The 71898-nt window shown below is 43.8% G+C and overlaps 1 protein-coding gene across 2 annotated transcripts; it reads left to right on the top strand.

The window, feature by feature from the left end:
• Positions 1 to 15273: 15273 nt before the first annotated feature.
• On the top strand, positions 15274 to 46647 carry FEM1C (fem-1 homolog C). Of its 2 annotated transcripts, none has more exons than XM_032335395.1 (3): positions 15274 to 15298; positions 21088 to 21818; positions 41869 to 46647. In XM_032335395.1, the coding sequence occupies exons 2-3, from the start codon at positions 21275 to 21277 to the stop codon at positions 43176 to 43178; spliced, it is 1854 nt and encodes a 617-aa protein (XP_032191286.1). In that variant the 5' UTR covers positions 15274 to 15298; positions 21088 to 21274; the 3' UTR covers positions 43179 to 46647. The 2 variants fall into 2 exon arrangements, with proteins under 2 accessions (XP_032191286.1, XP_032191285.1); XM_032335394.1 differs by lacking the exon at positions 15274 to 15298 and adding an exon at positions 20138 to 20246.
• Positions 46648 to 71898: the final 25251 nt, after the last annotated feature.

Below are 71898 nucleotides of genomic sequence, written 5' to 3'. Positions count from 1 at the left end.
GGTTTTGGAGCCTGCTTGGGATTCTCTCTCTCCCTCTCCTGCCCCTCCCCTTTCATGTGGCGTGAAGCCCAATACTATTCTAGCCAGCTTGTGGGCAAAAAGAGGGATGCCATCGACAAACTGAGGAAAGCTTCAGAAAGCACAGGAAGCAAAGCCCTCCTTGTTGACATCCTTGAGCCAATAATGTCACAGAGAACTGAGGACACCATGAATAATACATTTCCTACATTTTTTAAACCACTTTTACTTGGGCATTCTGTTACTCCTAGATACAGCCTATTTATTGAGTTTTAGATGAGCTAAATTGTACAAAGCACTTAGTATAATATTTGCATGTAGTAAATGCTCAGCAGTAGCCTTTTTTGGTCAAAATTATCTTCTCATGACTTTTATTTTGTAACATTTGTTTATTGGTATAATATGGAATTCTCTTTCTTTTCTTTTCTTTTTTTTTTTTTTTTTAAGATTTATTTGTTTGTCGGGGAGGGAGAGAGTTCAAGCAGGCAGAATGGAAGGCAGGAGAAGACGTCTCCCCGCGGAGCAGGGAGCCCGATGTGGGACTCTATCCCAGGATGCTGAGATCATGACCTGAGCTGAAGGCGGACACTTAACTGACTGAGCCCCCAGTGCCCCTATTCTTCATTTTTTCGTAACTAAATTGACCAAATCTAAGCATGTTTATAATGTATAAGGCAAATAGTCAATCCTTCTTACTTCTTAAGGGATTAAACAGTGCAAAGTAACAACTAGGTGAATTAGATGAGGCCCCAAATCTATCGCTCATTGTTTCCAGACTCATTCTATGGTTGGCATTAAAGGATTACGGACCTCCTGACTGATCGTCAGGAATGCACCTGTAGCTCCACTCTCTGCCATGTTAGGATATAGTGAGAGGTCAGCAGTCTACAACTCAGAAGAGGGCTGTCCCCCAAGTTCCACTGTGCTGATACCCCAGCTCACACTTCTAGCCCCCAGAATTGTAAGAAATACGTATCTGTTGTTTATGAGGGAAACAAATGCTCCTGTAGTTAGACAGGTTGGACTTACTGCCTGCTGCAGACAGGGAGAACATACATTTTAGGGAGTGATGGAACATTTCTTTCCGTAAAAGCGTATTTGAAAGAACCTGTTAGGGGCACCTGGGTGACTCAGTCAGTCAAACGTCTGTTTTTGGCTGAGGTCATTCACGATCTCAGGGACCTGGGGTCAAGCCCCACATGGGGCTCCCTGCTCAGTAGAGTCTGCTTCTCCCTCTGCAGCCCCCAACCCCCATCCCCACCCACTGCCTGCCGCTCAGGCTCTTTCTCGCTGGCTCTCTCTCTCTCAAATAAATAAATAAAAATCTTTAAAAAGAACAGAAAAGAAAAGAATCTGTTATAGGATTGGGATTTGGAGTGGGCAGTTTGCAGGGGGACTCTAAAAGAAGGCAGGGCTTTGCTCTGGGTCAGATGCTCTAAGAAAGCAGGGCCTGTTCCGTAATTGGGAATCAATAAATCTTATCTGTAGAGAGGGGAGGTTAAAACAAGGATAAAGTTGCCCTTGGCTAATAAGCGGCAGTCAGTCCATCTTAGCCAATGTTCGGTATTTTCTAGATGGCACAGTGACTTTATTTTTATTTCTACTTAGATAAAATTACGGAGGGAAAACAAAATTACAGAGGGGCCTTATTTTGTTTCCACTCTATCACGGTCCTAGAGTGACACTGGCTGAGGTAGATGTTCTGTAAGGTGATTTATGTCTCGTAGGGGAGTAGCCCAGACCCATTATGAGTGTAAGGCAAGCTTCTGACTGTCAGGGGCTGTCATTTCTGTTCCTTCTCAGTGCCAAGTGCAACTATAGAAGACATGCCATTCTCTGTGTAATGCTGTGTTTCGAAATTCAGAATGAAAGGCAGTAAGGGGATGGTGCTTTAATGTAAAGAGAGGGAGGGGCACCTGGGTGGCTCAGTGGGTTAAAGCCTCTGCCTTCGGCTCAGGTCATGGTCTCAGGGTCCTGGGATCGAGCCCCATATTGGACTCTCTGCTCAGCAGGGAGCCTGCTTCCTCCTCTTTCTCTAACTGTCTCTCTGCCTACTTGTGATCTCTTTCTGTCAAATAAATAAATAAAATCTTTAAAAAAATACAAGGAGAGGGAAATGCATTGGTTTCTATTAATGGTTCATGCTGGAGAAATTCTGGAATTGCCTTTGGCTGGTTTAAGGAGGTTAAACTGGGGATACCCCACCAAGAGCATGAAACTCTTTCCTTAGAAGGGTATAGGCTGGCCATCTCCTTCTTCCTGGTACCAAAGATAAAAAAGGAATTCCCACATGTATGCTATTCATCTATGCTTAGTTTTTGGCAGTCAAATCTCCTTTGTCATTCCTGGTTAAAAAAAAAAAAAAAATCCAGGGTTACCTTTTGGAAAATGCTTTGACTGTCTTTGGTTTCTCTTGGTATTTATTCTTGTTTATATATTTGACAAGAGATAACCAAAAACCATGGTACTAACTTGTTAATTAACATATGGGGACTGGTATCCTATTTCAAGGATGAGCCTCAGTCACTGTGAATTCAGTTCTCAGTCCTAGAAATATTTTATTTTTTGAAGATTTTATTTATTTATTTGTCAGAGAGAGAGCGAGCGCACAAGCAGGGGGAGCAGCAGGGGGGGGGAAGCTCAGCAGGGAGCCTGATGTGAACTGATCCCAGGATCCCAGGATCTCAGGATCATGACCTGAGCTGAAGGCAGATGATGCTTAACCGACTGAGCCACCCAGGTACCCGGTTCTAGAAATATTCTAGAGCCACATGTCTACTTACAAATGAACGGTAAACTATGAAGACATAGCAGTAATCATTACAATAAAAGCAGTAGTTAGATCCTGGTTTGCAAGTTGGGAAATGTATCGCATAGAAACTATTCAAGGAGACCCTTAATAAAAGCATGTTGGTAAATGTCATTCTGAAAAAAACATTTTTTTAAAGATAGTAATAAAGGGTATAGAGGATTGCTGAATAAATGTGTGCGAAATGGGCATCAAACTGTCTCTCACATGCATACAGCAACACTAATCTATGTGATTTTAACTTAGGTGGGATTTTCTTTCTTTTTTTTTTTTTTAAGATTTTATTATTTATTTATTTATTTGACAGAGAGAGAGACACAGTGAGAGAGGGAACACAAGCAGGAGGAGTGGGAGAGGGAGAAGCAGGCTTCCTGCCCAGCAGGGAGCCCGATGTTGGGGTCAATCCCAGGACTCCAGGATCATCCAAGCCAAAGGCAGACGCCTAACGACTGAGCCACCCAGGCGCCCCAGCAGGATTTTATTTCTTATTTCATTTTTGTTGCAAAGACCATTTTCTTCATTCAGAGAAACTAAACAGCGCATTATAAAATCTTTTTGTTTTTCATGTGGGAGATCTCCAGGGTGAGGATTACCTTCGAGCTTTCTCAAGGCTTGGCTTTTTTGTTTTGTGCCTGGCCATAGCAAGTTGCTAATTGTTCCTTCCCCCACGCCCTGCCCTTGCCTTTTGGATCATAATTCCACTTAGACCTGTTCCTGCAGTAATCGTTTATGTTCCCCTATAAACCTGTCTGGAATTCATATGCATGCATTCTCCTCAGTGACCGTCTGCTTTAGGATATGCTCAAGATGAAAAGAAAAATGAACAGCATCTGACTGCTGCCTTGCCCTTTCGTGGGAAAACAGGAAGCGAGGCCCATGGCTTGGCTCTGCGGACCTCAAGTTGCTTGTCAGTGGACAGTAAGGGTGAACACATTGTTGTGTGGTTCTCACACTTTACTGCACCCCGGAGTGCCCCAGTGGGTGTGTTAAAATGCCAGTTGCTGAGCCCGGCACCCAAGGGTTTCTGATTCCTTAGGTCGCAGCAAGCTCCCAAGGCCTGCTGGCACTACAGATCCAGGGGCCACGCTTCAAAAACCTTCACTTTCTTGAGAACTTTCTATCTTTTGAAACCCCAACCTTCGTGGGCTGTATGTTCCTCCTTTCAGGTCTAGCCTTTCACCATGATGAGATGACTTCGGGGGGCACCAAGTGTGAGGTCTCCTCCTGTGGCTAGTCCCCGGGTAGGCTTCTTGGACCTCCCGGCTAGAACCTGAGTCTTGAGGCTCAGTCTTCCTAGGCTGGTTCCTGACCAGTTTCGAAGGCTCTTTGCTCATGTCCCTGGGCCTTTCTTTCTCCAATATCTCACCTGGGGCTCTGGATCCTTGAAACGTTTTCTCTTGGCCTTCCCTCCAACCTGCCTCCTGCACCCACATGATTTGTGGTGCCTGCCCACCCACTCTTCTGTTGGCATCAACCATTGGTGGCCCGCCATGTTCTGCTGTCACCCAAGTCCTTCAGAAAACTTCTCACCTATAGAATGCTGACTTCGTTCAGTTCCACGGCTGGGATGATTATAACAAATTAGAATTTCCCCGAGGGATTTCAGGCACATGGGACTGTGTGCTTTGGTTGAGTTTGGAAGTGGGGATAAGTCATGATTAGCTGTTGAGTCATCATAACTTCAGGACAATGAGCAATGGATGATTTGAGTAATAAATGGCTTGAGTTCTACAAAGGCAAGCTTAGATAGAGCAGAATCAATGTGGATTTAAGAATTGTGTTAGTTTTGTGGCGTCTGGGTGACTCAAGCATCTGCCTCTGGCTCAAGTCATGATACCGGAGTCCTGGGATTGAATCCTGCATGGGGCTCCCTACTCAGTGGGAAGTCTCCTTCTCCCTCTCCATCCACCCCTCCCCCGCTGCTCATTTTCTCGCTCTCTCTCTCTCTCTCAAATAAATAAAATCTTTTTAAAAAAAAATGGTGTTAGTTTTTTCTTGCTGCATACTGAATTGTCACAATGACTGTTGTAAAGTAACACCCACCTGTCAGCTTCCAGGTCTGTGGGTCTGAGATCCAGAGCAGAGCAGGGTCCCCCCTGCTCAACCCCAGAGGGCTGAACTCGGAGTTTTCGCTGGCTGTGGCTCCCTCCCCTAGAGGAGGTATCTGCTTCCAAGCTCACTCAGAGTGTCAGCAGAAGTCAGTTCCCTTTGGCCAGAGGACTGTGGTCCTCATTTTCTTGCTAGCAGCTGGGTGCCACTGTCCACTCTCAGAGACCGCGGGCCTTCCCTCTCACAGGCAATCTGGGAACACGGCAGCAAAGGTATCCTTCGAGGCCAGTGAGACGCTCCCTCGAGTCACACCCTCTCTTGGTCTGGCTCTCTCTGACTTCAACCCTCTCTGATTTCCACTAGCCAGAGGAAACTCTCTGCTTGGAAAGGGCTCATGTAATGAGATGAAGCCTGGTCACATCATCTCCCAGTGGATATTTAATGTCCCTTAATCATGGGAGCAACATCTTGTAGTGCTTACATGTCTCATACACACTCAGAGGTGAGATGATTGTGCAAGGTTGAGGGACACTGGCCAGGGATTGGGGTGGAGGTATTCTGTCTACCCTCCGAGCCCCAATCATTCACGTCTGTCCTACGTGCAAAATACACGCACCTCCTCCAAAGATTTCCAGGGGTTTTATTCCTTTACAGTGTTAGTTCAGAGTCCCAAATCTCATCCAAAAATGGGCAGCTCAGAAGTCCACCATCGGAGTCAGATGCTGATGAACCTCCTGGATATAAGCAATTCTGAGTGTAATTCCTTTTATCTGTGGATCTGTGAAATTAAAGAGACAAGTTTTCTGCCCCCACATGCCCCAGAGATGACAGTTATTAGCATTTCTGTTCAACAAGGGGGTAAATGAAGGCATGTAGGAACTATCTGTCTAAAGCAGTTTTGTGAGGTTTTTTTTTTTTTTTTAAGATTTTAGGGCACCTGGGTGGCTCAGTGGGTTAAGCCACTGCCTTCAGCTCAGGTCATGATCTCAGGGTCCTGGGATCGAGTCCCGCATCGGGCTCTCTGCTTGGCAGGGAGCCTGCTTCCTCCTCTCTCTCTATGTCTGCCTCTCTGCCTACTTGTGATCTCTCTCTGTCAAATAAAAAAAAAAAAAGATTTTATTTATGTATTTGACAGATACAGAGCACAAGTAGGCAGAGAGATTGGCAAAGTAGAGGGAGAAGCAGGCTCCCCACTGAGCAGGGATCCTGACAACAGGACTTGATCCCATGACCCTGACATCGTGACCTGAGCTGAAGGCAGACACTTAACTAACTGAGCCACCTAAGTGCCCCAGTCTAAGGCAGTTTTGATTTCCAAATGGGCCAATTTCATCGGGTTTCAAGGGTTGGAAGTAATCATCCCCGATTCTCTGTTTCACTCTCCAGGTTCTTGGTTTTTTCCTCTTAGCCCTTGGTTCTGCCCTCTGGGGGCGGGTCACTGAAGGTCATTCTTAGAATGCAGCCTCCTCCCATAGCAATGATATGATTTTTTGTGTAGCCCACACTTCAGCTACCTTGAGGAATTTATGGCAGATACATAGGAACACATGGTACCGTGATAAGCATAATAGAACCCAAATGTTTGTAAAGCTGATAAAATGGTCCCCCAGTTTTCAAGCACAGTGATATTAACCACCACATGTCAGATTATGAGTCACTCCCCCAGCAGTGAGCTCATACTCATAAGAAGATGACTTCTTGAAGCAAGGAACTTCCACCAGGAAAGGTCATCTGATAGGTGATTATCTCAAGAACGAAACATGAGGAAATCAAAGCACTTAAAGAGAAGTTTACAATCAATGCTTTCAACAAAGTCCACTCCCATCTCCTTCAGCCAGGGGTTCTCTAGAGTAGTCAAATCTCATCAATAAGAAAAAGCCAACTGAATCTCATTTGCGTTTGGGTCATTAACTTCCTAATAAAAAATAAGAAATCACCAAGATCTACTCTGGGCACAGCATCCCCACGTGGAAGGCTCTTTAGAGGGGAATTTCGGCAGCGGCATTAGCTTAAATCCTAGAACGTTGGAAAGCACTTCCATGCAGAGCATCTTGGGTGGGACCTTTGGACAAAGTCGTGAGAAGACTGATAGAGGCCAAAAAGAGAGATCTTTAAGGATCTGAAGCAGACAGAGTAAAGGGAACCACCTAGTAAGTGAAACCTAGAATATAATCACGATTCTGATTCAGAGGGAATCTTTGAGATTTCTGAATAGAGTAGAGGGGATAATGGTGTTGGAACAGCAGGCCAGAGATCACGTTCGCAACAGAGCAGAAAACGGACTAGTGGACAGAAGGAGGAGAGGACAGAGGGGAGATGTGACAGTGATAATGTGGACATTTCGTTCTTCATAAAACAATGGTCCGGGCCCCCTGTCAGCACAGAATGTTCTCTGGGGCACTTCTCCAGTAGCAGTCGTGGACTGGTGCTAATATAACCATATTTTCTGGTCCAGTCTCTCCTGTGAAGCGGGGGGCAAGCATGACAGTGGGTCATTGTTGCAGCTACGACCGTGTGTAAGGTTCTGTGAAGATTCAGCGTGTGGTTGGAGACACACACGTATTTAGCCAGCACGGACAGGACAAGAACTCTGGGTTTGGCCTTCTTAGATAATCGAATGGATACTCTTTATTGAGTTCCTCCTGGGTACAAAACACTACATTGAGTGTTTTGCAAATATTAGCTCGTTCAGTTCTCAAAGCAATCCCTTGGCAGTAGGAACTTTCAGCCCATTGAACAGTTCAGGAAACTGAGGCTCCAAGAGCTATTGCTGTTTGGCCCAAGGACACAGGATTAGTTGGGTGTGGTTGGCTCTATAGCTCTCTGTATACTTTTCTTCAGAGCTTGTCCATTAAATCCAAATGATCTGTTACATGTTTGTCACTCACACCAGACCGTCAGGCCCGAGGACTCTGTCTTATTTTGTACCTAGTACCCGCCATACATGGGTGTTGACCTGAACTCTCTGCCTTTGAGGCCTGTGTTCTTGTCATCCGGCAGGTGTGCTAACTCCCCAAACTCAGTAGCCTTAGGAATGTTGTAAAAGTGTGGCAGGGACACAATTTTCAGGCCTGGAGGCAAGGAGAGTGCAGAGTTTTAGAATGCCAGCTAGAAATGACCTATGTTCTCTTCAGAGGAAGTCATTCTCGAAATCCTTCATTCACGCAAATTCTTTTTATTTTTTTTTTTATTTTGTAAAAAGATTTTATTTATTTATTTGACAGAGAGAGATCACAAGTAGGCAGAGAGGCAGGCAGAGAAAGAGAGGCGGGAGCAGGCTCCCCGCTGAGCAGAGAGCCCGACGTGGGGCTCAATCCCTGAACATTGGGATCATGACCCAAGCCGAAGGCAGAGGCTTTAACCCACTGAGCCACCCGGGTGTCTCTCTTTTTATTTTTTTAAAGATGTTATTTATCTGTCAGAGAGCACAAGCAGGGGGAGTGGCAAGCAGAGGGAGAAGCAGGCTCCCTGCTGAGCAAGGAGCTGGGTGCAGGACTTGATCCCAGGACCTTGGGATCGTGACCTGAACCAAAGGCAGACTCTTAACTGACTGAGCCACCCAGGTGTCCCCGTTCATGCGAATTCTTGATAATGAGGAGAAACTGGACTCCATGAACAACACCATTGTTATAGAGACACTGTTACAGAAATTCTTTGTTCTTTTAACATTCTCTCCCCTCCCCCTCCCAGAGCACACAGAATCACAGGAGAAATTGGGCAAATAGTTGTGTCATGTGTCCTGTGTTCTGGCATTCCTGCTCGTCACCAGGTAGCCGAAGGGGATGGGATGCAGGCCCAGGGAATGTGCAGATGAGCAAGACAGTAATGAAGGCCTCCCAGCCACCAGGAGGGCTCCAAATTAGTCTTTCAAGGTAGATAAAATACAGAGGACAATTCAGACCTCCAGGCAGCACAGTGTGAAGTAGGCATTCCCTCTCAAAGCATGGTGTGTGAGGCCTGAAGCCAAGTTCACAGCAAGAGTGTGTCCGGGAGGAAGGGTCAGGATACCAAGATGGCGGGTCTGAAGGCTTGGAGGAGGAATATGGTAAGAACCAAGGATGGGGGCAGATGGAGGCCAGATTCTGGAGTGCCTTGTCAACCACATTACTCCTTGTAGCTTTCTCCCTAAGAGCAGCGAGAAGCCCCCAAGGAACAGCCTGACCTACGTGTCTTCCTCTCTGGGCAGTGGAGGGAAGTATGAGCTGCAGAGAGCACATAGGGAGTTAGGGGAGGAAAGCCTCCCTCTGTGAAGATTAATAGGACCGCCCTGGGAAGCCCTAGGACTGCATTAATCACCGGGTTGATTCTCTGCCTGGCAAGACCTACTTTGCATCCATCATGAGTCTGTCTGGACACTTCCTGAGGTTAGAGTGAGGTGAGTGGCGGGCTGGCTTTGCCTACTCCTGTGGCTTGTCCCATCCAGACTCTCTCCTCCACTATGCTCCACTCACATTGGCATTCTTTGACTTTCCTGAGAGACTTGAGCTCTTTTTCTCTCTTTCTTTTTTTAAAATTTAAATTCAATTAGCCAACATACAGCACATACTTAGTCTCAGACGTAGTGTTCAATAATTCATCAGTCGCATACAACACCCAAGGCTCTTCACAGCTTTTCTTTTTGTTTTTAATTTTGCAACAAGCCCTTGATCAATGATGTTTGCTTACCTCCACCCCCACTCTTTCTCTCTGTTCTGCTCCTTCCCACCAGTTAACCCTTGTTCCTCCAGCTTTCTCCCCAGATGTCTTTTCCTTGGGGCAACCCACCCTGACCCCTGAGAACACGTCAGGTCCCGTCGTGTGCGCTCACAGACATCCCATGTTTCTCCTTCCTAGGTGCATATCGCTGTTCGTATACATTATGTTTAATTGTTCCTGCTGTTCAAAAATCTTTGAATAGAGAATGAATGAAATCTTACTCAAATGGGCTGAAGCCCAACATAAAAGAGGTAGCAGGAGGGAGGCACTGGTTCACAGCACAGGGAGGCTGGGACAGGGACGGCATGACTGGGAGCATCATGGTCCATGGCCCAGAGCTTGGGTTCTGCACTGAGACTGTCTGGATACCGACTCCACCTGCCACTGGCCGGCTGCCTGTGTGGTCTCGTCCAAGTTACTTCACCTCTCCATCCCTCAGTTTCCCCCTCCGTGTCCCAGGCCGTCCAGTGTTAGGAAAATCAATCAAGCAACCAGCCTTGAGCTTTTCTGCACAGCCCCTTACACAGAGAAACAAGAGATAAATGCTCACTGTTGGGGCACTTGGGTGGCTCAGTGGGTTAAGCCTCTGCCTTCGGCTCAGGTCATGGTCCCAGGGTCCTGGGATCGAGCCCCGAGTCGGGCTCTCTGCTCTGTGGGGAACCTGCTTCCCTCTTTCTCTCTCTGCCTACCTCTCTGCCTACTTGTGATCTCTGTCTGTCAAATAAATAAATAGAATCTTAAAAAAAAATTCTTTTAAAAAAATGCTGTTTTCATCACTGTGACAGCGTGTCCTAGTACTCATTAATGAGGAAGGAAACTGAGGGATGAATACCTGGTTCCATATTTCTGGAATGTCTTCTCCCATCTCTTCACGAGGCTACAACCTCCCAACCTCCTTTCGGGTCTTGGCTCGCACACCCCTTCCTCGAGGTTGGGGCTCCCCTTCTGAGGAGTAGGTGAAGAGGTGGGGTTCTGCCCGCCCACACATTGGGTTTGGTCTGGAAACTAGGGCAGAGGCTGAGTCTTCCTGCCCACAGTTCCATGTGGGGCCTGATGTAGAAACAGACTCAGACTCAGCGGTGAGTTACATGATCCTAACTAGGGGACCCAGTCTGGTGGTTTTACCCCCCAAAAACCCACACCCTGGATATTGTTGTTTATTCTAAGGGCAGAAGAGACAGAATTTTGATGGGGAAGGGCTCTTGTGGGAAGGAATAATATGGGATTCTAGTCGCAGGACCTACTGAAGAGATCGATGCCTTGGATTAGAGACAGGGTGTGGGTTTGCTTAGCGGCATGTTGTTAGAGAGGAAAGTGGAATATGGACAAATCAGGCTTTTGACTCGCTGATCTGCAAGGCAGACCTTGAGACCTAGGTGAAAGACTTGTATTCGGGATAGCCCCCTGGCTGTGGGGCCAGGGACTTAGCCGGGCATTCTTAGCATCCCCTGCAGCTGGCTCTCAGTAGAAACAGAAGTCCATGGTTACTGGGCAGCCCTCAGCCAGCAGAGGCTAACCACGGCCCTGCCCAGCTTGCTCAGGAAAGCTGCATGGCCATACCATTCAAGTTCAGCTTCGCTTGCGTGGTTTCCTAAGCTGCTTCACACCCTCACTCCTTCCGAACTCCACCTTCACGCCTCACCACTCCTCTGTCTGGGTTGTTTCCCAGCCCCGCAGAACTTCTGTCTGTTCCCCAGCACCCAGCCCCCTCTTGCCTCTTGGTCATTTACTCTTCCTGGAACTTGCTTCACCTCTTCCTCTGTGACAGCTTCAACCAACCCTGCCTCTGGAAAGCTCTCCCCCGAACCCACGTGAGCTGCTTCCCATGCTCCAGGAGGATACGTGGGAGATGAACTCGCTCATGCACACTGTGTCCCAGGTCTCATTGCTGGGCATAGTGCATATCAGCAAAGAGATGCATGTGGAGAGACGAAGAGACCGAGGGAAGCCGTGAATGAATGGATGGGCGAAATATACCCATGCTCCATCAACGACTAATCTGCAGGTTGCTTTCAGTGGGGTGGGACCTAGAAGGTCGGGGTGTGTGGGTGTTGTTGGGCTGGGTGCTCTAGACTAAGGAACTGAAAATTGTCCAAAAGGCTCTGGAGAACCCTTAGGTCAAATAATAAAGTAAAATAAAATAGCAGACTGATTTAGCCAAAATACAGTAAATCCTAGGAAAGTGAGATTGTCATGAGTGGCCCTCAGCTTCAAGGACACATCTGCTAGCCTGCTCCCGAGAATTGGGTCCATACTTCTCAAGGGGAGAACCTTCCACCTAGAACACAGATCTACCACCAATGTCGTCTTCAGACAATTCTCCAAGGGCGCTCTGCTAGAACACTGAGCTCACAAAACTGAAACTTAGGGCCTTCTCCCCTTCTGACCAGCAGCATCACCCAAAATTGGACTATAAGTACAGTGGGCTATTCTGGCCATGCAGGGGCAGGAAGAGAGGCTGAGACTTCGCATGGTGCCTACCGACTAGCATGGGCCAGGCTTTGAAGAACTAACAACTTCAATGCAGAGAATGACGGTGGTTCGAAGAGCCAGACGGGACCCACTCTTAAAAGGCAACACAGCAGCTTTGGTTAACGACTCAGGCAGCCTTTGGCCAGAGGGTTTCTAATCAGAAGTATGGGGAGCTCGAAGGCGTGTCCATGAGTGGCTTCAGCAAGTGTCAAAGGAACAGAATCCTCAGCGTCAGGGTTGAGTTCAGGTTTGGGGTTGGCACAAGGTCATGGTGGATCTACCAGTTGGTGGCAGGAGAAAGAAGCAGGAAGTAAGTGGGAGGTGTCAGAGAAAGTGACTCTGTTGTAGCACTGGCCTCTTCAGAGAGAGGTCAGCGTTGAACCAATGCAGGTGCTCACAGGAAGGACCAAAAGATGGGGTGGCTGACCCAGAATCCGTGGACAGGGTCCCTAGATGCTCAGGAAGTCACAGGGATGAGAAATGAGGTGGGGCAGAGCTTCAGGGAAAATTGTCTTACAGAATTCTACACTAGGACATAGCAGATTCCACCAGCAGGACAGAGGGTGGCCTGTGATTTCTTGAGCCGTGAGCATCTGGAAGATGTTGCAGCCACTCTAGAAATCGGGTTGTCCCCTTGGCAGAGAGAGAATCATCTCTAATGCTTGGGGGTGGGGGACCTTCCAGCTGAGTGTCCAAGGAGGCAACTGGGAGCTTCTGTATCGGGGTGCATCAGGAGGTGTGAGAGAAGGCAGCTTTGAAGTAGATTCTGGAACTGAGACAGGATGTGAAAACACCAAAGGGGTGAGGGTTGTGAGAGCCAAATTCATTTCCAGGGTTCTGCATGAACTGAGGCACCAGAAGATCATTCAGGGGCTGAGGGACAGGTGTGGTAGCTCTGTTCCCAGGGCTGGGGGAGCAGGGAGGAATGCCCTGGACTCAGGGCGGGGTGGGGCATGCTACCGGATTAGGAGTGTTCTGACTCCTCCCTCTCTGTAAAAAAGTGTGGCTCCTGAGACATTGGGTGGAGTCTCATGTGTTCGCAACTGACAAGAACCCAGCCTATGTGACAGTCCGGGCAGTGACAGAATTCAGTGCCAGGATTTCTCACTTAAATTGTGGCTCATCAGGGTGTAAACCAGGTTGGTAAATTGACCCATAAGCAATTCTTATTGGCATCATTGGGGTCATCTGTCAGTCATGTAGCCAACATCCTTGGGCCTGGGCTGAATTTCCTCTTGGCTAATGGCTATCTTGGGTTTTCTGTCCAGTGAGTCCTACTGAGTAGATGCTAAGGTAATTGGAAAGAAACAGGGCTGGGATGCACACCAGTGATGTCATGTTCTCTTCACAAAGTTGGAGGACAAGAAGCCATAAGACCATGTTCTCCACCTTAGAGGATGGAAGAATCATCTCCTGGATTTGTTAAAAACACAGCCTCTTGTGTTTCACATTGAAGCTAGTGAATCTGAATTTCCAAGAATGGATTCCAGGACACTGCCCCTTAAATAACTTTCCTAGGTGGTCCATATTCTTAAGATCTGTGTCCCATTCTCTAGGAAACAATGATGTGGAGGCCCATTTTGCTGCAGGAAGTAGAGATGGATTTTCATCTTATGAGGACTGTATGAAATCCCCCTCCCCCCCGTTTGGCTCAGTCATGATGGCCTGGATGCTGTTGTAAGGTGTCTGAGAGAGAGGTAGTCTTCAGACCTGAGCCAAAATCAAGAGTTGGGTGCTCAACCAACTGTTCCCCCGCAGGCGTCCCTCAGAGTTCACCAATTTTTTTTTTTTTTTTTTAAACATCGTCCGTCTGGGTAGGGTGTCTTGTGGCAAATGGAAGACTCCAGTGGGTCAAATTTCCTATTACTAGTCATTTATTTTGAGAACAATCTAAGCATCGTCCCTCTAACCTCATCCCTCACTCTGCGTTCTAGTGGAAGACCTCAGCAAAATCAAAGGTCCATGTGGGTGCATCTGTAATATTTTTCTACCTGCTCCCTTATTCACAGGAGCCAAGACTCATCCTCAGAGCGAGTTTCCAAAAAGTAAACACTTTCTCTGTTCACCAGTCCTTGGTCAGCGTGCATCTGGTCTACCCGTAAATTAGCCAGCCTATCATTTAGGTCATCCCGTACTTTGTAAATCAAGATGTTCTATATATCCTGCCTTTAAGGACTGGACTTTGGGCTGCTTCCTAAGGAAAACAAATGTAGGTAGGTGGTTATTATTTAGAGTTTAGAAGCCCGTTGTTAGCACCTTGTATTATGATGTCATTTTGCTGAAGATCGCAAGACTCTGTCTGGATCCCTAGAGGACCAGAATGCCTTAGTTTAATTCTGCTTCCTAGCTTGCAAAAAGGGACGTATTCAGATATTCAAAAGGAATTAAAAGGCCAACATCTGGAAAAGAAAAAAGAGATGAGATGGATAAATGTTCAGAGTGGATAATTGCTAGACTCGTCCGCGGGACTGGGGCTGAGGCCAGCGAATTCCTGGTGAGGCAGCAGCTATTCCTGGTTGATTAATGGCCACCCACACAGGCATGGTCAGCCAGGCAGGGGCAGGGACAGAGGTCAGGGCAGGAAGAAGGTCAGAGACTAAAGGTCATGAACACACAGGGATCATTGCCCTTGATGGACAGGACTGTATTTCTGACCGTGGCTTCATATCTGGGGGTGACTCTGGTCTCTTTCATCTGCTCACACCTGGGAGCCTCCTTGAAGCTCTTCGAGATCCCCAGAGCAGATTTCCTGCTCTGAGTGACCAATTACATCCTCATCTCCTTGAGAAATCTGGGTTGCTGGGTCAGAACTTCTGGACAGTGTTGGGTGGGCTGGGTTGGGATGTATCAGGGGGAGACTATCAGAGGCTGGAAGCCAGTTCTGGAGAATCTGCAGGCTTTTTCTCATCTATTGCTTGTAGAGAGCTAGAGTCAGGGCCCTGACAACTTCAGGAAATGGGCTTAACAGAGGAAAGAAACAGATACTTTTACAATGACACAAGATTTCTAGCTTGTGATAATGGGATGAGTAAGATGATGGCACCATACCAGCGAGGGAGACTGTGCCAAGAGAAGATGATCAGAATTTGGTGATCAAGTTGCTGCCTCCTCCTCTTGCATTGTTTCAGGAAGGAAAGAGAGGCTAGACCCAAATACACGGGGGGAATCCAGAAATCTCTGGCTGAAAGAATTCTGCTCTGTCTTACTTCTAACACCGTAAGCTTCATCAGAGCTCATGAGTTTCCTTTGGAAAAGGTGAGTACCTCCTGGATGTATTCTTGCTTTAAGTAGATTGCATCCACCCAGCCTAGCTCCTCCAAAAACCTCTCAAGAGGGCCGCCGACCTAGAGAATGTGAATTCTGGTGGAGTTGCACAAATTGGAAATGGTGAACTATGATGCACTTTGTGGGAGGTGGGGAGTGAGGGCTTTCCACATTCAGAAGGTTGCCTAGGGTCCCACCCTGTGTCTGGGGGGTGAGTGGGGAAGAAGGGAGGGGCCATCAGCTCCCTGCTTTCTCCATTGGGCTCCCTCCCTTCTCCCACTGCCTTTTGGCTGGGCCTACTCCCACTCATGCTTCAGGATCCGGTTTAACCACACCTCCTTCCCAGACTCGCCCAAGGAGTCTGGGAGCCTTGGCAGCTCCATCCCTTGGGCCCTCGTGGCTGTTTATATACATATCTCATTCACTCCGATCTGTTTATAGCTACATTTCTCCCACAGACCATGAATTCTTTGAAAGCAGGGATCATATATTCACTCAGCCTCCAACAGAACACACAATACGATTCAATAACTATGCACATGATGAGTGGATTTATAACAGTTAAAATCCTTCGCACCCTGGTCAGACACATGTTCGGTGTTGATTAAATAGGTTTCTCAATGGCATGGGGCATCTCTGTGCTATTCTCGTGTTACTTTTCTATTCATTGAAAGAGGTTCCTTTCATGCTTTTCTGAATTAAACTGCTGCCCAGTTTGCCACTAAAAACAAAAGGTATCTTCTTTTGTTCACTCAAATCAGACCAAATTAATGAAGATCATCAAAACCGTGCAAGCGGACTGTTTCATGGAGGTTTCTGGTTTAAGCAGAGGCCAGCAAGAGGTAAACACTCGAAAATCCCCAGGAGAGAGGCGCCTGCCTGCCTCACACTCAGTGAAGTGTGTGACTCTTGATCTCGGGGTCATGAGTTCGAGCCCCACGTTGGGTTGGTTGGTAGAGATTATTTAAAAACAAATAAACTTAAGAAAAAAAATCTCCAGAAGGAAAACTGTAAAAGGAATACCCTACTAATTACAGGAGATTATATGGACATCCCCCCAAATCACAAGGGTGGCCAGGCAACTTTGGGGAAATTTGATGCATCATTTTCCACATTCTAGCAAGAACTGAAGAAACGTAATCTACAGTGGGTACCCGGTTCGGTGAATTCAGCATACTCCTTTGCTGCTGGCCCAACTGTTTGGGAAAGCGGAATGCCAATATATACGAGAAGCCAGAAGGAAATTCCATAATGCAGCCCCTGGAAATTTATCCCAAAATACATGAAAAGAAGAAAACCTATACGCTTGAGATTGTGTGTTGTTCTCGTAATAAGGGCGCCCTCCCGCTGCTAGTCCAGTTGGTTGCAATCACCCTTTCAGGCATGAGGTCGTGCTGCCTCTGGGTTCCCAGTGTCCTGGGGGCCTCCTAGGGAAGTACCCTCCCAGGCATTTGTGAAGTGTTGGGTCTCCCACAAGGCCGGTGAATCAGAGCTGTGGGTGCAGACTCCCCTCAGAGCAGACCGAGTATTCACCTTGGCTCCTGGCAGTGGCTCCTCATTTTATGCCCCAGCCTTCTGGGTACCTCCCCATTTTTCCAGTCCGCTGATTCCCACCTGCACCATCTGGAGGCTCCTTAGAACTTGAGTCCAGCGTTCTTCTTGGTATATACCCCCCAGAGCATTCTGAGGCTTTTAGGAAGACAATAATTGCTGATTAAACCAGAATCCAAAGCTTTAGTAACCAAACCAATCCCTATCCAACCAACCCAGCCAAACCAAAAGCTTTTCCTCTCCATTCAGAAAGGGTTGAGAGGAGGCAGGTGTTTCAAAAAAGAATGTAAGATCATTTAACCACGACAAAATAAAGTAATTTTAGTTGATGTTCTTTAAGAAAAGTAAAAACTAAAAAAAAAAAAAAAAAATTTGAAGAACAAATATTGCTGAAATCTTTAGAAATGGAGACGACCTCCAATAGGGGATTGATGAGTAAAATTAGCGGTCCTTAAACATTTCTGTTTACTATAGGACATACTATTTACCTTCTTGCATATTTTTAGGTTAACATTTAAAACGTTTCATCGGAAGTTTAAGTAGTTGCAAAGAATGCAGTTTCCTGCATACTGTAAACATTGACATTTTAAAGTGGAATAGTCACTCTCTTGAATGAATCCAATACAATCTAAACACCATAGACATTATGCCTACTACTCCCTGTTTTAAAAATATAAGAAAAACCTCTTCTTTACCTACAGTATATTTTACCTAGTTTATTTTTCTCTTTACACTATAGCTCCATTTCACATTCTTGCCCTTCAGGATTATATCCTAATTTCATGCATTTCTGTGTTTGAATGTATTTTTTCTATCACCCTACTGTATTTCTCTGCAGTGAGAAAATATATACATTTAAACTTCAGTTTTTGTAATTTTCCTGTGGCTAAAAGACTGTAAGTGCTGAAACATTTTCTTCTAGATTGAGATATCATATTTATTAGTAATAATCAAGTATTCAAAATAATATAAAATATATTACAAAGTTTTAAAATTAGACCTAAGTATTTTTTTTTTTTTTACAATTACTGCATGTGTTTGCTGTTGAATACTATTTCTTACAAGAAAGAGATATAGTTTAGCATCAGGGTTTTCTGTTTTTCATTTTTGTAAATTCTAAGAATGTTTTTACCATTAATAAGTAGATGGGATTGTAAGGCGTTTTGAACTTTTCAATTCTTTGAACTCCTTCTAACTTATACAACTCATTTAGAGATCTCTAGGCCATCCTTTATTGAAAGCAACTATTTGGAAATCATATGACTTGTAGAAGAATTTGTTACACAGCCATTAGAAGTACATACTTTCTCCACACAGTCCAGTCTTTTAAAGTCCAGATAGAAAACTGACACAGCTTCCCTGAAGTTTTTACACCCTGGAATAAGGCACCCTTTTAAGATTCTCAGTGAATGAGAGTTATGCCTCCCTCTCCCCCACTTCCTTTTTTTACAATTTGGAAAATCTATGCCTATGGTGATACAGTTGGGAAAGGAAACAGGCAGACAACTTGACCGCATTCTTTAAAGCAGCAAATCAGTTTCTGGAAGTAATATGGATGCAAGTTGAAGACTGAAAAACAAGCAATCTCAAAATGATCTTAAGTGTGCACTTACCCCTTGAAAATCCCCCAGGGGGAGCACATCCCATTTTGCAGGTCACTTACATCACCTTACTGAATTTGTAAGAGAGACAAATCAACTCAGGCTAGGTCTTGGTTGGGGTTTGTGACTGGCGTTTATCTGTACCTTGGGAGTATAGAACTGTGGCATGCACACTAAGGATAAAACAGCTAGTCCTCTGGGCTGGTTGATTGTTAAAGAAGGCTGCCCTGATCCTTTATATTCTGTTCTTCTATATTTTCTTTTCAATGCTAGTAACCTGAATTTTGGGGTACCAATGTGGAGCCTGTGTACTGACTACCTAAATAAAAAATGATTATTAAGACTGTAAAAACATAAGAAATCTTTAGAGTATGGTAAGGGGGAAAAGCAAAATATGTATGATTTCAGTTATGCACTGAACTACGTCAACTACAACTACAACTACAACCCAACTACATCAATTACAAAAGTACATAAATTTATCAACAACACTGTGAGTCAGTAAGCAAAAATGAAACTGTTATTTTCTCTCTGTGTGTGTGTGTGAGAGAGAGAGAGAAATGTCTGACTTCAAAAATAATGATTACTTTTGTGAGGCTGGGGTCAGATAATCTGTCTAACCTAATATTCTCTTTCCCCTAGTGGTACTCAAGGAACTGGGTTTGAGTTTAAGTTCCCCAAAATAAAGTGTTCAAGAGATTGATGATCAGTCCCCCCCCCTTTTTTTTAAATTTTTTGATCAGTTTTTCAAACCCTATTTACTCATCACGATTCACTACGCTGTCATTCCCAACATGCTTACACTCTTCTTCAAGCTAGTTTCATACATCCCATATCTTAACGTCATAAATGTGATAAGTTTTCCTCCTGCTGTGTGATAAGACTCTGCACTCATGTGATTTTACTGTTGTCAGGAGCTCGACCTTGCTGACTTAACACTGCTCCGAAATTTTACCACTTTTCGTAAATTTTGTACCTTTTAGAGTCCTTACTTAAAAAAAAAAAAAAAAAGAACAAATCATGTCTGGCAGCCTCCCCAACGGATCTTTTTCCTCCTATTTCTGTTTCTAGTGTTTTTCTGGTCTTTTGTTTTTCGGAGATCTGAGAGCTCGGTGTGTTTCTACCCAAAGGAGAGAAAGAGTAGTCCGAGAGCATTGATGGGTGTGAGAGAGGAATAGGAACTGCCACCCTTCTGGAAGTTCTGGCCGTGGGAGCCGAAGGTCCCGCCAACCAGCCTCCCGAGAAACAGGCGCGGGGAAACCCGAGCGGAGAAGCCCGCGACCCTCCCGCACCACCTCCACCGACCCGGGCACACGCGCGGCGATGGGGCCCCACGGCCCCGCCCCCTCGTGGGGCCACGCCCCCCGGCGTGCCTCACGCCGGAGCGTCTTCCGCCGGGCTGGCCGCCCCGCCCCGCCCCTACGCGGTTGCTCGCGGCGGCCGCCGCCCTCCCCCGGCCCAATGGCGCGGCTGCCGCGTCAGTGATGTGAAACCTCGCTCAGGCTTGCCCGGCCCCCGGCCCGCAGCCCATTACACCATCCGCCGCGGCATCCGCTGCAGCTGCTGTAGCCCGCGCGGACGGGGAGGGCGGGAGGCGGCTCGGCGTGGCGGGGCGGGGCGAACGGCGCGGCCGGATTCATTCCTGTGGGGCGCGGGGCATGGAGGAGCTGTGCGGCTGCAGGCGGAGCAGGCCGGCCCGGGCGGCGGCGCGGACAACGGTTTCCATTTAAGGGGGCGGCCCGAGCCCCAGCGGCCGGCGGCGGCGGAGAGGACCAGCCCCCGGGCAGGTAGTGGCTGCGGCCTGAGGCTTCCCGCGGGGAGGCCCGGGCGGGAAGGGGAAGGAGGGCGCCCTCGGGCCGCGGAAGGCGGGCGGCGGGCGGCGGGCTGGAGGCCCCGGGCTCGGCGGCCGGCCGGGCGGGGGTCGTGGTCGCTCGGGGAGGACGGGGAGGAGCTGCCCGGGTCTGGAGAAGGTGGCGGTGAAGGTTATGGGGGGAGGGGGCCCGGGGGTCTGGGGAACCTGCGATCCCTGGCGGGGGATGCGGGGACGGATCGAAATGGGGCGGGCGAAGTTCTCTAGAAGGCGGCCGGATTTCCTGAGAGCCTCGAGTAGTTTGTAAGGAAAGAGAACCTTTAGGGCGAGGGCTCTGGCGCCGGCTGGCCGCGGTTTGTTGTGTCCGACCTTTTTGTTCCTTCGCGAAACCCAGTCTGGCCACCGCGAGGCCTCGAGCCTGGCGCCCTTGGTTCGCTCTCCTCTGCAGATGTGAGAGAGAGAAACACTGGTGGACCCGCGGCTCTTGCCTCTTTCGGTTGTACTCTCCCTGGGCGTGTGCAAAGCAAAAACTAGAACAAAGCTTGGCTGCTTAGGAGGCGAGAAAACCGGTTGCCTGGAGTGTTCAATTTACCGCATATAGAAGAGAAACTGCCTGCCCCCAGAACATTGGGGTCGGTGTGCACCTTTTTGTGTTCTTTCCCAGCGTGTTTGGGCGGCTTGAGTCGTCCCTAAAGTACGGCCACCCCCCCCAACCCCCCTGCCACCTGGGAGTAAGAATTAAGAAAACGCAGTGTTTTTGCCTTCACCTCTGGAAAATTCGAAACTGCTACTTTTCCTCTTCCTTTTCCTTTTTCTAGTTTGGTGCTCTGGTGGTCAGATGTCGGAAGGCAGTAAGGCGACAGACTCTCCGTGGTTTTATATCCGTTTGGGGTGCAGCGGTTGACGTTGAACTTTGGTTCCTTTCACTCTTGCCTGTGTCGATAGAGTTAAGCCGGAGCTTTGCTTTGAGGGATAAAGAAAGCGCAGCCTTTCCACTGGACATAAATGGATCTAAAGACAGCAGTGTTTAACGCAGCTCGGGATGGCAAACTGCGGCTTCTCACCAAGTTGTTGGCTAGCAAATCCAAAGAGGAGGTTTCCTCCTTGATCTCGGAAAAAACAAACGGAGCCACGCCACTCCTGATGGCCGCCAGGTATGGGCACCTTGACATGGTGGAGTTCCTCCTCGAACAGTGCAGTGCCTCCATAGAAGTGGGGGGCTCTGTCAATTTTGATGGCGAAACCATCGAGGGGGCTCCCCCGCTGTGGGCCGCTTCTGCAGCGGGACATCTGAAGGTGGTGCAGTCCCTGTTAAACCATGGAGCGTCTGTCAACAACACAACTTTAACCAATTCCACTCCTCTTCGAGCTGCCTGTTTCGATGGCCATCTGGAAATCGTGAAGTACCTTGTGGAACACAAAGCTGACTTGGAGGTGTCCAACCGACACGGGCATACGTGCTTGATGATTTCGTGCTACAAAGGACACAAAGAGATTGCTCAGTATTTGCTTGAAAAGGGGGCAGATGTTAATAGAAAAAGTGTGAAAGGTGAGTCCAACTTCTTCGTTTTGGCTTTCTAAGTGTTTGCCATTATTTTCAGGAAGTCTGGTCCCTAACTATAAACAGCGGCTGCTGAGTCAGCCAGCATTGACAGACCTGTTTTGATGAGGTGTCCCTTCCAGCAAACCTTGCTGGTCGTTTCTCCTGTGTTTAAGAATTCTTTGCTCAAGTGTGGTACAAGGACCTTGGTCAGGATGTTAAGGAGCATTTTTTGTCTCTGATTTGGAGGCCCTTCCAATTCCTGGGCTCCCCAGAGTTACAGGACATGTTAGTGGCAGTTGATCGGAGCCCTTAGGCTTGCACTGAATCCACCTGAGAATATACTTCAGTGTAATGTATTTTCTTAGCTTTGATTTTTTTTTTTCCCCCTAAGAACACTGGTGGAGTAGAAACTACTATATTTAGTGAGTCATTGTCTTATGTGTCTTAGCTAGGCATTTCGTTTGTTACTCTGTGGGGGAAGGCCAGGCCACACTGACCTGAAAGGATTAATACCAGTGGAAAAGGAGAAAATCCGTTCCCTTATTCTCTATTTATTGTGTGGCCAATAGAAAATTCTTTCACATTAGAACATGTATTAAATATAGCAGGAGAGAAAAGAGATTTTAAAAACTGCTACAATCCTGAGAGCCAGACAAGCGCTAGGTTAGACAGAAGTGGATTTGTTGGCTAGCAACAGTGTAAACACCTCTGTCCAAAAGAAGAGCTCAGGTTTACAGTTGTGTGTAATTTTCAGGGATTGTAATAAGCCTAAAGCAGCAAAATGATAGTTGAGAGGCTTTTTTTGAAACTTTTAAAAACAGGTGTTTTGATCACCTGTTTTGATACTTGGAAAATTTTTTTTTTCCTTCAGCGTATTTATTTATACAACAGCAAAGTAATTCACTGCCCCATTTAAAAAAATCCATTAAAACTTAAAAAGTAGCCTACCTATATGGTAAAAAAACAAAACAAAACAAAACAAAAAAACAAACCTCAAACAATATAAATTGATTGACGGCGTTCCCAATGACAAATCTTACCATCTGACTTCTAGACCTCCAACCCGCTGGCAGCCACTATTTATAAGCCCTGTTTATGGGGTTTTGTGTGTCCTGGAGATGGTCTGTGCAGAGACTTGTCTTTTTCTTCCCCCTTTCCCTTCTGTTAGTTGATACATACAGTTTCGGTTGTGGTTTTTTTTGTTTTTTTGTTTTTTTTAAACCTTAGATTATCTTGGATGGCGTTGAACTCCAGCACACAGAGCTGCCTCATTCAGTTTAGCGGCTGCACAGTATTTCATTGTATGAATCCACGTAATTTATCTAGGCCCTGTTGATGGAAAGTTAGGGCATATCCAATGTAAGCCGTGATTCTGTAAATATTCTTGAACACAAGTGTGTCTTTGCACACTTGGGTGAGAAGAGCAGTAGGGTAGATACCGATACATGGGATTGCTGACTCAAAGACTGCGGTTGTTGTTGTGATGGTGTCTGATTGCCTTTCAGAGAGGCTAAAGTACATCATTATGGGACAGGACATAGTTATTGGAAGAATTTACTCAAATTAGTAGAATCTTTTTTTTTTTCTTTTAAAGTTTTGATATGAAATGATGTGGGCTCATTGTGATTTTCTGTAATTTTTTTTTTTTTTCTGGAGAAAACATAAAAAATCTTACCAAATGCCACTTAGAGAAAAACTGATACATGTATGTAGTTTTATTTTATATGCTCTTCTGTAGTCGTTTTTTTTTTTTTTTTTAGCTTAATCAGTAATGTCTTTAATGGCATTAATTTTAGCTCCCAATTTCAATAGCCGCATACTCTCCCAATGGAGTTCTCTGTTGCTTCTGGCTTTTCAGTAGGAGACGAGTTTCCGTAGACACTCTTTCATTTGTTCCTGATCATCTCTTTGAGTGACATTTTTGTTTGTTTGTTTTAAACATTCATTCCTTTAAAGAATGCTAGTCTTAAAGAGAACGGTTACTATTTACATGACCATGTTAACTATGAGGAATGCTTTGAAATCGTAACTAGTAGAGAAAGCATTAAAAGGTATGGCCGTTTGTTGAGGCTTGTTGGATTTTTTGTTTCTTTGTTTTGGGCTTTTCGTTCATTAGCCTAATAACATACAGATTGTCGAACTTACATATTTAGGTGAAGTTGTTTTAAAAACTCTTAGGTCATTGGAGAGATGAGTAGTGGTACTGTTTCCCTGAACAGTAGTACTACTTCCCTTTCCTCCTCCTCTTTCCCCCTAATGAACTGAATGGTATCTAACTTGACTGATTACCTTTGCTTTTTTTGGACGAATGTTCCTTTCATCACCATCCTCATACAGCCTTGTATGTGAGGTTGTGGTCAAACGATCTAATTCTAGAGTCTTTCCACCTCCTCCCCTCCCCCAGCCCCATCAGTGTCTAGTACTTGTGCCTTTCGAAAAAATTACACATAACATGAGAAAACAGTTTTCAAAAATTATTTTCAGATAGTCTCAATTTTATGGACATACAGATATATGATACATACATATGTGTGTGTATGTATATACATACATATGTATATAATTTTATGTGCAGTGCTTTTACCTGTTATGGTCTCTTTTAATTTCAACAGTGACTCTTAGTTAAATTGGAGGCAGATTAGGATGTATATGCACCCACCCCCACTCTGATCCCGAAGCTTCCATTCTTCGGTAATCACTCTCTCACTGACTCCAGATTTTTTTTTTTATGGGTTAATGTGTAATAAAAAAGCAGGGACCAGTTAAAACTGAGGCAGGAACACTGGTGAAGGATCAATCTGATAGGGCAGCAGGAAAGGAATCTCCCCCCGCCCCCCCCCCCCATTTCGCTCTATCCAAGAAGTAGAAAAGAGTGATGAAATGAGGGATGAAATGGAACCGTTTCTTAGGAAATGGTGTATGTCAGCTGTTGGAAATGGTTGTGAAGAAGGAAAACCCCAGTAGATTTTGCTTGGTCTGCTTAAATACCAATTGCACGTGACTTCTACATTCCATTACTTTTTAACAGGCAGTTGGCATTTGAATATACTATTTAACCTTTTTTTCCCCCATGACTTTTTAACAGGCTGTTGGCATTTCGAACAGGTTTTAACCAAAGGTGGAATTCATTCCCTAATTAAGGGAGCACTTCCTGAGTCCCTCAGCGTATCAGGCTCTTAGATTGAGGATAGACAGAGCTGAGTAAGACCACGAAACCAGTCCTTGTTTCCTCGCTCTCCAGCTCACAGCTTTGTCACAGAGACAGGCTCCTCCGCAGGTCCTTGCGCCACAGTATGCAGAGCGTGGCTTCAGTGCTTGCTTGTGTTTGATTTTTGGAATTACCTTATCCCCAACCATCTCTGTACTTGAGATACTCTTTTCCCCTGGCGTTCACAAAGAGGAGAAAACCTTGGAGATGTTTACCAGTACTTCTCCAGTTGAGCACAGTGGTTAATTTGTGAAACAGGAGAGTGGGGTTGCTGTTTAAAACCGTAGACCCCAGGGTCACCTGGGTGGCGCAGTGGGTTAAAGTTTTTGCCTTCGGCTCAGGTCATGATCCCAGGATCCGGGGATCAAGCCCCACATCGGGCTCTCTGCTCAGCGGGGAGCCTGCTTCCGTCTCTCTCTCTGCCCGACTCTCTGCCTACTTGTGATCTGTCTGTCAAATAAATAAAATCTTAAAAAAACAACAACAACAAAAAACGTAGACCCCAAATGAGAAGTGATTCAGCAAGCTCATCTCAGAGCTTCCACATTGATTTCACCACATCATGGTTACCGTCATCTTCCGCTCCGTTTGTTGTTTCGTTTTGTTTTAATGTTGTTGGTGGATTCAGAATAGGATCCGTGGTAAGAGACTTTGGCCCTTCAGTTGTGTTTTTGCACCCAGATTCTGTTGGGAATTGAGCAGCTGAAAGTGATTTGAGTACTAGAGACCAGCAGAAGAGCTGCTCTGGCTTGGGTTGGGAAGACTGACCCTCAGAGAACAGGCTACCCTCCGGCATGGGTTCATCTTTTTAAATATCCAGAGGTTATTAGGGTATTGGTAATAAGACAATCACTGTGCATTTTCTGTAGGCAGGGCACTGTGGTGAGCATTGTGGAGGCTGTGAGAAGGTACAGGACGTCGCGTTTGTTAACTGCTGAAGGAAGAATGTGAACCTGTGCGGGATGGATTTTAGGGTTGTGAGCTTTATGGGGATGTTGAACTGGGCCTTGAAAGGATGGTCAGGGTTCAGACCTGTAGAGTGCACTGGATACAGTTTTAAAGGCTTAGGAAATGGTCTAAGGAAAGGCACATTGAGAAATATGCATGGAGGGCCAGGAAGTGGAAAAGTCAGCATATTTGGACCCCAGGGCACTCAGGGCTAGCTTATGAAGGACATTGACTTCTAGGTAAAGAAGTTTGATTCTTTATGCGGGGGTAAGCTAGTGAAGTTTTCAGCTGAGAAATAACTGGGATCTTTCTTTATTTTCTTTCCTCCTTCCTCTCTTCTTTCTTTCCTTTTTTGTAGGGAAACCCACCTAACTGCATTCTAATTCTTTTACATTGTGAGCTCTTTAAGACTAGAGACCTGGTGTTTGTATCCATGTGTTAGAGTGTCCGGCCATAGTGGGATTTTGGTATATGAGTTTGTTGAATGAAGTAGGTTGGATTTAAGAGAGGAAGGATTATAAGCTCCTTGAGGGCAAGGACTGTTTTGCTCTTCTTTCACTCCAGAAATAAAATCCATACCTGCAGATGTGAAGTAAGAAGTTAAGGCCGTAATCGTGAAAAATGAGCATTACTGGTCTTCAGAAATGGAGAATTCATGTAGGCCCATAAGTGGAGCTGGCTTTAAAAGGGTTTGAGAGAGAGCTAGGTCAGGCAGTTTATTTGCCTTTTTATTACAGAAATTTTCTAATTTCTGCATAACTGGAGAGAAGAATATGACTGGAACCACTATGAACTTATCACCTTGCTTCAGTAGTTACCCGCATTTGCCAAAGTTTTTTAAAACTTTGTTTCTAAAAATTTTTAAACATATTTAAAAAATACATTTCTCTCTCCTCTCCTTTTGTTTTCTGCAGTCGTTTAAAGCAAACCACAGGCATGTTATATTAGTTGTCTCCCATATTACAGGCATTTTAGGGTATGGATGTATTTCAGTCAAAAAAATGTGAAAAGAAATCCTATTATTACTACTATTTTTTTTATGCACTGTAAGTGCAGAGGAATCTCAGGTAAGAAAAATCTCCCCTCTAAATTAAGAACAGTTGTCCCTAATTAAGATTAGGGACAAAGAAAATGACCTTTGTCCCATTGGTAGGCTTCACTCTACTTGAGGACTCTCTGCGTGTTGGAGGCAGAAGTTGTCCATTTTTTCTTGACTTTCCAGTGTTCTCGGCTGCTGGTCAGCCTCCACACAGCTACTTTCAGAGAACAATTAGGGAGAGGGCCTTAAAACTTCCTTCTCTTCTGTGGCCTGTGTGTTTTTTGTTTTGATAATAATGTTTAAATGAGTTACTGGCATCAGGTTGTCCCTCCAAGATGTGCACGTTCGTCTTTTCTGTCTCCCCTGCCATACTTCTCCGTGTCCCCAGGGTAGAAGAGAAGGTGTGTAGACTGGGTGCAGTGGGAAATTACCCTCCATGTCCCACTCGGCCTGGAGATTGGATTTGGAGCTGTGAATCCTCACAAGTGAGCTGGAGTTGGAGAAAGTAAGTAGTTCCTGAGCCCTCCTGCCCTTTCAGCTGCTCGAAGTGTGTTTCAGTTACCGTTGGGGACAAGTCGTTCCCTCACCGAGTACATCTTTATCAGATTTTCGTAGATTACAGTTGTTTCTTAAAACAACTTTTCAGTAAAAGGCAGTTCAGGAAGTCCTTGGCATTCCGGAGGCTAATGCTATTGAGTCATTAGGAATGTACGTGGTGGAAGCTGGAGGTGAGGAAAGGCCCAGGTAAAGAAGTCACATGAGGGCAAATCTGCCAGAAACGTCTGTCTTGCCTTTGTCCCCCACGCTTGGGGAAGAATGGCCAGAAAGGGAGTTTTAATGAAGCCTGAATTACAATGTTGATGCTTTGACATTTTGTAATTTTCACCCAATTACACTAAATATTGGTTGCTGTAGTCCGGATCCCTTAGTTCAGTTCCTCTTGGCCTTAAAATTCCACTAGATGTCAAGACCCATCTTCCAGGCGCTTTCTGATTTCTTCAAGTCATAAGAATTCAGCTTACCTCTGGATGCAGATGTTTTTAGCCTTTAACTTTGTTATGAGTATCAAGGGCCTCAGCTGTTAAATTGCCATATGCTCCCAGCTCACTGCCTCACACAGAGAATGAATGAAGGGAAGGCACGTGGTTACCGTGGCACAGTTCGTATTTGGTTCTGTTCTGATTCCGTTTTTTTTGAACTCCTGTCCTTGAGTGTCTCTGGTGTTAAAATACACCCTAAGTGGAGGAGCCTTCTAGTGCTCCTTAGATATCCGAAGTGTTTCTCTCTCCCCTTTCTCACTTCTTCCCTTAACATGCACCATTTAGTTATTCCAGGAGTAAAATGCTTGGGATCAGGATTTTTCTGTAGTTGAATCGCAGGCCCCTCCCCATCTTTAGAAGTGGCCTCTTAGAAGTCCCAGCTAGAGTTGAAGAAGAATGGATGGCAAGCACAGTAGGCTAAAAAGGAGAGGTGAGAATTCTTTTTATGCATTTCCAGCAAGTCAGTTACAGTAAGAGACCCTTTAGTGGTTGCTTCTAAAGGTCAAAACTTGCACTTTTACCAGAAACACAGGTATGTTGATTTTTTTTTAATTTATTGGACAGACAGAGAGATCACAAGTAGGCAGAGCGGTAGGCAGAGAGAGGAGGAAGTGGGCTCCCCTCTGAGCAGAGAGCCCGATGTGGGGCTCAATCCCAGCACCCTGGGATCACGACCCGAGCCGAAGGCAGAGGCTCAACCCACTGAGCCACCCAGGCGCCCCCAGGTACGTTGATTTTAAAACAGCTTTGAGACACAATTCACATACCCTTCACCCGTTAAAGTGTTCAAATCAGTGTGTATTCACAGGGTTGTGTGGCCATTACCTCAGCCACCTTTTTATCACCCCTTCCCCACAAAACCTATATCCAGTAATACATACTCTCATTTCCCCCGCCTCCCCCACCGCGACTGAAGTAACCTCTGGCAACCACTAATCTTTCTGTCCCTCTGCATTTGCCTGTGGTGGACATTTCGTGTAAATGGAAGCACAGTATGTGGTTCATGGTGTGCTTCTTTCCCTTAGTGTGATGTTCTCGGAGCTCACCCATTTTGTAGCACGTGTCAGTACTTGATTTCTTTTTATTGCTTTAGTCTTTTTATTGTATAAGCTCTTGTGTAGATAGACCACAATTATCAGTTAACAGGCATTTGGATTGGTTCTACTTTTTGGCTTTTGGGAATAAGGCTGATACAAATATTCATGTGTAAGTTCTTGGGTGGTTGTTAAGTTTTCATTTCTCTTGGGTGTACACGGAGGAGTGGAATTGCTGGGTGACATGGCAACTCTCTGTGTAACCTTCTAAGGAACAGCTCGGCGGTGCCATTTCACATTCCTGTCAACAGTGTGACAAGTGTCCCTGTTTTTCCACACCCTCACAAACATGGGTTATTACTCTTCTCTGGGAATAGCCGTCTTAGTGGGTGTGAAGTGGTATCATTGTGGTTTTGGTTTGTGTTTCTTCAGGGTTCTGATGTTCAGCATCTCTTCATGTGTTTATTGGCCATTTGTTTATCTTCTCTGGAGAAGTGTCTTCTTGTTGATTGCATGCTTTAAAATTGGGTTATTGGGGCGCCTGGGTAGCTCAGTGGGTTAAGCCTCTGCCTTCAGCTCAGATCATAATCTCAGGGTCCTGGGATTGAACCCTGCATCGGGCTCTCTGCTCAGCGGGGAGCCTGCCTTCCCCCTCTCTCTGCCTGCCTCTCTGCCTACTTGTGATCTCTGTCTGTCAAATAAATAAAAATAAAATCTTTAAAATTGGGTTATTGTTTTATTACTGAGTTGTAGGAGTTATTTATATATTCTGACTACAAGTCCTTTATCAGATACATGATTGGTAGGTATTTTCCCCAATCCGTAGATTGTTTTTTCACTTTCTTTTTTTTTTAAGTAAATTTAATTTTTTTAAGAAAACGAGGGAAGTTAAGAGTAACAGAGTGTCAGATACACCAGTCAAAAGAAGAGGAATGAGTGAAATGAGTACTGGTCACCAACTTAATTTTTTTGGTAAAACCTGACGTAATTATGAAATGTTTCTCCCATTTCTTTTCCTTCCTTCCTTTTTATCGAAGTATAGTTGACATACAATATTGTATTAGTTTCAGGTATACAACATAGTAATTTGAGTTAAACATATGCAGTGTTCACCATAGTGAGCGTAGTTACCATCTGTCACCATACCATGTTATTACAGAGTTATTGGCTATATTCCCTCTGCTGTACTGCTGTACTTTTCATCCTCATGACTTCTCTTATAGCTGGAAGTTTTTACTTATTAATCCCCCTCGCCTATTTCACCCATCCTCCCTCACACCCTCCCTCTGGAAACCACCAATTCTCTGTATTTACGAGTTTCTGTTTTGATTTGTTTGTTTGGGTTTTTTTTTTTTTTTTTTTTAGGTTGCACATACAGGCGAAACCATATATTTGTTTTTTGCTTGACTGACTTATTTCACTTACCAGATACCTTATGGCCCATCCATTTGTCTCAAATGGCAAGATTTCATTCTTTTTATGTTTGAATATTAATCCATTGTATATATATACACCACATTTTCTTTATCTCTTCATCTGTCAGCAGACTATTAGGTTGTTTCCCTGTGTTGTCTGTTGTAAATAATGCTGCCTATGCCATAAACATAGGGGTGCATGTATCTTTTTGAGGTAGTGTTTTTGTTTTCTTTGGGTAAATAAATACTCAGAAGTGGAATTACTGGGTTGTGTGGTATTCCTATTTTTAACTTTCTGAGGAACCTCCATACTGTTTTCCCCAGTGGTTGTACCAGTTTACATTGTTTTTTTTTTCCCTGCTCTTTTGAAGGTATTGGTTACAACAACTTGGATTTTATTTTACAAGCCGATTTTTTTGAAATATGCAATTGTAGCTCACTTAGATTTGACTTAAACAAGAAAATTGTTAAGAAAACACTGCAGGGTTTACTGCTACCCTTTACTACCTAGACAGGAACGGAACGTTTCTGTGGGTCAAACTGTGGAATCTAGTTGTACAGCACACCCTTTTCATGCTCTGGCATCTGATGTTCTCATTTAGCATAAAAAGGAATGGTGAAGTTTCATTTTCTGTGTGGTGTAAAACAGGCTGTGACCTAACCTTTCTTTAACCTTATTATCGTATTACATGATATAGCTGTTAGACATTCCTCATCTATTTCCTAGTGCTCCAGGTAACAAAGACCAGCAGCACAGGCGTCCCTTGGACCCAGCGTAGATTGGTTGAGTCAGAATCCACATTTTACTGTGATCCTCAGGTGATTGTGTACATTAAAGTTTGAGAAGCACAACTGTATTTAACTAAAACACATACACACAAAACTTGAACTGTGTGAGGACTTTACGAGGTAGCTGAATCTGTTGAATTGATATTTCTAGAAAAAGCAGTTTAAATTATAATAGACATTTTGTATTTGTAAAACATTTGAGATGCCCTTGTGAGAACATTTTTGTATCATTAAAAATAGAAATTGGGAGAGGCTTAGAAACTGACTTAATTCTGATCCTGGAGTATCTAAGTAATCTTACCCAAATTGAGATATTTATAAATTATGTGTTGACGTTCTCATAGGATTTAAGTAGTTAGTCGATTGGTAACAATGTTATTATGCAAACAATCATTTACTTACTATTTAGTCAAACCCAAACATTTGGTTTGGAGCAATGGAACTCTTAGGGCTCCAACTAGTTATTACTCAAAATACTGGTGTGTTTTTGGATTACTTATTTTAGGAAAATCTTTTTTTTTTTTTTTTTTTTTTAAAGATTTTATTTATTTATTTGACAGAGAGAGATCACAGTAGACAGAGAGGCAGGCAGAGGGAGAGAGAGAGGGAAGCAGGCTCCCCGCTGAGCAGAGAGCCCGATGCGGGACTCGATCCCAGGACCCTGAGATCATGACCTGAGCCGAAGGCAGCGGCTTAACCCACTGAGCCACCCAGGTGCCCCGATTTTAGGAAAATCTTGATCCCCTTGTTAGGCACCTGCATGAATCGCTGTCTGTTATGTGGCTGCTGTCAAATATTACAAGTCTCTTTAGAATTAACAGCAACTGAGATTGGCGTTTTCAGAGAAATACTACCATGTTTTTTGTTGGTTTGTTGTTTTACTAAGTATTTTAATTCCAGTATAAACATACAGTATAATATTAGTTTTGGATGTACAATAACAGTGGTTCAGAACTTTTGTCCATCACCTGGTGCTCATCACAAATGCATGCCTCAATCCCTGTCACCTGTTTCCCCATCCCCCACCCACCTCCCTCTGGTAACCATGAGCACTTGTGTCATTTCCTTCCTTTAGTATCCATCCCAGAAGCATCTCTGTGAATATGGCTACTTTTTATTCTTCCAGATTTTCTTAGCACTATTTCAAGGTTAAGTTACGTAGTTGAAAATTAGTATATTTAGATCTTACGATTTTAACTTTCTGTGTAAGTACTTTAACAGAATTAACACTTCATGGACCATTAGCTTGGTTTTTTAAGACATGTCCATTTAACAAGCATGTCTTTTGAGAAATCATGAGAATTTTCCATAATGAATTCAGTGTCAGAAATTTTATTTTTTCTCCAAATGAACATGTTCTGAGTCAGATGCTGAGAATTGTATAAGATAGTGTTTATTTTCTTTCTTTTTTTCTTTAAGGGATTAATTAAATTTCAGTGCTAAATAGCTTTAATTTCATCTAAGATGCCTGGTAGTATTTGTTTTTGAACTTTATGAGTTCAGTTTTGTTTTGTTTTTTTAAAGATTTTATTTTATTTATTTGATAGAGAGAGATCACAAGTAGACGAAGAGGCAGGCAGAGAGAGAGGGGGAAGCAGGCTCCCCGCCGAGCAAAGAGCCCGATGTGGGACTCGATCCCAAATCCCTGAGATCATGACCTGAGCCGAAGGCAGTGGCTTAACCCATGGAGCCACCCAGGCGCCCCATGAGTTCAGTTTTTAATTATCTTTCTCACTCTGAGGATACAAAATTAAGACATTATGAGGTAGAGCTACTGAATCTTCCTTCATATTGTGGAAACATAGAGGCACATAACTGAGGAAAAATGCTCGAGTTGAATATTCAGTAGTATTTGACATATGATAATATGCACCAAAATTCTAAATCACTGATGTTACCTAGCAAAAATAAATATGATTTTATTGGTCTTTGGCACGTAACTTAGCACAGACTGGTCACAAGAACATAGTAACTTGGTTTTTAAATTCATCTTTTTACATTTTTTCACGAGAACTCGCATTTCCTCCTGAAAGCATAGCCCTCTTGAATGAAATAGTTAATAGAGCAAATATAGCAGATAACTGATGAAACTCAGACTAATAACTCCAGAAACTGGAATGTAAATAGACTTGTCATAAAAAAAAAAAGTTTGTAAACAGACATGGAAAAATGTCCTATATACCTAGGTACAGAAGTAATATAAATTAAAATTCAAAATTAACTCTAGTGCCAGAAAGACTACTGTAAAAGTGGATTTTTTAAAAGATTGCCTGATTCCTTTGGAATGATTTGGAGATGTATCTTGTGCTGTCATACACTTGTGATTTTATTCTAAATTAGGCATTAATTTTTTTGTCATTTAGTTATTGAAGTATAATTTTCTTTTTAAAGATTTTATTTATTTATTTGACAGAGATCACAAGTAGGCAGAGAGAGAGGGAGAAGCAGGCTGTCTGCTGAGCGGAGAGAGCCGATACCTCGATCCCAGGATCCTGGGATCATGACCTGAGCCGAAGGCAGAGACTTTAATCTGCGGAGCCACCCAGGCGCCCCTGAAGTATAATTTATACACAATAGAATCCATCCTTTTTAGTATATAGTTGTGTAAGTTTTGATAAACATATACTGTAGTTTATCCACCAGTGCAGCAAAGATGGAGCAGAAAGTTCCTTCATGCCTCTTTGCAGTTAGCCCCTTTTCCTGAATCCACCCCCTGGCAATCACCTGTTATCTGTCATTAAAGGTTTTTAAGCATTCATTTTAGTAGTGAAAATTCTGAAGCAGCGCAGATGTCCATTGGCCAGGGGAGTGTTCATGTGAACTTGGCCATGCCTCCTTACTTGAACTTCTACCATAAAGCCATTAAGAATGATGACATAGTATCTGTGAAGTTCATGGAGACTATGTACTTGTCACTTAACAGGAGAAAATGACCAAGATGTGGGAAAAAAGCAGGTGACAGTCATCTGTGGACTGATTGTACCTTTATCAAAACATCTCTATAGAGAGACTTGGACCTGAGACAAAAGTTACAGTTGCTTTAAAATTAAACTTTTCATTTCATTTTCATAAACTTTTTTTCGCTTGTTTCTGAAGGTTCTCTTTTCTAAACTTTGGAGTCAAGGTCTAGGCTATAATTCAGAAACACTTTAAAATTTTTTATTATTTATTTATTTATTTTTATTGACATAATGTATTATTAGCCCCAGGGGTACAGGTCTGTGAATCATCAGGCTTACACAGTTCACAGCACTCACCATAGCACATACCCTCCTCAGTAACCATCACCCAGTCACCCTTTCCCTCCTCCCCCTCCCTCCAGCAACCCTCAATTTTTTCCTGCAATTAAGAGTCTCTTAACGGTTTGTCTCCCTCCCTGATCCCATCTTGTTGCGTTTTTCCCTCCTTATTCTCATGACCCCTTACCTTGCCTCTCAAATTCCTCATATCAGAGATCATATGATAATTGTGTTTCTCTGATTGACTTATTTTGCTAAGCATGATACGCTCTAGTTTCATCCATGTCATTGCAAATGGCAAGATTTCGTGGGGTTTTTGATGGCTGCATAGTATTCCACTGTGTGTGTGTGCACGTGCATATATATATGCCACATCTTTATCCATTCATCTGTTGATGGGCATCTAGTTTCACTATTGTGGATCTTGCTGCTATAAACATTCAGGTGCATGTGCCCTTTCAGATCACTATACTTGTATTCAGAAACTTTTTTCAGGCTTTGAGGGTGTGAAAGTGTGATGGTCATATGCTTGTTAGAGTAGTTATGATCTCTCTCCTAAGACTTTACTTTTTAAACTTATTTTATTCTCAGAAGCTAAGTTTGAATCACTTTTTGTGATAATGAAGTATTAAAAATTTAAGACTCTTGCCTTAGCCTTAGTAGTGTGGTAACTGCTAGTTGGGGTATGAAGGACAAACTATATAGGATCTGTGGACTTTCGGACTAGAAGACCAGTTTAGGCAAAAAAACTGATGTGTGTGGCAGGAACATTGTACTGTTATAAGGTATTATATAATATCATCATAGTTCATGTATTAGGAATAACTACCAGAATGAGTGACACATTTATTCACTAGGCATCCTCAAAATGCAAGTTGGTGTGCTATAAACAATGAAGTGTCTTGAGGCCGTGGAAGTTGCTTTTGAAACTTGAAGGACAAGAAGTTAAAATGGTGAAGAAGAAAGTTACAGAAAAACAAGAAGAGTGCAGAAAAACGAAGAGCAGAGGCGTGGAGGTGGAAGTGAGCAGGCCTGTCTCCAGTGCTGGGAGGGACACTTAGGATGGAGTGACAGGAAGTGTAAGTAGGGTCTCAGCTGTGTGATTGGCAGGTATTAACGATGTCTCCGAGAAGGTGTTGGCCCACTAGGGCCCAGGGGCCAAAGCCTGCCCACCTCCTGTTCTTGTTCTGCCTGACTGCTAAGATGTTTTTGTATTTTAATGGCTGGGGAAAAAAAATTAATGAAGATGAATACTTTATGACACATGAATATGCCCTGGAGGCCCTATTTCAGTGTCCATAGTCAAATTTTGTTCGAACAAGGCCATCTCCATTAATTGGATGTATTGCCAATGGATACTCCTGGCCACGGCTGGGCTGAGTGGTTACAGCGGGGACATTACAGCCTCCTAAAATACCATTGAGCCCTTCATAGAAAAAGTTGGCCAGCTCCTGGAGAGATTCACAGTGCAGCATTCACTTTGGGCACGATGAGACATGAGGCTGGGCAGGTAGGGTAGGCAAATAAGATCTCAGTCTTCTCAAATCCATTTCTGATAGTGTACTTGTGTGTGTTCCCAGTAACTGAGATTAAGCTTTACTCATATAACATTTTCTGAAGCTCTGGCTTTCTTCCTCATCGCCCTCCCACCTTACAGGGATAATGCTTTGAGAAGCAGTGTTGTAGAATTTTGAAAGCCATCTTGAAGGTTTTCAGTTGTATCTTTAGAGGAAACATGGAAGCAGTTGAGTTGGAAAGGCACATGATGGGGGAGTTCCATTATGAGGTTTGCCTTCTATTAGGTAGAACTTACTCATCAGATTTTAGTATGACTAGCATTTAAAATATGACCCCAGGAATGCACAGTACACTACATTGACGATTGGGAGACAGGGGTTTCTGTTTTACTGCCAACTTCCCTGCTTTCTATTTGTATAAGTATTTTCTCTGCTTTGCCTAGTTACGAATATAAGATAACGAGGGGGCAACTGCTGATACGTAAGACTCAGGAAAAGAGAAAAAATGCTGTGCTAACATATGGATACTTTTTTCCTCTCCATTATGTTTGCTTTTATGATTTGCTTCAACTTTCTCTGGGTTTAATTTAATGTTTTTCTCCTTTAGTATCTTGAGATGGAAACTGAGTCATCTTTTTAAAGGGCTTTTTAAAGCCTTTCTTCTCTAGGGTGCACGTTGAAGCACAGGTTGAGCCATGTCACACAGGATTTGTTACTTAAGGTTTTCATTTTCATCTGGTTACAAACATTTTCTCTTTTTCCATTGGGTTTCTTCTTTGACCCATAGGTTATTTAGCAGTATGTATTTAATTTTCAAATCTGTGGAGATTTTTCCAGTGTTTTGTTGTTGCTGCTGTTGGGGTATGTGTGTTTTCTACCTTGCATTGTGAACCTAGAAGAGAATCAGTACTATCAGTCTTTTGCCGTTTCTGTGCGTTTCACTTTGTGGCCAGAATGTGGTCCCTGTGTCTGTTCTTTCATATATCCTAGAAAGAAAATGGCATTCCACAGGTGTTGAGTCCAGTGTTCTTTTATATACCTCAGTTAAGTAAAGTTTGTTCATGGTTTCACATCTTCTCTACCGGTATTGGTTTTGTTCTTCGCTACTGAGAAATGTGTGCTCAAGTGCCTGGTGATGGTGGGTTTGCCTCATTCTCCTCATAGTTCTGTTGATTCTTGCTCTGCATAATTCAAACCTGTGTTTTAGGTAAAAACGAATTTGGAAATACTGTATCTTTATATTGTTTTGTATTTTATTTATATCCTTGTAAAATGTTTCCCTATATCTCTAACCATGCCTTTTGCCTTAACGTCTCCTTGTATCAGACAGCTTTCTTATTTATGGTTCACTTCTGCATAGGATCTAATAAGGTATAATTTTTTTCTATTTTGTTCACTTCAGCCTTTTTCTATCCCTGTGTTGAAGGTTTTGTCTCCTCTAAGCAGTTGTGCATATTTCTATTTTCAGTCTTACAGTTTGTGTCTTTTTAGGAAGCATTTAGTTTGCTTGCATTTAATGTAATTACTGATCTGTTTGGGTTTTAATCTCTGACTTTCTGATTTTTATTTGTCCTACCTGGTTTGTGTTCTTTGTCTCTGATTTTTTTTTTTTTGTCTGCCTTTGAATTTTTTTTTCTTATTTCATTTTTTTCTCTGTATTAGAGGGTATGTAGTGATGAGATGCATATCCTCTGTTATTTGAGTGGTTACTGTACTACTTTGAATTACCAAAGGAATAACATAAATTTCTGAGTTTCCTTCTGTCCAAGCAATGCTAAAATCTTTAGAATACTTTAATTCCAATTGCCCTCCTTACCTTGATGCTCTTGCTGTCAAGCATTTGACTTCTCTGTGTATTTCAAGCCCTATGAGATGCTTGTTAATTTTTGAAGTCATTTCTTCTCCAAGATTTACCCATCTTGTTGATGCTTATGACGGTATCTCTGTGCTTCCATGTGCATCCTCATCCTTTTGCCAGTACTAGGTAGGCTGGTAATAAATACCTTGGGTTTTCTTTTTCTTTCTTACCTGAAACAGTACTTCATTCACATTGATTCTTGCTCTGGGTATAAAATTCTCAGTTGGCAGTTATTTTCCTTTAGTGTTTTCAAGTCTGTTGGCCTCTGGCTTCCTGTTCCTGGTGAGAACTTTGCCACTGGCCAAATTGTTTCTCTTGTGTAGGTCATTTCCACCTGTTCTCTGGTTGTAAAGTTTTTCCCTTTGCCTGAGCACTGAGCTGTTCTGCTGGAGTGTGCCTTGAGGGGATTTTCATTGTATTTCTCTTTCTTGGTGTGTGTAAAACTTATTAAATTTATACGTTAATACTTTACCAGCTTCAGAAAATTCTCAGACTTTATCTTTTATGTATTGCTCTGAGCCCATTTTCTTCCTCTAGAATTCTTGTTTACAAGTATTAGCCCTCTGACATCGCTCCCTCTGTCTCTCACTGTCTCTGCTTTGCCAGCCTGTCATCTCAGTGCTTCTCTCTGTATATTTTCATCTGACGGATTTTTCCAGCCACTCATTTTCTGTTCAGCTGTGCGTAATCTGCTTGTAAAGCCACCCACTGAGGTTTTCAGTTCTAGAACATCCATTTTGTGCCTTTTTGTAGTTTCCAGTGTTCTGCCTAATTCTCAGAATTGTTTCTTAATCTCTTACTTAGCTCAGCATAATTACTGTTTTAAAGTCTGTGTCTGATCCTGATCACAGGATCTTCTGTTGGGCTTTTCCATCAGTTCTTACTTCCTTTGATTTTGTGTTGGGGTTCCTTGATTGGGTATCAAACATTAGATAGAATATGAAAAATAATTTGAACCCTAGTAAATACGTACTGTCTAGATAATATTTTCTGTAAGTAGCATTTGTATTTGCTTTTGGCTTTTGTCTGTTTTCAACTAGCAATCCTGAATTTTTTTTTTTATTTTTTAAAGATTATTTATTTATTTATTTAGCAGAGAGAGAGATACAGTGAGAGAGAGAACACAAGCAGGGGGAGTGGAGAGAGGGAGAAGCAGGCCTCCCAACGAGCAGGGAGCCCAATGTGGGGCTCAATCCCAGGACCCCAGGATCACGACCCAAGCCAAAGGCAGACGCTTAATGACTGAACAATCCAGATGCCCCCTGAATTTCTTTAGTTCAGTATTGACATGATCTTAAATTGGGTTTTGGTTCCTCCAGTAGCTGGTTTGTAATTTGTCTTTAAGGACTAGGGTGCAGTTCTTCAGAGCTCTAACTCAAAGTATATGGGGGGTTTCAAAGTTCCCATCTTAGTGGGTTCTGGACTCTAGTTTTCTCCTCTGGCCCTGCCTAGCTGTCAAAAGCTCCACTCAGTGTTTTAGCTGCTGGTTCCAGAATCAGAAGAGGCCATTGGAGGAAGCTTCCCTTAGTTCTGGACTTCTCTGATTTTCTTTCTTCTTCTGTATGTTGTCCTCCTTTTAGCTCTTTACATGCTGACAAACAGATTTTTCAAAATAAAATTTTCAGCTTTTTAAGTTATTACCGGGGAGGGTGATCATACCGCTTCTGTCATTACTAGATATGAAACTATTCTGTAGGTTTTTTTTATCTTAAGAGAAACCATTTCTTTTTTGTGTGTGTGTGTTTGGTGTATTCTAATACAGTAGTTTAAAAAAACTGGCTTCTCTTGCATTCTTACTCTTGATTTTATGTGATTGTACAGAGAAGAATGCCATCTAAACCTCCTGTTTCTCTTATATTGTCTCTTAGAGGAAAAGGGATTCTTAATTTAAAAGAGCTTTAAAAACACATTTCATGGGCGCCTGGGTGGCTCAGTGGGTTAAGCCGCTGCCTTTGGCTCAGGTCATGATCTCAGGGTCCTGGGATCGAGTCCCGCATCGGGTTCTCTGCTCCGCGGGGAGCCTGCTTCCTCCTCTCTCTCTCTCTGCCTGCCTCTCTGCCTACTGGTGATCTCTCTGTGTCAAATGAATAAATAAAATCTTTAAAAAAAAAAACAAAACACATTTCATAATAGCCGTGTTTACTTGAAATTACTTTGAACAAATGAACATTAGTGTTAGTAGGGAGAGGCTCTGGGCTCTTGCAGTGCTTACTTACAGATGCATGGCTAAAACGTTCCGTCCAACACCATTCCATTATAGAACTATGAAATCCTGAGTCAGAGTAAATGTGTGCAGGTAGTGCTATAGTTGTGTAGGTGCTGTGGAAGTCTCCACAGGATGACCCAGGGGAGAGTCAGGTCCCAAGGTGCAGTAACTGGCTCTTTGAAATTTCAGTCACAAATTTGTTATGGGAAGTGGTCAGGTTTCAGCTACTTTCTAGTCCCCTGAGGCCTTCTCTGTCTCTGGAGGTGAGTCAGCTGGTCATGGGAATCACGGTATGATAGGGACCTAGAGCTGGATCCTAAGGGGAAAGGCACCGTGTGGCTTAGAGGAATCTGCAGGCTTTTCCTGTCCCGGGGGAGACCCATTAGGAGACTCCGAGCTCAGGGTGGGCACCCTTCCTGGAGATACCCCTGGGAGGAAAGCAGGTATTAAGCACAAACTGTATTGTTTGTACAAACAGTGATTCCCCTTATCCTGGAGGGCAAGTTTTTGGAACAGACCAGCTCTCTGATGTCCACCGAGGGCTGGCTCCGGGCAGGCAGCTCTTTCTAAAGACACCAGTGCCAGCCTGCGAGAACTCTGCTGCACTCAGCCTCTGGTGACTCACTGCAGAAATTTTCTGTAAACACCGTAGGGTGATACGAAAGGTCTATGTGATAATTTTTGTTACGATAAGTAGTAAGATGTTTGGCATGAAACTTTGGCAGCTAAAATAGTCGTGTGCTCAGAATGTCTTGGTATGTTGCATACGGGCGTTTCCTGATGTGCCAGTGTCTGTTGTCCATTTGAATCCACGTGTGGGAAGAGCTGGACGGCATTGGAACATTTAGTATGGCTTCAGAGAATGTTTAAAAAATTAAATTACAGTGGGAAATTATCCATTACAAAGGACACTTCAGATGGCTTCTTTTAAATTTCCAGTTGAACCACCCACATATTTTTTCACATTTTACTGGACTTGTTTTTCTCCTGGGAGCTTTCTGAGGAAAAGTACTCTGTCACTGAGAATTTTGACTAAGGCAGCTGAAGTTCACTTGGCAATCAGAAATATGGAAAAAACAATTTCTGACTCCTTTTAGAATGAAACTAGAGAATCTCAGATGTTACAGATTAGATTTCTCACTTATAAACGTGGATCCTTACCCAGAAAGTTATGTGACAGTCTGCAAAGCTGACTAGCTGGTTAGTTGCATTTCATCACTTTTTAGTCATAGAATATGCACTTGCAAACGCTACTGAAAAAACCCAAGAGGACATGGATTCAAGTTGAATTTCATTAGTGACTTTGATCATCTTTTCATGCCTAATTTGGTCATTTATTCAACAAACTTTATAAGTATTTATTTAAACCCTGCAATGTGTCACGCTAGTCCTGGGGGCTGTGGATTATTTTTTTTTTTTCTCATTTGTTTTCAAATTTAAGTCCCATTAGGGGCCCCTGGGTGGCTCAGAAGCCTCTGCCTTAGGCTCAGGTGATGATCTTAGGGTCCTGGGATTGAGCCCCGCATCAGGCTCCCTGCTCAGCGGGTAGCCTGCTTCCTCCTTTCTCTCTGCCTGCTGCTCTACCTACTTGTGATCTTTCTCTCTCTGTCAAATAAATAAATAAAATCTTTAAAAAAAAAAAAATTCCCGTTAAGGTCAGCCTGGAGCTGCCTGCTTTTCATGAGGTTCCTAAGCTACATACATGTACTCCATTGTCTCCTGCTCCCTCAAAATCTGTTATCTCTTTCTTTCCTCTCCTTAAGGTAATACTGCATTGCATGATTGCGCAGAGTCTGGGAGTTTGGACATCATGAAGATGCTGCTTATGTATTGTGCCAAGATGGAAAAGGATGGTTATGGAATGACTCCCCTTCTTTCAGCCAGTGTCACCGGTCACACAAATATTGTGGATTTTCTGACTCACCATGCACAGACCAGCAAGACAGAACGGATCAATGCTCTAGAGCTCCTGGGAGCTACATTTGTGGACAAAAAGAGAGATCTGCTTGGGGCCTTGAAATACTGGAAAAAGGCCATGAACATGAGGTACAGCGATAGGACTAATATCATCAGCAAACCGGTACCGCAGACTCTGATAATGGCTTACGATTATGCCAAGGAGGTGAATAGTGCGGAAGAGCTAGAAGGTCTTATTGCCGACCCCGACGAGATGAGAATGCAGGCACTATTGATCAGAGAACGTATTCTTGGTCCCTCTCATCCCGATACCTCTTATTACATTAGATACAGAGGCGCTGTCTATGCGGACTCTGGAAATTTCAAACGATGCATCAACCTCTGGAAGTATGCTTTGGATATGCAGCAGAACAACTTGGACCCTCTAAGCCCCATGACCGCCAGCAGCTTGCTGTCGTTTGCGGAACTGTTCTCCTTTATGCTCCAGGATAGGGCTAAAGGCCTGCTGGGCACCACCGTTACGTTTGATGATCTTATGGGCATCCTGTGCAAAAGTGTCCTTGAAATAGAGCGAGCTATCAAGCAAACTCAGTGTCCAGCTGACCCGTTGCAGTTAAATAAGGCTCTGTCCATTATTTTGCACTTGATTTGCTTGCTAGAGAAAGTTCCTTGTACTGTAGAACAGGACCACTTCAAAAAGCAGACTATCTACAGGTTTCTGAAGCTGCATCCGAGGGGGAAGAATAACTTCAGCCCCCTTCATCTGGCTGTGGACAAGAACACGACCTGCGTAGGGCGCTACCCCGTGTGTAAATTCCCGTCTCTGCAGGTCACGGCCATACTGATCGAGTGTGGCGCCGACGTAAACGTCAGAGACTCTGACGACAACAGCCCCCTGCACATCGCTGCTCTGAACAACCATCCCGACATCATGAATCTCCTTATTAAATCAGGTGCACACTTCGATGCCACAAACTTGCACAAGCAGACTGCTAGTGACTTGCTGGACGAGAAAGAGATCGCGAAAAATTTGATCCAGCCCATCAATCACACCACCCTGCAGTGTCTTGCTGCTCGCGTCATAGTGAATCATAGAATATATTACAAAGGGCATATCCCAGAAAAGCTAGAGACCTTTGTTTCACTTCACAGATGATAATCTGCCTGGCTCGTCGCACTGTCAAAAGCACGGATCGCTGACAGTTGCCTCGTAAGTGAGCACTGTTGTGAGAACACCAGCATTCACTTGGCTTGACACCTCGTGCTCTCATTGGCTAAAGCATTAGAAGCATCAGCTTTCCAGGATTGGTTTCCCAGTATTTAATATAAATACACCATATAATATATTGTTTGTGAATTATTGAGAAATGGAATGTCCTACTCGAATTTCTTAAATTGTCTGCCAAAGGCTTACCTGTTCTGGTTCTGTTTGCTGTTGGGTGTTCGGGACAAAATTCACTGTTCTTCAGTGGTGTCTTTATACTTTACTGGTTTGTGAATTTTATACAATTGAAGGTCTTTTTTTTTTTTTTTTTTTTTTTTCCTGCTTCTTCCTTCTCTTGTCCAGGCTTCTTCACTCTTTCCACTTGATTTTTTTTCCTCCCCATTTCTACTTACCATCCTTTCCCCCCCTTACGGACCCATGCTAGGTTGCACACCCTTTATGGACCTGTTACCATTTGCAATTACCATAAGTGCTTTATCTTCTCTATGCACCGGCTTAAACTTGACTGTTGTATGTTAGCACATTTTTCTATGCAGCAGTTGGTCAACTTCAACTCAAAACCTGTTACATTTGTTACAAAGTTCCTTGTTTAGAAAGTAGTACTCTTTGTAGCATGACAGTTTTTAGAGCTATAGGTCAGCTACCTGAGCTCAGGCTTTTCTGTTTATTTGTTTCTGTGGGTTTTTTTTTGTTTTTTTGTTTTTTTCCTTCTTCTTCTGAGGTTTCTCTCTCTAATCCACTGAAATTATTGTGTGCTAAATTTGGGAAACAAATCTCTCCTAACTCATTAACCCAGTTGGAATTTAGGTCTGTTGTCTTAATATAACCTGCTGTAAAAGGAAGACTCCTGACAAAGTGACCCACCTTTCATGCTGCCAACTTTGTCCTGCTCGGGCTGATGATGTGATTAGGTGTAGAGAATTCACATCAATTTAACCTCAGAGTGTATCATGCAGCTTTAACGAGTCACATTGAACTCTTCCGCAGTCGGACCGCAGATCACTTTTAGTTACAAAAAAGAGCTACAGCATGTCAGTGGCACGGTGCTTGCCAAGCCCGATCTAGGCATCTAGGATAATTAAGGTATTTTCGTATGCAATTTACTGCCGTAGTATTCAAGGTCAGTACCAGTGTCCGTCCGTCCTTCCAGCTTCGGTATACCTTTCCAAATAACTTGCATGGATTACTTTGGTCTTGGTTATTCGTCACCCTAGTTAAACACAAAAGGTTGCAGTGCTTCCTGTCCCCTTCCTGAAAGTTAGCTTGGCTCTGCTCTTCTTTCCGTACGGTTTTCTGTTTTGTCTTGTTTTTGGTTTGGTTCTGTCGGTTCTTCCACACAGTTTCGCTAATGCCACAGAAAGGGCTCTTTCAAGAAAAGATTAAGGGAAAAGTACTAAAGAAGATTCAGGTAGTTATCCTTCAGCACTTTATTGTTATTCAGGATAAAATGTATGATAGCACATTTGCCCTGCAAATGTCTTAATGAAATTGTTCTGAATAAAAAGCTCCTTATTAGTTTGAGGAAAAAACAGACTCAAGTGTACCTGTGAGTTGAATGAGCTGGATCCACTTGGGTTTTTGCTCGCATTTTATCCTGAGGGTTGATGTCATGATCTTTACAGAGTCATCACTGCAAAGAATCGCCTTAGGTTTATTTCATCTTTATTCAGTAAAACAAAAAACAAGAAAAAAAAAAACTCATGATGAAAAGTAGTAAATAAAAATCATTAGACTTACTTTCTGATTAAGTAATTGAGGTTTAATTTTTTTTTTTAAGGTATCCTGTTTTTACTAGGTTCTGAATTGCATTTCACTGTCGAAAAGGGTGAATGGGATGTAACTGATCATGGTTGCTCTCCAGCCTTTTGATGAAGAGCCTTGAAACCCGTGTTTACCGCGGGCAAATTTGGTGGAATGTTTGGGCTGCCACATATATTAACCATTTGTGATTTAGACACACATTCTAGAAATAGCAGACATCAACATTTTGAAATCATTTGCTTCTAACCCTCTGGTACGTATGCATGGGCAACCTTTTTTTTTTTTCTTTAAAGGGAAACTCTGTACGTGCAGTAAATCAACACTAGTGGATCCCAGTAATTTGGGGGTAAAAGATGAGCAATGGAATTTTCCAGTGATTTGACATTTCCCCTTCCTTTCTCGGGCGGGGAGAAGAGGGCTCACGTGCTCGTTTGGTACTGCACACTTCACACTATCCAACGGGTGAACCGAAATCGTGCGGCTCTAGTGGAACTCAGGATTTCTTCACATAGCATTTTTCCACCGCTAAAGATGGATCGCTTCGAAGTGTTCTTCAGTCTCGAGAACTGGAATGCCTTATTTCAGTTAGGATACGACTCTCCTCTGTTTGCCATCTCCCCAGATGCTGTTAGGAGCTCTTGACATATCGAGTGGTTTGATAGCTCAGAGTTGTCTACAGTTTCATTCTGGAGGAGTTTGGTTAATAAAAGGTGACCTCAGACATTGTGAAGGCCTTTGTCAGAAAGTATTCTCAAAATTGTTTTTGACTGAATTGAAAAAGATATGTCCGTTTGTTACTTTTTTTTAACCACAAGTGAGTAATACTTAATGAGCTACTTGTACTGGTGTGAGTGGAACTAAACCACACTGTAGCGAGTGATGTTGGCTGGAGTTTCTAAGTTCTGATTCCCTTTCTGTAAAAATGCCTTGTGAGGCCTGCTGAATTTTAGATGCTCCACTCGTGATCGTTCCTGGAAAAGAAATGGTCATTTTGCTCAGATGAGATACCAGTCTACTTTATAAAGACAAGTGGATTCTAGATTTTTTTTTTTTTAAAGAGTCATTTTCTTACCTGTAAACCTGACAGGGGCATAAAACCCAAATCAGCAAAAAATCAGCCTGGTGCCCATTCTGACTTTGAAGTTACGTGCTCACTTGTAAAGTGACTACCTTACTGTATAATATTTTAGAGACCCCCATCTACTGTGACTTGGGAAAATTCTTTAAATTATATATGAAAAGGTCGCTCTTCAAAATCCTGTCACCCAGCTAAAACCTTAGGTTGACTTTTAGAGGAAAAACGATCCTTGTAGTTATCAGAATTGTGGGGGCCAGATGAGATAATAACCATCTTCTTGGACACTGCGACAGCAGCATTATTGCTTGGAACTTTAACCATTTTAGAGTTAGATCCTAAAGAAACTAATTGGTCCTCATCCTTTTTTCATTTTTCTTTTTTCTTTTTATTTTTTCCACCTTCATATATCACTAAACAACTAGTTTCTCCCTTTTGTCACTTCCCATTGTGTATTTTTCAGAAGTACTGTATTCAGATGCCAGCCAATAAATTGTCACATAATGGAAAATGATACGCCACAACATTCATTGTAAGGTCTAATAAAATTAAATTTGCACCAAATACAAGCGTATTTGTATTAACTCTTTTTTTTTTAAGTTTTTATTTATTGGAAAGCAGTGTATGGGGGGAGGGGGAAGGGTGGGGGGGGGCTAGGGGCAGAGGGAGAGAACCTCAAGGAGACTGTGTGCTGAACGTGGAACCCTAGGTGGAGCTTGATCGCATGACCCTGAGGTCATGATCTGAGCTGAAACCAAGAGTCGGGTTTTGGTTGGGCACCCCTTGTATGAACTCTTCATCTTTGATTGATGACGTCTTAATGCTTTGATGGTGTGCTTCTGTTTTAAAAAATACCTACTTGGTAATTTACGGTCCATGAGAAGTGTTAGAGATAGCATTTATTGTTCATACTTATATGTAAAAAAAGATGGTTTTTGTACACTTTGTTCTGATTTCTTTTCCAGTGAAGACCACAGACATTAAGTTAAAGAAAGGCTTCTGTTGTTCAGTGCATGGGAGAGCGGCTGCTTTTAACTTCTACTCTTGTATTTTAACTGGTTTGGTATTAGGTATCAGAAGTATGTCAGAAATACATATTTAAATACAAGTATGTAACTATTTATATTTATAAAGTATTTATAAAATAGGTAAATACAATATACCGTGAAGGTAAATTTCATCAATTCATTTCCACTTTTCGATGGTCAAATCTGGGTAGTCCTTGTCGTCTTTTTTTTTTTTTTTAAATCATTTATTTATTTATTTATTTGACAGAGATCACAAGTAAGCAGAGAGGCAGTCAGAGAGAGGAGGAAGCAGGCTCCCTGCTGAGCAGAGAGCCCGATGTGGGGCTCGATCCCAGGACCCTGAGATCATGACCCGAGCCGAAGGCAGCGGCTTAACCCACTGAGCCACCCAGGCGCCCCCCTTTTTTTTAATTTTTTTATTTTTATTTATTTATTTATTTGACAATGAGAGATCACAAGTAGGCAGAGAGGCAGGCAGAGAGAGAGGAAGGGAAGCAGGCTCCCTGCTGAGCAGAGAGCCCGATGTCTTGTCGTCTTGTATGTAAATTTCCTAATACAAAAAGTTTTAGTAGGTCCAAAAATGCTCCGACTAGAATATTATCTTATATTATATATATAATATATATTATATTATCCAACTAGAGGTTATCTAACCATAAACGGAAATATCCAGCTGTATCAGATTTCCCTGCATGAATCCTTAAACTGCTTTACCAGTAACAAGTACAGACTTGGTCATCTTCCCGACAGAATCCTTTTAAACCTTAGCCTTCCATCCCCTTGGTTCTATGGGCATCCATCATCAGCGTTCAAGAGGAAATCTTCCAAATGTGTAAGGATAAGAAAATTACATTTTTGAGAATTTGATAAAGAAAAAGTCTTCCGTCCTAAGAATGTTTTTTCTTCAAGATACTTTCTGTTCTTTTTTTCCATCTCTGTACTATCAGAATGTCCCTTTTTTTCTTTCTCCTTAATCTTTATTCATTTTGCCCATCCCCCTTCCCCCCAGCAACCGCCAGTGTGTTTTTTGCATTTAAGAATCTGTGTGTTTTGTTTAGATATCATGTGGAAATGAAATCATATGGTATTTGTCTTCCTCTGACTAACTCCACTTAGCACAACACCCTCCAGAATGTTCATGCTTAAGTAATTTGGGGTTGTGGGGGTTGTCAAATCATTGATTCCTGGATGCCACCATGTTATTGTAAACATATTTTAAGTAAGATTTGCTCTCCTAAATTGAACTCAGCTTAATAGAATTATCTCAGTTTTATTTTCCTAATCTAATAATTATGTCTGATTTGCAAAATGAACACAGAGCCCTGCCTTAAAACATTGAAAATGTAAACTTTGGGCGCCTGGGTGGCTCAGTCGTTAAGCATCTGCCTTCAGCTCAGGTCATGATCCCAGGGTCCTGAGATCGAGTCTCACATCAGGCTCCCCACTCTGCAGGAAGCCGGCTTTTCCCTCTCCCACTCCCCCTGCTTGTGTTCCCTCTCTCGCTGCGTCTCTCCCTGTCAAATAAATAAATAAAATCTTTTTTTAAAAATTGAAAATGTAAACTTATAAAAGGATACATTTAAGACACACATTCATATTGAGGAAGGATTTGGTGTTCCCCTAAAACATCTTCGGTGGTTATTAACCACCATATACTTTGGTGTAAATCAGGGAGTAGAGTGGTTTAAAGTATTTGTCATGATTGCCGGAAACTAATGTGGAAAAAAAAAATGATTGTGTCTGTTACAGAAAAGTTTTATGCACAACTTCTCAATAATCAGTCTCTTGTAATGTGAAGTCTCTCCTTGGTTATTTTAGATCTATGTGAGCCTTATCTATTACTTTATTCTTCTCCAAAAGACCAAATACGACTTTGTTAATGGCCAGTTTCCTTTGTTTATGTAACAGATAATCAGGACTAATTGACCCTAGGAGTGATATTTTTTTAAAGTCTTTTTTTCCTTATAATTTAATGTCTCTGTAGATGATACTACTTGTGATGATAATTAGTTCTAAAACTTATTAGCCGGCACTGTGGGACCCTCGGTGGCTCAGCTGGTTAAAGATTGTCTTGATTTGGGCTCAGGTCATGATCTCAGGATTGTGCAATGAAGCCCTGTGTCCGGCTGTGTGCTAAGCGTGGGGCCTGCTGGAGATTCTCTCTCTCTCTCTCTTTCTCTCCCCCGCCATGTCCCTCCCCAACACAGGAGCTCTCTTCAAATAAATTTTTTTTAAAGATTTTATTTATTTATTTGACAGAGATCACAAGTAGGCAGAGAGGCAGGCAGAGAGAGAGGAGGAAGCAGGCTCCCTGCTGAGCAGAGAGCCTGATGTGAGGCTCTATCCCAGGACTCTGGAATCATGACCTGAGCTGAAGGCAAGAGCCTTTAACACACTGAGTCACCCAGGCGCCCCGCAAATAAATCTTTTTTAAAAAGTAAAAAACTTAGCAGATACCTGACACCTTGATTATCTTGTTTTTTAAAAATATATTTATTTAACATAGGGGTGCCTGGGTGGCTCAGTTGATTAGGTGGCTGCCTTCAACTCAGGTCATGATCCCAGATTGCCGGGATCGAGTCCCGTATCGGGCTCCCTGCTCAGCAGAGAGTCTGCTTCCTCCTCTGACCCTCTCCCCTCTCATACTATCTCATTCTCTCAAATAAATAAAATCTTTAAAAAATTATATATTTATTTAATATATTTATTACAAGGGCTGAACTGAAGACTATTAAAAAACCGAAGAGAAAAAATTGCACCACACCTTGAAAGAACAGAACATCTAGGGAAAAATACAAAAACATAAGGAGTGAGGCCAGACAGCCAGGTTCAAGGCTCTTACAGGGACACCTGCTCTGAGGACGTTTCTTGCAGGTACCTCAAAGTTGTGGGTGTTTCCAGAATTTACCACCCTATGTTCACAAAGGGCTGCCAGTGTTGGGTCTTCCCAGCACGCTCTGCTTGGAGAGTGGGATGGTTCTTGACATTACAACAGGGCAGTTCCCCTGTCTTCCAGGATGTCCAGGCAGCTGTGACCGTGGTGTCCCTGTGGTGGGGAGTTGCAGGGCATGGAGGCTCCCCCCACGGGGACTCTGTGACAGCGGCCACTACGGACCCCCAGGGAAAGCTGCTACCTCAGGGCTTCCCAGACTTTTGGGGATGCCTTCCACCCATTTGCAGAGATGAGGCTGAAATCCCCTCCTTGGCAGACTTCGTGAGGATCATCAGCTCCCACTGGAGCCTCTGGTCCACAGAGCCTTGATGGCACCCCCACGGGGCCCCCATCCTTTATGGCTGGAGGCTGGGGCACGGTTCTGGGAGCCATCTCCGCCTCGATTCTTTAATAGTTCCTGCCATACCAGTGCACTGTTGAGTTGATAATACCGAATTTCTGCTGTACCAGGCACTATGCCAAAAGATGATGATTATATCCACTCACTATGGAAGACTTGGGGAGCTAAGCAAAAAGGAAACCACCCCTCTTGCTTCCCATTATACACAGTTAATGCTAAGTTGTGTTTTCGATCTCCCGTTCCATTTTAAATCTCAAAATTCTTTCAGGACAAGCAAATTCTTAAAATAGTGGGTGGTAGCTAAAATTCAGGAGATGCTGAGCAGAGAATTAGGTCAAGAATGAATTTAAGTGAGTGTGACCTGTTTATACTGGAGTGTTAAGCGAGAATTAGGGATAGTCCTCTCAGGGTCTCAGTACGTAGTCGAATTGTGACTTGTTTATTTCACAGGCGACGTGTACCAATTAGTAAGGATTATAGGATATTTTTCTTTGCATACTCCGACAAAATGTTTTGGAGTAATTTTGTATTTACAGAAGAGTTGAAAAGGTGGTAGGCAGTATTCCTGTGTGTCCTTATGATGTAGGTTCCCCAACACTAACATCCGATGTACGCGGTACCTGTTTATGGAAACCTAGATTGTCAACACTAAGAAATTAGCGTTGGTACAATACAGTTAGCCAAATCTATGGACTTAATTTGTATTTCAGTTTTTCCGCTGAAGTCCTTTTTCCAGTCCCTGGACTCAGTCTAAGATACCGCCTTTCCTTTGGTCATCATGTCTCCTTTGTCCATAACAGTTTCTCAACTTCTGATGGTTTTCCTAAACCTTGACGTGATTCAAGAGTATGGGTCAGATATCTTGTAGAAAGTGCTTCAGTGTGGATCTATCTGGTATTTTCTCGTGTTTTCCTGGGGGCGTGATTTTCTAGGGAAGACTACCATAGAGGTGCTATACCACTCTTATTACGTCTCATCTGGCATTACATGATGCCAACATGGTGATATTAACCTTGAACATTTGGTTATGATGGCATCTGCCAGATTTCTTTCTCTGTTGGACACCTTCTATTTTTCCATTCCATAGGCTATTTTTTGGAAGTGAGTCGCTAAGCTCAAGTCTTGCTCAAGGAGGAAGGGAACTAAGCTGTACTTCCTAGAGGGGGGGTATCTACATATATTATTTGGAATTCTCTCTCTCTCTCTCTCTCTTTTTTTTTTTTTTTTAAAGTAAGCTCAATGCCCAGCATGGAGCCCAAAGCGGGGCTTGAACTCATGACCTTAGATCAAGGTCTGAGCTTAGATCAAGAGTTGGACACTTAACCAACTGAACCACCCAGGGTGCCCCTGTTATTTGGAATTCTTAATAGAAGGGAAATTTGTCCCTTCTCCGTTATTTAGTCATTTTTCACCATAGTCTCATGGATATGTATTTCTGTGTGTTACAATCACATACTATAATTTATGTTTCATTGCTCAAATCGTTCCAGCTTTGGTCATTGTGAGCCACATCTCTTTGAATTTCTTTTCCTTTTGAGCCTTCCTTCCTTCCTTTTTTTTTCCTTTCTTTTTTTAAAATTTTATTTATTGGAGAGAGAGAGAGAGATCACAAGTAGGCAGAGAGGCAGGCAGAGAGAGGAGGAAGCAGGCTCCCCTCCAAGGAGAGAGCCCGATGTGGGTCTCGATCCCAGGACCTGGGGACCATGACCTGAGCCGAAGGGAGACACTTAATGCGACTGAGCCACCCAGGCGCCCCAAGGCTTCCTTTCTGTCATGACAGAATACACCGGGCTCGTCTTGCATTTGTTCACCCCAGCCCTAAAGAACCCGCTGTTTCTCCAAGGAGCCCCATTCCTTTTATCGGGGAATGGTATTCAGAACCCAAGACTTGATGGTCAGAAGTGCTTGAGTATACATTGTCCCAGGCACACACCCCGATCTACAGTTACCTCTCCGTCTGTAGTGCTGAAAAATACATCTGAGTTCATGCTCCTGTCCGCACCTGCCCCTGCAGCTCCCCAGAATTCGTCCCAGCTTTCTCCCTTTGCTTCTTTGCAGCTTCTGTCTCTGTGAGAAACCCGACTCCTATTATCTGTAACATTATTTTTTTCAGCCCCGGTGGACAACTAAGGCAGTTTCAGAAATGCTAATCCAGTACCCCCGCAAGAAATCAACCTCCCAGAATACAGGACTCAAATGCATCTCTCTCTCTTTTTAAAAAATTTCTCTCTGTCCTCGGCCTTGCCGTGTCCAATCCAACGATCATTCTCCAAGGTTACCTAAGGCTGCACCCTTCGTGCGCGACAGAACTTGTGTGCGATGGAAGATTCTGTCTGCGAAGCTGTGGCTCACCGTCCAAAACAAGGAAACGGAGAAGAGACATAATGTACAAAAGTAGAAATATGGGCATTTAACCTGTTGCCAGCCCACGCTGTTCTCCCTGTGCCCGCTAATCGGACTCTGGTATCTTCCCCCTGCTTTTGCCCGTTGCCCCGCTTTTTCCGCGTTAAATTTAGATGCTGTGATTCCTGAAATAGAATCACACGTTCCACTTGCTGAAATTAGTCTTCCGGCCACTTGAATAGGCCTAACAAACGAAGTGATGTTCGAGGGTGGTTGGCCGGGGTGGGGGACAAGTTTAAGGAGGAGTCTTTCTTTGAATTAGCTTTTCAAGGGTGTTTATTCAAATGATATTATGCTCCCTGATTGCATACTCCAACCCCTTAGGCAATTTGTGCTGAAAGCCCAAATAAGGGAATCGGTAATAATCCTCTCAACACATGGCTTTTCTTTAGGCCCCAACTAAATGTATCGTGCACACACTATGACACGAAGGGACACTTGGGTCCGACTCGCAGAACTTAAACTCCTCCAGCCTGTCAACATATCAGAAAGTTAAGAGAAAGAGCCTTTATGGCGGAAGGAAAATAAATTTGGGGGCACTTCACACATAAAGTCACACATTCAGTAAATAAGTTGACCATCAAGCCTGATCCAATGAGCCAGGGATATAAACAGTCTTCAGGGAGAGGCAAACAAAGCCAATTTTCAACAGATCTGGAGAGCACAGGAAGGGGGGTGGTGGTTCTGACTTTCAGGTTTAATAAAAATGGAGATTTTTCTTTTTAAGATTTTACGGATTTATTTGACAGGGAGAGACAACAGTGAGAAAGGGGACATGAGCAGGGGGAGTGGGAGAGGGAGAAGCAGGCTTCTCACCGAGCAGGGAGCCCAGTGCAGGGCTCAATCCCAGGACCCCGAGATCATGACCTGGGCTGAAGGCAGATGTCTAACGACTGAGCCACCCAGGCGCTCCAAAACTGAGAGAGATCTTGAATGAAAACTGCTTCTATATTACTTGTGCTCCTTCCCTCCCCGCTAACCCCCGCCCCCCCCATCAAACCCTAGTTCACATGGTTAGGACGGGCTCTTTCATTTTTTGATTGAAATGAGGTTTAGAGGAAAAGTACACAGTGCAGCTGAATTTCTTCATCTTTTTGACATCATTATTGTGCTAAAATTTGTACTTTATATCTTATTTGAAACGTGTACTTTTTCTTACATAAAATCGTGGGAGCTGTCCTTTGAATGTGTGTGTGCGCGCATGGAAGTGACCTTTTTTGTATTCCGAACTCGTTAAATCTGGCCCATACTGTGCATTCAGAATGTGTGCTCACCACGATTGAAAATCAGAGTCTACCCGGCTCAGTAACAAGATCTGTTCTCTGTAGTCTGGAATTTCAGAGAATTGTTTTTTTTTTTTCCTCTTAACTAAGATGTGGAATTGGAAGAAGAATAAAGATGAGTGAAGGATAAAAAAATAAATCTCACAGCTTGAACCTTTTGTTAATCTTTTAAGCCATCTAAAACTACTTTTAAACAATCCTGAAACTGATCCAGAAAAAGTGACTTCTTAGCTACCATGAGAATGGGGGGAAGCAGTGTTGAAAGCAGTGTTTTTCCTTTTTTTCTGTTCTGTAGCCTCTGTTTCTAGTCTGTTCTTTTTTTTTTTTTTTTAATGATTTATTATTTGAGAAAGAGACAGTGTGCAGGGGAAGGGACAGAGGGAGAGGGAAAATCTCAAGCAGACTGTGCTGAGTAGAGAGCCTGATGCGGGGCTCAACTCACGACTTTGATACCACCATCTTGAGCTGAAGGCAAGAGTCAGACGCTTATCCAACTCTGCTTCTCGGGTGCCCTTATAGTCTGTTCTTCATGTTGACCCAGGTAAAAATGCTTCCAGGACCTTAATCCAATGAGAATGTAGTACTTCTGTGAAGCTATGGTGCCAACAAGATAGTAAAGAGAATATTACCCAGGTCTGTAAATATTTTCATCGGCAGTGGTATATGTTGTTTTGGATTTCTTTCTTTTTTTTTTAAAGATTATTTATTTATTTATTTGACAGAGAGAGATCACAAGTAGACAGAGAGGCAGGCAGAGAGAGGAGAGGAGGAAGCAGGCTCTCTGCTGAGCAGAGAGCCCGATGCGGGACTCGATCCCAGGACCCTGAGATCATGACCTGAGCCGAAGGCAGCGGCTTAACCCACTGAGCCACCCAGGCGCCCCTGGATTTCTTTCATTTTTAACCAAATCTGAATCTGTCTTTTTAATATTTGCGTCTCACCTTATTTACCCTTAAAGTAATTTCTCATTCATCTGGATTTCTACCATCATCTTTTGCCCAACTTTTACTTGGTCTTTATGTCTCCTTTCATACCTTCAGGGAGATTGTTCTCTTTATTTCTTATTCTATTTGTTTAGAATTTTTACGTTATGCTTAAAACAAAACAGAACAAAACTTAGTTAGTGACTACTTTTACATTTTTTTAAACATGTATACCGGGTTGAATTGTAGTCCGCAAACATATGTCCACTCAGAACCTCAGAATGTGACCTTGTTTGGAATAAGGGTCTTTGCAGATATATTTATAGGGCAAGGATTTCAAGATGAGATCATCCTGGATTAGAATGGGCTCTAAATCCAAAGAAGAGTGTCCTTATGAGAGACAGGAAGCCAAGGGAAGCCTTGTGAAGTCAGAGCCACACGCAAAGGTCATACGAAGATGGGGGCAGAGATCAGAGAGTGGTAGCTATAGGTTAAGGCTTGCCAAGGGCTGGGAGCAGCCCACCAGAGCTGGGACAGGGGCACGGAAACAGATTCTTCCTCGGATCTTCCAGAAGGAACTAATCCTCTTGACATTTTGCTTTTGGACTCTGCCTGCCACAACTGTGGTGGTGGTGGTGGTGGGGTGGTCTGTCGCTGTGGTGGGAAGCCAAGCTTGTGGTTAATCACTAGCAGCCTGAGAAAACCCATATGACATGCACGCTGGCTTAACAGAGCTCTGCACACCCTTGGATGTTTGCACACCTGTCCCCTCCCTCTGGAATTTCCGGTCATTGCCCACCTCCAAGGACGGGTCAGCTGGAATTTAACATTCCTCCCATACACATGAATCACTTTCTTGTTCTCCTTTATATTCGAATGTGCTTATTTGCCAGTCTTACAAACTACTATTCATTACCTGCAGCCCATTTTTTTCCTTTTGGGGAAAATTCTTTCTAGCTTATAGGAGACACTTTTTTTTTTTTTTGGAAGATTTTATTTATTTATAAGAGAGTATGCACGTGTGAGAGAGAGCAAGAGCAGGGGCAGAGGGAGAGAGAGAAGCAGACTCCCTGTTGAGCAGGGAGGCCAGTATGGGGCTGGATCCCAGGACCCTGGGATCATGACCTCAGCCGAAGGCAGACATCTAACCGACTGAGCCACCCAGGCACCCCATGCAGAAACACTTTAAAGATGTATATTAACAGCTTTCCCATGGACAGCATTTTCCCTCCTCTGCATTTCTAAGACACTCTTCCATTGTCTTCTGGCCTCTAAAGTTGGGAGATGTGTGGTCATTCTTTGTTCCACTGTGGGTGATGGATTTGGAGTCTTTTTCTCTCACATTTACCCTGTTATTTTCTGTCTTCAGCATTTTGCAGTTTCTTGACAATGTGACCAGGTTGGGATTTATGTATTTATCCTGCTTGGGACTCAGTGTGATTCTTCAACCTGTGGACTCGTATCTTTCTTCAGTTCTAGAAGATTATCCCCTGTTCTATCTTTGTGTGTTGACTCTTCCTCATTCTCTGCCGTCTTCCCTTCTGGAACGCCTACGGGACCTGTTTGACTTTTGTGATCTCTTCTTCATCTCTTTTTTTACCTCTTCACTGTCTCTGTACTAGACTCTCATTTTCCTGAACCGTTCCTCCCTTCACTACTTCCAAGGTCTCCTAGATACATCTGCTGTCCAGCCTGTCCAGTTCTTAAATTTCACTGCATCTCTTTTTGTTTCTAGAAGTTCCCTTTTGTTCAAGTATCCTTGTTCCTTTTTCAGTTTCTCCTGAGCCCTGTGTTAACATTCCTACTTCATGATTCCTTTTCGTTAAACTGTCTCAAGTTCGTGGGCGAATTCTCCTGTCTATGGTCCTTTCTCTTGATAACGCCTTGTTCCTTCTGAAGAGGGTAATGTTATTTTTACAGCTGTCCTCAGCAGGTGATAGTTTTTCAGGTGTGAGACCTCTGCATCTAGGAAATACCCCTACAGAGCTACCAGGGCCCCAGGGGTTCCAGAATTCATTTTCACACTGAAGTTTCAGTGGGAGCTGGAGCGCCCTCTAAGAAGAGGGTGAAACTAATTTGAATCCTGTGCACAGTGGATTGGCTTCAAGTTAGTTTCACGGGAGAACCTTTTGTTATTTAACCTGATGTTAAAAGGGACAGTTAGAAAAACAAAAAAAAATTTAAATTAATCCATAATGGAGATGGAAGGGTTCATTAAGCTCATTGAAACACCATAAAGATGACGTTTCAGTCATACCACATGAACATACCACATACCATGAACATACCACAAAGGCTCCTTGAGGCTGAGGTTTTCTTGGTCCCCTATACTTAAGGACTAGTCTTCCAGGGCTCCGGACATGATGTGAAGAATTCAGATCCAGCTCCCGGTCTGAATGGACTCACGGAGCTGCCTTCTGTGGGTGTGGAACCCTCAGTCCCCAGCCATGAGAACCCCCTACCACCATCCATGTTGGTATTAGCTTGTGCATTTAATCTCTGGCTTTGCATACACTCTTCATTTCTGAAACTTAAAGAGTTTTCCTTCTTCTCTTCCTCCTCCTCCTCCTTCTTCTTCTCTTTTAAAAATTTTATTTATTTATTTGAGAGAGAGAGTACACAAGCAGGGGGGGTGGCAGGGAGAAGGAGAAGCAGGCTCCCGGCAAAGCAGGGAGCCCAGTCCATGTAGGACTTGATCCCAGGACCCTGGGATCATGACCTGAGCCATAGGCAGACACTTAATTGACTGAGCCACCTAGACACCCCGAGAGTTTTTCTTTCCTTCCAGCTTGGCTATATATTAAAAAACAAAAAAATTTTTTGAGGTGGGGAGGGGTGGTGGGTTTATCTGCCATCTATCTCTAGGTGCTTGTAATTAGAGAACACCTGGAGCAAGCAAGACCACCCGCCTTATTTTCAGTCTAATGGGTGGCAAGTCTGAGGGTGATTAGCGGGGGTCCCATTTTGTAAGTTAGAGGTGAGTCAAGGTCATTCTTATATTGATATTCTCCCTGGAAGTCAGTTACACTTGGTCAATGGATCAGAAAAGCACAGAATTATAATTGTGCTGAGAATCCTAGACGACCTTGGGCATGCCCACGGGACTCACTTCTGAATAGAACCTCATTTTCCCTCCTCCGCCGTAGAAAACGAAGCTGCTTAGGGCAACCAGTAATGAGGCCAAGATCTGGGGCTGAGAATCTGTTGACCCACAGAGAGGTACTAGGTCTTCATTTTGTCGTCACAGCCCGTAGACTTCATTCCTGTGAGCCTGCCTGCAACGTCCAGGGCAAAAGAGGGGGTGAATGTTTCCCATAGCACATTTTCTCTCCTTTACTAGAAAAATTCACTCGTGGGCTGTTTGGGTGTTCAAAGTACAAGTTCTGTTTTTATTCTGATTTACATGTCTGTGAAACACTGAGCATTTCATGACCCTTTAAGAGAGTGTCATACCCCTCTAACAGTGGGCTGATATCTCAGGGTAGCTAAAAGAAGAAGAAATGTGTATTTAATGGATCTTGCATCATTCCACTGTGCCAGAATACTGGAATTCTGGCATTCCATTTTATATAATATATATATAAAATATAATGTATATATATAATTATATAGAATTATAATCTCATACAATAATATATAAATGTATAATATTTATATAAATGTATAATGTATATTGTATATGATATAATATAAATACATATATAAATAAATGTATAAATTATGTACTATGTTAAATATATACACAAATATATTAATATAATAAGTATATAAATATGTATTTATATATGATATATACTATATACACACATGTTTTTATTTTTTAAAGATTTTATTTATTCATTTGACGGACAGAGATCACAAGTAGGCAGAGAGGCAGGCAGAGAGAGGAGGAAGCAGGCTCCTTACTGACCAGGGAGTCCGATGTGGGGCTTAATCCCAGAACCCTGAGATCATGACCTGAGCCGAAGGCAGAGGCTTTAACCCACTGAGCCACCCAGGTGCCCCTACACACATGTTTTATATATTAGAGATCTACAGATATATCTATACACACACACACACACATACATACACCCACACACACACACATAAATAGGGAGAGAGAGCCCTCTCAAGACACTATTGAACGCAGAGCGAAGTGGTAACGTGCTTGTTGCCCTGGGTCGATAGCAACCAGAGAGTGTATTTGCTGGTGTATTTGTGCTGAAGTTAAGGATGGCTTATTAAATGATAATCACAAGGCTGTTTTTAGTCGTAGAATATGATAGCCATTCAAACGTCAGGTGTCTAAGAGAAAATTAGACCCATCAGATGGGAACACACTTTAAATAATCGTGACCACATTTGTTTTGCCGGTCTCCTAGCTACCCAGGGGACATGACAGAATCGCAGACACAGAGAAGACATAGTAAATTACCCTGATCCTCAAACAGTTGGACAAAACGCCTTGGCGCTGGTGGCCGAGAAGCTGGTCAGTTCAGAAAATAAGGCAGAGCTCATTGGAATTTCTTGTTATGTTGGCTGGTTGTTTCCTGGGTGGGATTCATTCAGTATATCCTCTTGGTTGCGTCCAAGTGCAGCGTCAAAGGGTTGAGTGGTAATTACAGATGTGTTCACGTGCCCTTAGCGTGCACAACGGAACACTGCCTTTTCTAGAAATGTAAAAGTCACACGTGGGTTTATTTATTCCCTCTATTGGATGTCGCAGACTAGGTCAAAGACAGCGATGAGCAGAACACAAAATCACAAAGGGAACTAATGAGTAAAATACAGGAGAGTAAAGATTAACGTTATCACTTAAGTGAATGAGTCTCCTACTTGCTGGGTGATACTTAACTTTTGGAAGCCTCAGATCTACAGTTAATGAGAATTGATAATACCGATCTCACACGGATCTTATGAGGAGGAAATGAAGCCCTTATGGAGCTAAATAGAGAACGTCTGGGACATAATAATTTGCTCATATGTAGAAGCTAATATCACCAGCTGGTGGGGAAGTAGGTGAGAAGATAAATACTAGATTTGCTTGAATTTTAACCTTCCGGTGAACTGGACATGCACCACGAACTTATCCTATACTTGATTGCAAGTGTAAAATTTTTATTTTCTGAAATCCAGACTCTAAGACTGAAGAGGGCTGCCTATATCGGCCGCTAAGAAAGCTGTTCTACTTGCCTGGAAGATGGACTTGGAGGTAGTAATGGGAAAGAGCTCAGCTCCAGAAAAGCTTCATTCTTAATTCTGAATCAGGCAGAACAAGGCTCAAACTCGTACACTAAAATTCTGTAATCCTTCTAAAAATCAGCCCCCTAGCAACAGGGACCAGGATGAGAAATGTGCTAAGCTTTTCAGAAGCTTTCCTTTGAAGGGTCTCCGCTGTATTCTTTCAAAGGTGGCTGATTTCTGATTCTGCCTCGAAGGGGAGATTGGCCACATTTTCCCTATTCTGAGCTGACTCCCAATGCCCAGAGGGAATTATGTTCCGTCTTCCCTGGCCTGTGGGAGGGGTGTTGCTAAGAAACAGAATTCCTGATACATTCTGAGGCAAGCAGCTTGCACTGAGGATAAAATGCAGCAGAGGCAATGTGTTTGCACAATCGAAAGCTGTTACTATCCAGAGAAGACCACATCTCTGGCTGATTAGGCATAACTCATCTGATTATGTGAAGCTAAGAAAACAAACTTGAAAAGCCTAGATATCGATGAGAAAGCATGGAGGGCATGCTGCCAGATCCTTCTTTCTTGAGCGTCTGAAGGACAGAGGGAAAAGAGCTATGGGGTCTGAAGGATGACAAGGCACTTTCATGTGTTGAGCTCTTGGGCTCCGGCCGTGGGCTGGGCTCCCCCCGCAGCCAGATCCTGCCGGCGCCCCCACAGAACCTGCAACAGGGGTGGCATCATCTCCTCTGCCTGGCGAAGGGAATAAGCTCATCGGACGTTTGGCCAAAGTCACCAGGCTGGGGGTGTCAGTGCTCATGACTTCAAACCTAGATTTTCTGACCCACAATGCAGCGTTCCTGCCGTGGTCCTTCCCGCATGATGGGCTCCTGTTTGTAGAGTTTGTAGGGTCAGGGTGACCTGAGTAGGTCAGGTCAGGGTGAGTTTGCGGACAGAGTCTGTGACGTCTGAGCTCGGGCCTGGAGTTCTGGTTTCCCTCGAGGAAGAGCAGGTGCTCCTGGTGTGGGGTGTTCTTGAGTGAGTGTGCGTTCTTGCCAAAGACCATTAGGGCACAGGCAGTAGGGAATTGCTGGAATGGTCACCATCTCAGTCACCTTGCAAGTCTGGTACGACAGAGGAGCCTCGGTGACACGATTGGGACCTCCAGGGCCCCTCCCCATTAGACACCCCTCCTCACCTTCCAGCCTTCAAGAGTCTCCTCGGGGAGGACGCCTGTACTCCTAAGTAGCTCACGGGAGGAAACCCTTGTCCTCAGAAATTGGAGAATCCGTTCCTCCCACACGTCTTGACCAAGAGCATACCGTGTGACGGGCAGCCGCAGCGATTCCCCAGAGCTCCCGATCTTGGGGCGCTTGTCTTCTGGAGACTGACACCCATACAGTAATTTCAGCTCGATTACATGCTCTGCAGGAAACATTAAGAGCGACGTGGAGGGATAGAGAGTGAGTAGGAATGGGACGGTGGTGGCAGCTCAGGATGCGCGATCACTGCAACCGCAGACCAAAGAGAGGGAGAAGGAGAGACGGAGAGACAATGGGGAAAGCTGTCCTGCCTTCAGGAGCCAGCATAGCCAGGCCCTGAGGGGGCTCTGGCTTGTTTATTTAAGGAATGGCAAAGATCCAGCCCGTGAGTGGGAGAGGTGGTCAGGTGCTCTGTACCCAGACTTGGTGGCCGTTTTGGTGGGGTGGGAGGAGGAAGGAGTAGGTTTGGATTTTATTCTGCTGTGATGGGACACCCTTAGAGGGAGCTGCCCCCCAGTTGACAGGCTGTGTGTGATTGAAAGAGAACTCAGCTGCTGCCCGGAGCAGTGGTGGTTGAGAGCGGCGCTGGAGAACTTAGAAGGCTCTTGCCACAGTCCAGGTGGGAGACGGTGGCAGCTGCGCGGCAGGATGCGGGTCACGGAGTGCGGGTCCCGGTGGTGGCTGCGCCCAGAGTGCCGGTCCCGGTGGCGGATGGGCCCAGGGTGCCAGTCGCGGTGGTGGGTGCCTGCAGGGTGCGGGTCAGATGCGTCCAGGAGGCCGGTCACTGTGGCAGATGCGCCCAGGGTGCGGGGCACGGCTGTGGCTGCGCGCAGGGTGCTGGTCCTGGAGAGGGAAGTAGGAGGGTGCAGGCGGGCGTTCACACAGAGCCCCTAAAGGGTTGCTGATGGGTTGGATGATGAGTAGGCGGGGAAGAGGACTCGCTCGGGGACTCTAAACATAGTGCTTGGCGACTTGTCACTTCCTTAGCAGTTACGAAACCAAACCCACCCTCGCGGATGATTCCCTCCCATTTCTGCTTCTCGCACCGCTGAAGCACAGCCCCAGCGACTGGCGGGGCGCACAGGGGCGCACAGGGCGGCTCTGCATGACGATGGGATTTTAAACATCCCAGCTTGACACTGTTTTCTCTTAAAATTACCACTGTAGTCTTGTCTCAAAAAGGGAAGAGCAACTATTCCCTCAGCTGTCAGAATCTCTAAAAAGAAAGAAAGAAAGAAAGAAACCCAAAGGCACAAATACGTGAGCCCTACAAATGCCCTTGGCTAATAAGGAGAATAAAAATAAAACCCACAAGGAAAAAGCCAATTTAAAGAATTGTTGGCCCTGGGGCGCCCGTGTGGTTCAGCCAGTTGAGTATCCCTGCTCTTGATCTCAGCTCAGGTCCTGACCTCAGGGTTGTGGGTTCAAGCCCCGCATGGGACTCCTTGCTGGGTGTGGAGCCTGTTTAATAAGTAAATAAGTAAACAAACAAACAAATAAAAAAAAATGGCCTACTGAGAGACTCACGGGAGACTAACGATCCACATGTGGAGTACGTCTTCTTCCTAAAATAACAATAGTGCCAAGGGGGGAGGGGAGTAACTACAGTCAACCTAGGGGTGTCTAAGGAGTGCGTGCATGAGATACACCTGAATCATAAAACAAAAAGAGAAGCACAAGTGAAGTATGCGGTATGCATAGCATGAGAAGTCAACGAAGAGAATTTTCCAGGTAATGAGAGGGGGTGGGGGAGGACAGTATCTTCAGCAGCACCCAGCTTATTCTGTCCAGTACAAATTCAGGACAGTCCCCGAGCGGAACAGCTGTTCCTGACTGCTAAGCCAAGGCATCACGCAAGAGGCTTTTCTTAATGTATTAAATGAGTCACTGTCCTGAAATTAATACCTAAAAACTACCTGATTAAGTTGAAAACATCCTCCATCCGTAAAGTCCCTTGGGCTCTGGAGTGGACCTTTATGCACCTCTCCCCCATCCGTATCTCCCACGGCTTGTCTTTTGGTGGCAGCCTCCTGATGACGTTGGGTAGACCCCCCTGTCCCTCCTAGTGGGACTGTCGCGCTGACCATTCCCTAAAGGAGGGCGATCGGACGCTCTGTCCCCATAGACTGAATACAGAGGAGAAATGACTAGAACACGCTGCACTCAGTCACATCGATCCCCAAAATAGCCTCATTCCTGTGCCCATTGCCGAGATCTAGCGTCTCCTTCCTGAGTATCAGCTCCCTTAGCCTCTCAATAAATCCCTCTTCCCTGCTAAGCTGGCTGGTGCTCGTTTCTATGGCTTAGGATGGAGGAATCCTAGCTGAGACGCAGTGAAATCGTTACCTCTTTAGTAACAAGTCCTGGTTTGAGCCAAAGCGGGGCTTGACCACCGAGCGGAAGAAAGATAGAAAAACTCTCGGGCTCCTCAGCCGCTCTACTAGAGGTGAGGCTCCGGACGGGGATGGTGTTAAGAACCCCTGTGTTTAGAAATGGCTTGAGATGGCGCGTCGGTTCCCAGGATGTCCTCAGGCAGACATATCGTCACTCCACATAAGGCAGCTTTCTTTCCCACACGTTTTCGTCACATGTGCTTTAAAGAGGCAACTCCCTGCCTTGTGCACTTTTTGGAAGACCTGTCTTCAGTTTATGTTGCTCTTTCTGTCTTCCAACGTGTGCACGGTGCGTTGAAATGCCCCCTCCGACCTGTGATTTGCTGTCGGGAGACAGGTGGAGATGTGGAGCAAACGCAGGGCACCCATCAGGCGAGGGTGACCCCGGCCCTGCAGAGCCACTGAGCGGGGCCCAGCATCGCGTTCAGGACGGGGAGCAGGATGAAGGTGCATTGGGGAGGATGGAAGAAGGAGAAGGCGTTTTGTTTTCTTCTTTTTCCATTTTTTTAAAAATTTTTTTATTAGCACCTCCAACATGGTACCATTCAGCCCGGTAAGTTGTTGCTTCCATCTTGCTTCCTTGGTTGCAGTCACAACCTACAGTTTCCGCGAGGCATTCACAAATGTGCAGAAGGATAATAAAGCTATGGAAGAGAAAGGCAAGTTAATTTGTGAGTGACATGAAAGACAGGAGGAGTAGGAAGATCATTAACTTATGTAACCAAATTCCTGTAAAAGAGGTGTTGGGGGTGAGGGAGGGCATGGTGCGCGCTCACCCGCCATGGGTAAGGCATGCCGCCACCCAGCCTGCATGCCTTCCAGCACCGAGTCATGATAGAACGCTGTTGTGGAGATAAACTAGTCAACTTAGCCAACTTACTTGCTTTTCAGCCTGTTACCTCCTCAAACAGTATTTCTTTCTTTTCTTTTCTTTTTTTTTTTTTAGTACCTTTAATTGAGGGCTCCCTCCTCCCCTGGCCTCAGGTTTCCGTGAAGGATCTGTCACTAGCCCACCTTTTCTCCATCCCTTACTCCCAACAAAAGATAGTCTCTGATTATAGAGTTGGTTAGGCTTGCCCCCTCCACCTTGGCCAGCCTGCCCTTAAGATGGGGGCACTTTGCTTTCACTCCTGTCCCCGTGCAGCAAGCACGCCTGGGTCAGGCCTTCTGGAGACCCGTGTCCCCTTGCCCTTCCTGTCGAGGTGTGGAAGGGATACGAGGCAGCCATTTCCCATGGTGCTCCCTGGATGAGTTTGGGGTGGTCTGGAAACCCTGTCTCTTCTACAGGTGGGTCCCCAGATCAGGACGTCAGCCTGGTTCAGGCCAAGTATAAGTGCTGTGGAGAAATGAAAGCAGTGTTTTGGGGTGGAAGGTGGGGAAGAAATGGGGACTGACCCTGCATTAGGGAAGACCTCTAAGGAGACAACAGCGAAGCTAAGGCACGAATGCTGGGAAGGAGAAAACCATCATGAAGGTTTGGGGACAGGGGCGCCTGGGTGGCTCAGTGGGTTAAAGCCTCTGCCTTCAGCTCAGGTCATGGTCCCAGGATCCTGGGATCGAGCCCCACATCGGGCTCTCTGCTCAGCAGGGAGCCTGCCTCCCCCTCTCTCTGTGCCTGCCTCTCTGCCTATTTGTGATTTCTGTCTGTCAAATAAATAAATAAAATCTTAAAAAAAAAAAAAAAAGAGGGGGAAGGAGTCAAGATGGCGGAGAAGTAGCAGGCTGAGATTACTTCAGCTAGCAGGAGATCAGCTAGATAGCTTATCTAAAGATTGTAAACACCTACAAATCCATCGGCAGATCGAAGAGAAGAAGAACAGCAATTCTAGAAACAGAAAAACAACCACTTTCTGAAAGGTAGGACCGGCGGAGAAGTGAATCCAAAGCGATGGGAAGATAGACCCCGGGGGGAGGGGCCGGCTCCCGGCAAGCGGCGGAGCAACGGAGCACAAAATCAGGACTTTTAAAAGTCTGTTCCACTGAGGGACATCGCTCTAGAGGCTAAATGGGGGCGAAGCCCACACGGGGTCAGCATGGCCTCAGGTCCCGCAGGGTCACAGAAGGATCGGGGGTATCTGAGTGTCGCAGAGCTTACAGGTATTAGAACGGGGAATCCGGCTACAGAGACAGAGCCGAGGAGTGAGCTCCCAGCTTGGGGTTACCTTGAGCCGGTCGCAGGGTCGGTGAGCTCGGAGCGTGGCCGGAGGTCAGGCAGACGGGAGTTAGTGGGCGCTGTTCTCTGAGGGTGCACTGAGGAGTGGGGCCCCGGGCTCTCGGCAACTCCGGGCCAGAGACCAGGAGGCCGCGATTTGTATTCCCGTCCTCCAGAACTCTACGGAAAGCGCTCAGGGAACAAAAGCCCCTGAAAGCAAACCCAAGCGGATTACTCAGCCCGGCCCCTGGTAAGGGCGGTGCAATTCCGCCTGGGGCAAAGACACTTGAGAATCACTACAACAGGCCCCTCCACGAGAAGATCAACAAGAAATCCAGCCAAGACCAAGTTCACCTACCAAGGAGTGCAGTTTCAATACCAAGGAGAGCAGCAGAATTCCAGAGGAGGAGAAAGCAAAGCACGGAACTCATGGCTATCTCCCTATGATTCTTAAGTCTTGCAGTTAATTTAATTTTTTTTTCTTTTTCATTTTTTTGTCTCTTCTTCTGCTAAAAATTTTTTTTTAACTTTTACCCTTTTCTTTTTAACGTTTTTTAACTAGTTTATCTAATATATATATATTTTTTCTTTTTTATACTTTTCTTTATTCATTTTCTTTTTTAAATTCTTTTCTTTCTTTCCTTTTTTCTTTCTTTCTTTCTTTCTGAACCTCTTTTTATCCCCTTTCTCCCCCCTCACAATTTGGGATCTCTTCTGATTTGGTTAAAGCATATTTTCCTGGGGATGTTGCCACCCATTTAGTATTTTACTTGCTCCTTCATATACTCTTATCTGGACAAAATGACAAGGCGGAAAAATTCACCACAAAAAAAAAAAGAACAAGAGGCAGTACCAAAGGCTAGGGACCTAATCAATACAGACATTGGTAATATGTCAGATCTAGAGTTCAGAATGACAATTCTCAAGGTTCTAGCCAGGCTCGAAAAAGGCATGGAAGATATTAGAGAAACCCTCTTGGGAGAGATAAAAGCCCTTTCTGGAGAAATAAAAGAACTAAAATCTAACCAAGTTGAAATTTAAAAAGCTATTAATGAGGTGCAATAAAAAGTGGACGCTCTCACTGCTAGGATAAATGAGGCAGAAGAAAGAATTAGCGATATAGAAGACCAAATGACAGAGAATAAAGAAGCTGAGCAAAAGAGGGACAAACAGCTACTGGACCACGACGGGAGAATTCGAGAGATAAGTGACACGATAAGACAAAACAACATTAGAATAATTGGGATTCCAGAAGAAGAAGAAGAAAGAGAAAGGGGAACAGAAGTTATACTGGAGAGAATTATTGGGGAGAATTTCCCCAAAATGGCAAAGGGAACAAGCATCAAAATTCAGGAGGTTCAGAGAACGCCCCTCAAAATCAATAAGAATAGGCCCACAACCTGTCACCTAATAGTAAAATTTACAAGTCTTAGTGACAAAGAGAAAATCCTGAAAGCAGCTTGGGAAAAGAAGTCTGTAACATACAATGGTAAAAATATTAGATTGGCAGCAGACTTATCCACAGAGACCTGGCAGGCTAGAAAGAGCTGGCATGATATATTCAGAGCACTAAATGAGAAAAACATGCAGCCAAGAATACTATATCCAGCTAGGCTATCATTGAAAATAGAAGGAGAGATTAAAAGCTTCCAGGACAAACAAAAACTGAAAGAATTTGCAAACACCAAACCAGCTCTACAGGAAATATTGAAAAGGGTCCTCTAAGCAAAGAGAGAGCCTACAAGTGGTAGATCAGAAAGGAACAGAGACAATATACAGTAACACTCACCTTACAGGCAGTACAATGGCACTAAATTCGTATCTCTCAATAGTTACCCTGAATGTTAATGGGCTAAATGCCCCAGTCAAAAGACACAGGGTATCAGAATGGATAAAAAAAACAAAACCCATCTATATGTTGCCTCCAAGAAACTCATTTTAAGCCCGAAGACACCTCCAGATTTAAGGTGAGGGAGTGGAAAAGAATTTACCATGCTAGGACATCAGAAGAAAGCAGGAGTGGCAATCCTTATATCAGACCAATTAGATTTTAAGCCAAAGACTATAATAAGAGATGAGGAAGGGCACTATATCATACTCAAAGGGTCTGTCCAACAAGAAGATCTAACAATTTAAAATGTCTATGCCCCCAATGTGGGAGCAGCCAACTATATAAACCAATTAATAACAAAATCAAAGAAACACATCAACAATAATACAATAATAGTAGGGGACTTTAACACTCCCCTCACTGAAATGGACTGATCATCCAAGCAAAAGGTAAACAAGGAAATAAAGGCCTCAAATGACACACTGGACCAGATGGACATCACAGATATATTCAGAACATTTCATCCCAAAGCAAGAGAATACACATTCTTCTCTAGTACACATGGAACATTCTCCAGAATAGATCACACCCTCGGTCCTAAGTCAGGACTCAACCGGTATCAAAAGATTGGGATCACTCCCTGCATATTTTCAGACCACAATGCTCTGAAGCTAGAACTCAACCACAAGAGGAAGTTTGGAAAGAACCCACATACATGGACACTAAACAGCATCCTTCTAAAGAATGAATGGGTCAACCGGGAAATTAAAGAAGAATTGAAAAAAATCATGGAAACAAATGATAATGAAAACACAATGGTTCAAAATCTATGGGACACAACAAAGGCAGTGCAGAGAGGAAAATATATAGCGGTACAAGCCTTTCTCAAGAAACAAGAAAGGTCTCAGGTACACAACCTAATCCTATGCCTAAAGGAGCTGGAGAAAGAACAAGAAAGAAACCCTAAACCCAGCAGGAGAAGAGAAATCATAAAGATCAGAGCAGAAGTCAATGAAATAGAAACCAAAAAAACAATAGAACAAATCAACGAAACTAGGAGCTGGTTCTTTGAGAGAATTAATAAAATTGATAACCCCCTGGCCAGACTTATCAAAAAGAAAAGAGAAAGGACCCAAATAAATAAAATCATGAATGAAAGAGGAGAGATCACAGCTAACACCAAAGAAATACAAACAATTATAAGAACATACTATGAGCAACTCTACGCCAACAAATTTGACAATCTGGAAGAAATGGATGCATTCCTAGAGACATATAAACTACCCCAACTGAACCAGGAAGAAATAGAAAGCCTGAACAGACCCATAACCAGTAAGGAGATTGAAACAGTCATTAAAAATCTCCAAACAAACAAAAGCCCAGGGCCAGATGGCTTCCCGGGGGAATTCTACCAAACATTAAAAGAAGAACTAATTCCTATTCTCCTGAAACTGTTCCAAAAAATAGAAATGGAAGGAAAACTTACAAACTCATTTTATGAGGCCAGCATCACCTTGCTCCCAAAACCAGACAAGGACCCCATCAAAAAAGAGAGCTATAGACCAATATCCTTGATGAACACAGATGCAAAAATTCTCACCAAAATACTAGCCAATAGGATTCAACAGTACATTAAAAGGATTATACACCAGGACCAAGTGGGATTTATTCCAGGGCTGCAAGGTTGGTTCAACATCCACAAATCAATGTGATACAACACATCAATAAAAGAAAGAACAAGAACCATATGATACTCTCAATAGATGCTGAAAAAGCATTTGACAAAGTATAGCATCCCTTCCTGATCAAAACTCTTCAAAGTGTAGGGATAGAGGGCACATACCTCAATATTATCAAAGCCATTTATGAAAAACCCACTGCAAATATCATTCTCAATGGAGAAAAACTGAAAGCTTTTCCGCTAAGGTCAGGAACACGGCAGGGATGTCCATTATCACCACTGCTATTCAACGTAGTAGTAGAGGTCCTAGCCTCAGCAATCAGACAACAAAAGGAAATTAAAGGCATCCAAATCGTCAAAGAAGAAGTCAAACTATCACTCTCCGCAGATGATATGATACTATATGTGGAAAACCCAAAAGACTCCACTCCAAACTGCTAGAACTTGTGCAGGAATTCAGTAAAGTGTCAGGATGTAAAATCAATGCACAGAAATCAGTTGCATTTCTCTACACCAACAACCAGACAGAAGAAAGAGAAATTAAGGAGTCCATCCCATTTACAATTGCACCCAAAACCATAAGATACCTAGGAATAAACCTAACCAAAGAGGCACAGAATCTATACTCAGAAAACTATAAAGTACTCATGAAAGAAATTGAGGAAGACACAAAGAAATGGAAAAATGTTCCATGCTCCTGGATTGGAAGAATAAATATTGTGAAAATGTCTATGCTACCTAAAGCAATCTACACATTTAATGCAATTCCTATCAAAGTACCTACCATCTTTTTCAAAGAAATGGAACAAATAATCCTAAAATTTAATGGAACCAGAAAAGACCTCGAATAGCCAAAAGAATATTGAAAAAGAAAGCCAAAGTTGGTGGCATCACAATTCCGGACTTCAAGCTCTATTACAAAGCTGTCATCATCAAGACGGCATGGTACTGGCACAAAAACAGGCACATAGATCAATGGAACAGAATAGAGAGCCCAGAAATAGACCCTCAACTCTATGGTCAACTAATCTTCGACAAAGCAGGAAAGAATGTCCAATGGAAAAAAGACAGCCTCTTCAATAAATGGTGTTGGGAAAATTGGACAGCCACATGCAGAAAAATGAAATTGGACCATTTCCTTACACCACACACGAAAATAGACTCAAAATGGATGAAGGACCTCAATGTGAGAAAGGAATCCATCAAAATCCTTGAGGAGAACACAGGCAGCAACCTCTTCGACCTCAACCGCAGTAACATCTTCCTAGGAACATCGCCAAAGGCAAGGGAAGCAAGAGCAAAAATGAACTATTGGGATTTTATCAAGATCAAAAGCTTTTGCACAGCAAAGGAAACAGTTAACAAAACCAAAAGACAACTGACAGAATGGGAGAAGATATTTGCAAATGACATATCAGATAAAGGGCTAGTGTCCAAAATCTAGAAAGAACTTATCAAACTCAACACCCAAAGAACAAATAATCCAATCAAGAAATGGGCAGAGGACATGAACAGACATTTCTGCAAAGAAGACATCCAGATGGCCAACAGACACATGAAAAAGTGCTCCATATCACTCGGCATCAGGGAAATACGAATCAAAACCACAATGAGATACCACCTCACACCAGGCAGAATGGCTAAAATTAACAAGTCAGGAAATGACAGATGCTGGCGAGGATGCGGAGAAAGGGGAACCCTCCTACACTGTTGGTGGGAATGCAAGCTGGTGCAACCTCTCTGGAAAACAACATGGAGGTTCCTCAAAATGTTGAAAATAGAACTACCCTATGACCCAGCAATAGCACTACTGGGTATTTACCCTAAAGATACAAACGTAGTGATCCGAAGGGGCACATGCACCCGAATGTTTATAGCAGCAATGTCCACAATAGCCAAACTATGGAAAGAACCTAGATGTCCATCAACAGATGAATGGATCAAGAAGAGGTGGTATATATACACAATGGAATACTATGCAGCCATCAAAAGAAACGAAATCTTGCCATTTGCGACAACGTGGATGGAACTAGAGTGTATTATGCTTAGCGAAATAAGTCAATCGGAGAAAGACAGCTATCATATGATCTCCCTGATATGAGGAAGTGGTGTTGCAGCATGGGTGCTTAAGAGGGTAGGAGAAGAATAAATGAAACAAGATGGGATTGGGAGGGAGACAAACCGTAAGTGACTCTTTTTTTTTTTTTTTCTAAAGATTTTATTTATTTATTTGACAGAGAGAGAAATCACAAGTAGGCGGAGAGTCAGGCAGAGAGAGAGAGAGAAGCAGGCTCCCGCTGAGCAAAGAGCCCGATGCGGGGCTCGATCCCAGGACACTGAGATCATGACCTGAGCCGAAGGCAGCGGCTTAATCCACTGAGCCACCCAGGCGCCCCCCGCCGTAAGTGA

Source organism: Mustela erminea, chromosome 3 (assembly GCF_009829155.1).
Source record: "Mustela erminea isolate mMusErm1 chromosome 3, mMusErm1.Pri, whole genome shotgun sequence".
NCBI lineage: Eukaryota > Metazoa > Chordata > Mammalia > Carnivora > Mustelidae > Mustela > Mustela erminea.
The sequence above is the reverse complement of the archived record's forward strand: the minus strand, read 5'-3'. Positions and strand labels throughout refer to the sequence as shown.

Bases quoted from the DNA above. Each gene is read 5' to 3' on its own strand.
- FEM1C (XM_032335395.1), top strand. From the start codon at position 21,275: ATGGATCTAAAGACAGCAGTGTTTAACGCAGCTCGGGATGGCAAACTG. The intron at 21,819-41,868 runs GTGAGTCCAACT...CCTCTCCTTAAG, and splicing joins TAATAGAAAAAGTGTGAAAG to GTAATACTGCATTGCATGAT.